The sequence below is a fragment of the Erpetoichthys calabaricus genome, chromosome 17 (genome assembly GCF_900747795.2).
Source record: "Erpetoichthys calabaricus chromosome 17, fErpCal1.3, whole genome shotgun sequence".
Classification (NCBI taxonomy): Eukaryota; Metazoa; Chordata; class Cladistia; order Polypteriformes; family Polypteridae; genus Erpetoichthys; species Erpetoichthys calabaricus.
In genome coordinates, this window is record NC_041410.2 from 31,553,466 (window position 1) to 31,625,554 (window position 72,089).

The following is a 72,089-nucleotide window of genomic DNA, read 5'->3' on the forward strand; positions in this document are numbered from 1 at the left end:
CACCTGCCCATCACTGTCATGGGACTGCCCTCAGCTATATAAAGGCTGGGATAACCCATGATCCCTTGCAGTTCATTCTTAATGCACTTGTGATGTGCTGAGTTTCTGTAGTGTTTATCTGTGATTGTGCTTTTTGTGAATTTCTGGATTTTTCTTTTTTACCTTTGTGCTCTATATTTTGACTACTCTTCGGATTTTGAGTTTGACTTTGTTCTCTTTTTCAGTCCCATCTGTTTCCTTTTCTGCTCAACTGCAAGGTCATCATATCTCAGGTTTTTTTCTACCTTTACAGAGTGACACTATCTGCTATCAATCTTCAAACACAAGGGAAAATTTTACTTGCTAGGGTGAACTTAAGGAAGATTCTAATAAAACATTAGAAGGAGTTTAATCATTGTGTGCAGGACTGGATGACCATAAAGAAGAATCATAGAACCACAACAAAAGTACTTACAGTCCAGCATAAGGAAGTGTGGTTAGTCAACTGAGGTCACTACTATCTTGGAAATGCCAAAGGGCTATAAAAAAGAAACTCTGGGAAGGATGATTCATAAGCAGAGGTCAACAAATTGGTATACAGATGTAACATACACTCCAGGTTTCGAAGGAATAAAAAAATGACTGCAGAAAATATATATTCCTAAATTATTTATTGTATATACCATAGGTTTATATTTAAGAGCAAAATTATGACAATGTGGTAAAAACAACTCGAACAAATAAAGATCCAATACATACAAATTTACAATATGAAAAGCTGAAATGATAGTGGAAATGGTTTGTACCAAAGTACAGGCTTCCCCCATTTTGTGAAGCTAATTCATTGCTGAAAATTTCCATAATGGAAACATTTTGTGTTGCCTGACTCGATACACTGCCATTCATTCTTGTTTAGATAACACCAAAATACAGAACAAGTGACAGAAGTAGCTTATTAAAAGCATAATCACGAAAACAAACCTTAATAAGATATTTTTCCTTCATTAAAAATTGTATAATAAGGCTATTTACCTGTATCACTTCACATTTAAAGAAATGGATTCTTGACCTTTAAGGCGCTTTTCAACAATTTCACAATCTTTTCAGAAGCCATAATACTGAGGAGAATGCAACACGTGACAAGTTGACTGAACCACAGGACGTGAATGCAGCTTCAACTGTGAGAATGACTTGGACGGTAATTGCACGTCACCAACATCCTACCCAGTCTCAAATATCTGCCACACTCTAAACATCCGGTCTGTTCCACAGCCCAGTGAAGTGTTTTGAAATTACTGTAAAGATGATTATTAGGGGTCACAACCTGGCTTATAAATGTAATTTCTTGCAACTTTTAATTGGCATCTTAAAATGATCTAAATATGTTTTTCAGAGTTTCTGAGGTCAAGGAATCTAGTGGTTGTATTCATCTGAGTCATGTTTCTTATGAACACAACAACATTGCAGACTGGTTACTGGGACCCAAAGGTTGTGCTTCCTGACATCATTAACATGACATTTTAAAAAGTTGGCACCATGTATACCTAATCATCCAAGATTTGCACTCAGAAAAGAAAAACTTTTGCCATATTTCATATTGTTAGCTCGGTTACAGGATTTTTTTGCCCTCTGATTACGATTTGCATCTCGTTTCTTCGCTCTGGTTCCATTTACCATTTTCACTTTACAGCCTACTGCTCTGTTCTCTGACCATGATTCTGGTTACATGTCCTGGACTTTATTATTTAATTACTGTCTTCCTGATTACAACCCCAGTGTGAATTCTGCATTATCCATGCCATCTCCTGGTTTAATTTTCTATAAAAACTGCTATAACTTTCCCTAGACTTCGTTTTATAACCATGAAAATTCAACTTCATTGCTGTTCATAAATTGAAAAAAGTAACTAATGACTTTGTACACCAGAATTTTAGTAAAACTGTTGTGTATAACATGGGGGAAGCTTGTACTGTAGCAGGTCCAGTAGGGATCGAAAAGTAAGCAAATACAGCATATCCTTAATTTCAACTTTACGTGGTAAAGTCATCTAGCAAATCATTTATTATGATTTTCACCAGCTGTCTCCCCTTTCATTGACCCTTTTAGACAAAAAAGAGATCTACCTTGAATATGTGTCTGCACGCTAAGGTCATGCCCTTGTGGATGGCATTAACACTTTGACAATTATTATGCTTATTTTGGTCAAAGGACCCCATTTCCACTCACCACCATAATTATTATTTTACATCAGAAACATATTTATAGTACAATACTTTGCAGTGACCTGACCTTATGCTCTGTGATGCCAGAATGCAGTTTAGTCTAACTCTTCAAAGCCCTGAAGAAATAGATGGATGGAACACATGGAATAAATCTTCAGATACAAGTAAGACACCCTATCACAATTTTTTTGACAAATTAAATTAATACAAGGGCACTTAAGAGGCTCACAATTCAGATGAATTTCCATCATTCGATCACCACTCGGAAAACTATGCTGTGGAAGAGTCTGCTGCCTGTCTGGTCATTTGAAAGCAGCTGCTGTGGATAAATGTATTGGCCATGCTGGACTGGACTCCTTTTCCAAGATTATTTTTGTGTGTTTCTGTTTTACAATGTCATTCTGCCACCATTATTCTTGGAGGGACTGACAGAAAGGTGTCTATCCGCGTTGAGGTCATTGGGTGCATGAGAAGACCATGACATTAATGAAGAGTTGATTTAGGATGGATAAATGTGGAACTTCTTCAGAGAGCTAAATAGAGGAGGTACTGGACATTTGAGAATCATGAATAGACTCATTGTTCCTGAAGTTAGTATGCCAACTCAGCTTTGTTTAGACTAATAAGATGTTCTTCTACAATAAGCACTTTTCCTTTTTTCACTTTACTGTTTTTGGATGACTGCATCACAACTAGCCAAAAATGCTGCTGATGACTGTAGTTGAGCTTATATGTGCTGAATGGATTCTTTTTTAGTTCTGCTTTCAATAAAGTTTGTTAAGACTTCTTCAGTTGCACCAATAAATTTCACCCAGTACATCATTTCTAAGTCTCATATTGAGCTTTTCATCAACTTCACCTAATAAAAAGAGATATATAAAGCAATTTAGAAAAAGGACTTCTCTTCAGATGATATGCAGTTTCCTCCCATTAAAGAACAACTGACTGATCTTTGAATAGTTTACGGCCTTGGAATCCTATGTCTTCAAAACTTTTCCTCACAATATGAGGCAGGCAACATTAATTATATGTACACTCTTAAAGATTTGAGATTACAGACAGAATCATTGCTAAATATTAAAGCCATCTCAATCAAGCAAAGTGGTGTTTCTCAGTCTCTCTTTTCAAGGCCTTTAATCCTAGTTCACAGGCACCTCCCCACTCTTAATAGAATTCATGGGTTTTGTGTTAATTTCAGATTTCATTTTAATAAAATGAATGCGAGACATATGGCAGAGTTTTCATGTGTCATTGTGGTAATGGCTGTCAGCTCAGAGGCCAGAAAAAGACGTGTCTCCAGACTCGGACCAGGCAGAACTTCTCCGACCAGATGGTGTGGCGTACTTCTTGATGTTGCAGCCCAGTGCATTCATAGCAGTCAGCAAGTTTTTTCGAAACTTCACTCCGACAAAGGCATAAAGAATGGGGTTCAGGCAGCAGTGCATGTAGCCCAGACTGGATGTGATGGTCGTGGCAATATCCAAGGAGTCACGACGTGTACAGGAGTCTTGGACAACACCATGGGTGACAAGTGTTTCCACAAATACGGTGATGTTGTATGGGGTCCAGCAAATAAAAAATGTCAGCACTAGGGCTAGTATGACTTTCATAGCCTTCTGCTTCTGTTGTCCAAATGATCTCCCTAGGGTGTGCATGATCATGGAATAGCAGAACAACATAACAGTGGAGGGAATAAAAAAGCCCAGAATGTGGTAAAGCAACTTGGTGGACAGGCGCCAAGATTTGGCATCCGTGGAGTTATAAAAGTGGATACAGAACATCCTGTCATCCTGCCTGCTTTCTTTGACTGACTCCATGAAGATTAAGTCAGGGATACTCATAAGAATGCAAAAGGCCCACACGCAAAAACAGCTTGCCTGAACTGCAAAAGGCTTCCTGCGACTGTACATCTGCACAGCGTGGACAATAGAGAGGTAACGGTCCAGACTGATACAGCAGAGGAGGAAGATGCCACAGTAAAAATTCACCTGAAACACAAAAGAGAACAGGAATGATATCATTACAACTTTTTTTATCATGAGAAGCTACTGCTGAAAACCAAAACACAGGATGTTGCAGTTATGATTTTAACTTGGCAGTTTGCGGTTTTGTCTTTATTTACTTATTTATTCATGTTTTAATGTCAACATTTCAGAGGTGGTTGCTTTGACCACATGAACCACTGAAAACATGGACTGCATATGTGTGTAAAGTCTTATATATTGGGACCACACACTGTTCTCCATTAGCCAGGAGGTGCTTTGTTGTCTACCTTCAGAAAGTCAGGTAATCATGGGATTTCATACTATTTAGAATCCTGGAGGAATATTAATGGAGAACATGGTCACTTGGTTTTGACAACTATGTTGTTTAACTGTGAGCCATGTATTCAGCTTTTGTCTCCCATGTTTCGTCTCTTCCCATTTACCCATTTGATCTGGAAGCAATACAAAATACCAGACAATGGCTTGTACTTTTCTCTGTCTCTTTTTCTCTCTCGCAGTCTGTCTATTTCATTTGAAAGAAATATCTGCCTCATTCCTAATAAATAAAACTTATTATCTTCTTTATGGAAAGAAATTATTTATGGAAATCCTTTACAACACAACGTTTATTGTCACAGTTTTAATTGATTCCTCATCTGTTTCACACAAGTATCCTATGGACAGGACATCCAATTTATTGCTACTCCTTTACAGGTAAGGTCATGTGAAAAAGAAAATACACATTGTGTTTACGTGCACCTTACAAACCTGGTTATTCACAGAAATCTGGTTTCTAAAATGTCATGTAAACCCTTAGTCTGGTTAGAGAAACCAGGATATTGGTCTCTGAGAAGTCAGGTTAACAGAAGAAGATTTCTCTGTGAATAGCTCAGTTACTTGGGCTTGTAAACCCTTAATCAGGTTACAGTTAAGGATTTTGTAGACTGCGCATGTCCAATGCACACTATCAGCCTGCACATGTATTTGCTTCACACACACACACTTCCAGAAGTGAGAGGTAGAAGACGGTAGAAGCGTTCTCAAAATACATTTCCAGAGGCAAATCCTTGGGCAATCGCATTATTCCTTCTCCTGGCAGAAGCAGTCTGTCTCAATATTTTAGGAATCGCTACATTTATTTTGACGCTAAACTCAGCGTTATTATTATTGCAGCATATGCAAGATACTGGTATGATGGTCCTTGAGAAACCTCAATCACACAGCCAATGAGAAAAAAGTGTGCTGTGTGCTGTCCGGTAACAGAGACATATTAACAAAGTGACAGTTTGAGTAACCATATTTATAAAGTACAAGAAATTTTTCACAGGCATCATGCTTGTTTTCAGATTCACAATGGTTAATGATGGTGTTTAACTCCTTTTTTCACAGTTTAATGACGTCACAGCTTTTTAACAAAGGAGAACTCTAAGAGATTACTTTATTGGGTTATTTACCTTATCCTGACTGGTCACTTCTTGCCTGCCTAGAAACTCTTTACAATACACGGTATATACAGAAAGTCTAAGCCATATATTTAGTATATATACCACATATATTTATATACTTATATATATATACTAGCAAAATACCCGCGCTTCGCAGTGGAGAAGTAGTGTGTTAAAGAGGTTATGTAAACATATATATACATATACATATATACATATATATACATATCTACATATACACATATCTACATATCTACATGCGACTCTTCAATTCCACCAGAGGGGGTAAACGTTGAACATTATTCAAGTTATTGTCTGTTTTTTTTTTTTTACCTGCATTTTTTATTACTCTTTAATTTAATATTTTTGCTGCTGGAATATGTGAATTTCCCCCTGGGATTAATAAAGTATCTATCTATCTATCTATCTATCTATCTATCTATCTATCTATCTATCTATCTATCTATCTATCTATCTATCTATCTATCTATCTATCTATCTATCTATCTATCATATACATATATATATTCATATATACATATACACATCTACATATATATACATATATATATACACATATCAACATATATATACACATACATATACACACATACATACACACACACATATACATGTACACATACATACATAGTGCGTTGTAACACGGGCTGTGATTGTTACATGCGAGGGAGATGACAAATCACAGCTTCCCGCTTTCTAATCGGGCCTGTGATTGGTGCTTTGATGGATGCCCAGATCCCACAGTATCTCCCCTTAGGAGAGGCGTTAGGCAAATGTAATTGAATAGCGGTGCTGCAAGTTTAGCTTTACACCTGTTGTTAAGACTTATTGACTGAAAGGGGCTTTCATGAAAAAAGTTAGGGCTTTGCTACAGCATACACCCTCAACAAGTTAAGGAAGTAAAAATAAAGGTATATATTTCTGTTTTATTTAAACCTTTTAAGTTTGTATGCGGGCGGTATGGTGGCACAGTGAAAGGTGCCAGTTAGGAGACCCGGGTTCGCTTCCCTGCGTGGAGTTTGAATGTTCTCCCCGTGTCTGTCTGGGTTTCCTCCGGGTACTCCGGTTTCCTCCCACAGTCCAAAGACATGCAGGTTAGGTGCATTTGTGATTCTAAATTGTCCCTGGTGTGTGGATGTGTGTGGGTGTGTGCGCCCTGCGGTGGGCTGGCACCTTGCCCGGGGTTTGTTTCCTGTCTTGTGCCCTGTGTTGGCAGGGATTGGCTCCTGTATTTAGGATATAGTGGGTTGGATAATGGATGGATGGACATTTGTATGCATAGTCCCATTTGCCCGTTTTCGTTTTTTTTCTTTCTTCAGTAATATTTCAGCAAACCCGGAGCTTGTCAGTTCAAATCCTGGTACTGACACCACTGTGTGGCCCTGAGGAAGTCACTTCACCTGCCTGTGCTGCAAAAAACAAAAGTAATGTAACAAATTGTACCTCAGATGTTACAAGTTGCTGGAATAAAGGCATAAGTCAAATAGATAAATATGTATTATACACATAGGAACTATTAATTTATTTTCAGTTAAGTCATCTGCAGAAAACCTTTATAAATGAGGGTTTCTCCTTTTTAGATAGTGCAAACTGTTTCTTCTTCATTGAGGTTTTCTCTTGGAGAGCTTTTTTCATTTCATTGAAAATTAAAGCAGCAGCTGCCAAAATATGTAGCTTTCTTATTAATTTTTCAACATTGTGTAAAATAACTTTATAAAGTAACATAAAATGTTTAAATACTGGTTATCCTTTTACACTAAAATATTACTAAAGAGATACAAAAAAAGTAAAATGCATATGTTGTTTTTCTTTAAGGAGATTAAATATTACTGAAGAAAGAAAAAACAAAAACAAAAACAGCCAAATGGGGCTATGCATACGAACTTAAAAGGTTTAAATAAAACAGAAATATATACCTTTATTTTTACTTCCTTAACTTGTGGAGAGTGTATCCTGTAGCAAAGCCCTAACTTTTTTCGTGAAAGCCCGTTTCAGTCAATAAGTCTTAAAAACAGGTGTAAAGATATTGACAATAAGCTACGCAAACCCACCAAGACATGGAATCGTTTAAATCAAGGCGTGAGTCGAAAAACACCATCCCATACTATTAGTTAACGATTAACACATTTCTATATGTATTGTAAGCATACAATACAACTGATAATATGTTGCGCTTATTTATCTGGTGTACCGACATTTTTGCGTATTTAATGACTGAAATCCAACGTGGTTTGTGCCCTTCAGAATGAAAACAGTTTGCATTTACCTTTTTAACCCCTTAACCGCCCTCTGCCGGATATATCCGGCATCGTAGTGTTATTGCTGACGCCTTACTGCCGGAATTATCCGGCACATTTGCCTATGGTTATGTGAATGCCTGACGCGTAGTATAACTGACAGTTTGGCGTGGGTATTATTACTACATTGTATTTCGACAACTCTGTGGTTGTATTGGCCGCTCACGTGATGTGATTCGAAAGTGAAAGCTGTGAATATGGCGAAACGTAAACTGACTTCAAGTGAGGTTTTGCAGGCAATTTTGGACAATAATTCTGATCATGATTGTAGCAGTTCTGAAGAAGATTTTAGCGACAATGATGATCAGCAACGTGCGCTGCATGATACTGTGAATGACGACGCATCGGATGATGGCGATGAGTGTGTGTATCCCCAGCATCTCAACTGGACTGCTGCCCGTTATCTGAGCCAGATAAGAAAGATCCAAACCGTGACAGATGTTCAAGATACGTCCTTTGATTGACCATTTATTTGAAACATTTCAGCAGGTATTTCAGCAGGTAAATACTGCTTGAATAAATGTAAAGTAAAAAAACGAAAATTGTTCAGATTTCTCCTGGCATGGGGAATATTTAGGGAGTTGGAGGTTAAAGGGTTAATAAAAGGCGAGCTTTTAAGCCTAAGAAATCACCCCGTAAATACACACGTTTAATTGCACATGTGTTAATATGTATGCTTATACACTGTTTCTTCATCATTGAAGTTTTCTCTAGCATGTACATCGGGGTAATTACATTAACGTCATTCGTAGTCTGAATCACAATCTGATTGTATGGGTGATTACCTACCAGGTAACGCTTATGGTTGGCCAGCAAGTCAGCTAACATCAGCCACGGTGCCTTCAGTTGTGAGAAGCAGATCATAGAATAGTTGAAAATAGTTTACTGTCAAATAATGCAAAGAGTACGCGACACGTGTTTCGCCGTAATTCTTGGCTCATCAGGCGTACACACTCACTGCACTCCCTTACGGGAATCGAACCTCGGACGTCGGCGCTAGAAGGGCTTCGCAGCGTTGAAGTATTGCTTTTAAATTTTAATTAAGAAGAAAAGAAAACCTTTTTAAATTGAGGGAAAATATACCAATAACAATTTGTTAAGGATCTGTTTTTTTATGAAGCTGCCTTTACACAGCCTGTCCGCTGTTTTATAAACGAACGCCATATAAGGCCCTCCTTTCTCCTTCACAGTCAGTTCACGTGATTACGTGTGAGGCGTGATGACGCGATACGCAACCCCGCCTCCCACAGCCAGTGAGCTGCAGACCATTACTGTATATGGACAAAAAGAGTTTCCAGTTATGACCGTTACGCTTTGAATTTCGAAATGAAACCTGCCTAACTTTTGTAAGTAAGCTGTAAGGAATGAACCTGCCAAATTTCAGACTTCCACCTACACGGGAAGTTGGAGAATTAGTGATGAGTGAGTGAGTGAGTGAGTGAGGGCTTTGCCTTTTATTAGTATACTAGCAAAATACCCGCGCTTTGCAGCGGAGAAGTAGTGTGTTAAAGAGGTTATGAAAAAGTAAAGGAAACATTTTAAAAATAACGTAACATGATTGTCAATGTAATTGTGTTGTCATTGTTATGAGTGTTGCTGTCATATATATATATATATACATATACATATACATATACAAATATTTTATATATATACATACATATACACATATATTATATATATATATATATATATATATATATATATATACACACACACACATTTACGCATATTATATATATATATACATATACACATATATTATATATATATATATATATATATATATATATATATATATATATATATATACACATACACATATTATAGATATATATATATATATATATATACACATATACACATATTATATATATTTTATATATATATATATATATATATATACACATATACAGATATATTATATATATATTATATATACATATATATATATATATATATACATATATATATATATATATATACAGTAATCCCTCGCTATATCGCGCTTCGCCTTTCGTGGCTTCACTCCATCGCGGATTTTATATGTAAGCATATTTAAATATATATCGTGGATTTTTCGCTGCTTCGCGGGTTTCTGAGGACAATGGCTCTTTTAATTTCTGGTACATGCTTCCTCAGTTGGTTTGCCCAGTTGATTTCATACAAGGGACGCTATTGGCAGATGGCTGAGAAGCTACCCATCTTACTTTTCTCTGTCTCTTGCGCTGACTTTCTCTGATCCTGACGTAGGGGGATTGAGCAGGGGGGCTGTTCGCACACCTAGACGATACGGACGCTCGTCTAAAAATGCTGAAAGATTATCTTCTCGTTGCTATCTTTTGTGCAGCTGCTTCCTGAAACGACATGCTGCACGGTGCTTCGCATACTTAAAAGCACGAAGGGCACGTATTGATTTTTTTATCTGTCTCTCTCTCTGCTCCTGACGGAGGGGGTGTGAGCTGCTGCCTTCAATAGCTTTGTGCCGCGGTGCTTCGCATACTTAAAAGCCAAACAGACCTATTGATTTGTTTGCTCCTTTGAAAAGGAAGATATGTTTGCATTCTTTTAATTGTGAGACTGAACTGTCATCTCTGTCTTGTCATGGAGCACAGTTTAAACTTTTGAAAAAGAGACAAATGTTTGTTTGCAGTGTTTGAATAACGTTCCTGTCTCTCTACAACCTCCTGTGTTTCTGCGCAAATCTGTGACCCAAGCATGACAATATAAAAATAACCATATAAACATATGGTTTCTACTTCGCAGATTTTCTTATTTCGCGGGTGGCTCTGGAACGCAACCCCCGCGATGGAGGAGGGATTACTGTATACATACAGTATATTATATATACATATACACATATATTTTATATAAATATATATATATATATATATATATATATATATATATATACATACATACATATACACACATACATGCACTTACAATAACATAGAAATCAATATAAACAACATTAACATCATTATCATATGAGAATATGAAGTAATATATAAGAAGCACATTTCATATAAATATAAATTATTAAACAGTAAAATCTTCTTCTATAATTTGCTACCGTGGCTATTCGTTTGTCTGTCCAGGATTTTAAATCACCTGTAGCTCGCAAACCGTTTCACCTATTGACTTGAAATCTGGTACACATATAATACGTCACGTCTGCTATCCGCTTTATGGGTGATGATTGTATTACTCGTTTTATCTTTATTTTATTTTATTGTAGAATCAACCCCTATCTGCGCACACCAGGGCGGCCGTGGGTAGATGCGTATGGTGTATTCACTCCATGTTATCGTGCATTGCGCTGTCACTGGTATTTTGATAAAAGAATTTGAACAACATATAAGAAGCGTATAAATTATTAAACAGTAAAACATTAACATTTAAGAAGTAAAGTTACATTGAGTACTACTGCAGTGCCTTTGGTTATACCTCATTTTTTGTTTGCCCATTACATGCTTAAATGTATACATTTTTTGGTGTACCTACCCGAGAACATGCGACATATAACCGACCGTGGGAGAAGCATGGATTTTAAACACGCATTGAGTTCATCTGCTGGTCTCCCTTGTGGAATAACTGGTAATGTTTGACTAAAATCTACAGCGAGTAAAATGACATTACCTCCTTTTTTTTTTTTTTTTTACGATCTCTGAGATCTTGCTTTTTTCGGTTCAAGGCTTCATAAGCTCTTTTATGTTCCATGGTGTACTTATCCCAAACCATCATCTTTGAATGTTGCAAGACTTTCGTCTTGTATTTTGATCGGGGTAATTACATTCATTGCATTCCTAGTCTGAATCACAATCTGATTGTATGGGTGGTTACCTGGCAGGTAACGCTTATGCTTGGTCATCAAGTCGTCTAACATCCGCTACGTGCCCTCTTTTAATTGCGAGAAGCAGATATATATAGCCAAATTCTCGCGCTTCGTTGCGGCGAAGTACTGCTTTTAATTTTTTATTAAGAAGAAAAGAAAACCTTTTTAAACGGATCGAAAATATACCAATAATAATTTGTTAAAGATCTGTTTTTTTGTGAACCTCCCTTTTCACAGCTGTCGCGCTACGGCGTGTGTTTCGTTTATTTGACAGTATGTAGATCGTGGTAATTACATTCATGGCATTCGTTTTCTGAATCACAATCTGATTGTATGGGTGGTTACCTGCCAGGTCACGCTTGTGGTTTGTCAGCAAGTCGCCTTACATCCGCCACGTGCCCTCTTTCTGTTCCCAGAAGCAGATCATAGAATGGTTTTAATAGTTTACTTTCAAATAATGCAAAGAGTATGCGACACGTGTTTCTCCCTAATTCTGGGCTCATCAGGCGTACACACTCACTGCATCCCCTCTCGGGAATCGAATCTCTATCGTCAGCGCCAGAGTTGAAGCCCCTAACGTTGCGGTCAGCAAGTCGGCTAACATCTGCCATGTGCCGTCTTTCAGTTGCGAGAAGCAGATCATAGAATGGTTGAAATTGTTTACTTTCAAATTATGCAAAGAGTACGCGTCACATGTTTCACCCTAATTCTGTACTCTTCATGCGTACACACTCATTGCACTCCCTCTCGGGAATCGAATCTCGAACGGCAGCGCCAGAGGTGAAGCCCCTAACGTTGCGCTACGGCGTGTGGTTCGTTTATACCTCGTGTCTTCTCATTAAACTTTTATCTCACGAATATGTTATTGCAATCCGCAGCGGGAGCATTTCTATAAACTTAATTTAAACTTACGTTTTACACCGTGCTTTTTTCCCTTATGAAGATGCTTGTATGCTTCACTCGCTCGCTTCTTATTGTTTCGCTCCCTTCTCAATTGTTTAATGAATTTTTTGTTCTTCGCTGTTTGCGGCTCTTCCTTCATTTCTCCCTACTGTGTTCTTTTATCTCGCGAATATGTTATTGCAATCCGCAGCGGGAGCGTTTCTATAAACTTAATTTAAACTTACGTTTTACACCGTGCTTTGTTTCCCTTATGAAGATGCTTGTATGCTTCACTCGCTCGCTTCTTATTGTTTCGCTCCCTTCTCAATTCTTTAATGAATTTTTTGTTCTTCGCTGTTTGCGGCTCCACCTTCACTTCTCCCTACTGCGTTCACAGTCTTTTCACGTGATTACGTGGGAGGCGTGATGACGTGACACTCAACTCCTCCTCCCACAGCCATCAAGCTGCCGTCCATTACAGTATATTGTGAAAAAAGAGGTTCCAGTTATGACCATTACGCGTTGAATTTCGAAATGAAACCTGCCTAACTTTTGTAAGTAAGCTGTAAGGAATCAGCCTGCCAAATTTCAGCCTTCCACCTACACGGGAAGTTGCAGAATTAGTGATGAGTGAGTCAGTCAGTCAGTCAGTCAGTCAGTGAGGGCTTTGCCTTTTATTAATTAGTATATATATACAGTATACTAGACAGATATATGGTATGTAAGCAATACTATTTACGAGTACTGGAAATGTGAAGTCCACAAGCAAATCAGACATAAAATGAAAATTTGAATATGAGGCCTTTTAATTCTGGCTATTTCTGCATTGATTTGTCATAAAATTTTAGAATAACTCAATTTGTAATTTCACTGTCCCAGTATGTATGGGGGTCACTTGATAAATCTTGGCCCATTTACTTTGTGTGGTATGCAGCTGCCACACTATTCCAGTGGTCATTTAATACTTTCTCCAGGTACTTTAGGTTTTCCACTATTATAAAGATATGCATGTCTAGTCAACTGGTGACTTCCAATTGACTGTGCATATGTGAGTGTAATTGTACCTTATAATAAATCGATTCCCATTCATGAATGAGTTCTGCCCTCGTCCCAGGCTTCATCTGTCTTGTGTGCCCATAATTAAAAACTAAAAATGCTCGTTTGTGGAGTAAATTTATTAATTATATATAATATGCACCTACCTTGTGTGACACCCCATGTAGTGGGAATTGGGGTCACCAGCCTACACTCTAGGTGTCTAGTATGTGGGACCGAGCGTGACCAGGATGATGTTGTAAGACAAGGAGACAGACACAAAAAGGACTGGGTTTTTTGAAAAATAAACTGAGGTTTTATTTACAGGTTCACTTAAAGTAAAACAAAAATAATGTCCTGCGGAATTAATATATCAATACACAGTCCAATACTGCAAAGGACACACAAAAACAGTAATTAAATGGAGCCCAAAAATAGTGTCTATAGTGTAGTATTTATAGTGCTGACTGAAAGTCCCAAATGAAAAAGAATAATGCACACAAACTAATGAAACCCTTATATACACAAAACCAATACAGTGGAACCTCGGGTCACGAACATCTCTGAACACGTACAAATCAGGTTACGACGAAAAAGTTTGCCAAACTTTTGCATCAGTTCACGACAACACACTCGGGTGACAAACAAGCCAGTTTCCCTTCCGGTTCGTACACGCCGATGATTTCCGCACGTGTTCAGTCTCTCCTTGTGCATTCGCTGTGAACTCTTTGTGCTCTATTTCATTTCCCTTCTGGTTCATACGTGCCAGTGATTTACGCACGTGTTCAGTCTCTCCCTGTACAGTACATTGTTCTCGGTTAGACGTGCATCGCACAGAGGGACTTTGTGGAATAGCGGGTCCACAGCTCATGTAAAGAGGCCAGTTTTAAATAAATAATCGCCGTGCTTGCAGCTTAGCGAGGGGGCGTGGTGGTTGAGTGGCTGAAGCAGTTCCAGGGGAATTTGTGGTTGTGTGCATTTCTAACCTAAGTGTACAGGTGGGAAACCGTCCACATCCATAATTGGTCTCGGGACTGCTGGTTGCTACAGCTGTCACATCCTCTTCATAAATAGAAGCATGAGGTGGCTAAAGGGAGGAAAAAGAAAAGAAAGACGGAGGTTGCGGAGTGAGGAAAGTAAGCAGGAAGCAGTGTGGAAAAAAACGGTGTGAGCGAACAAGTGAGCGAGCGCTCGCAGGCAGGCAGCTGGACAGTGAGCCCAAGCAGGGGTGTTTGGCTGACACTCGGTTGGGCAGAAGGAAGCGGTCGCGATCAAGGAGCTGGAGTGACCAGAAGAAGGACGGCTGGCCGCGTAAGGCCGAGAAGGCAGCGGGAGTCGTGAGGCTTGGGCAGTGAATTCCCTGAAGTGGGCGTCCTGGTCACCAGGGAAGCCAAGTCTTGGTCTGGAGAGTGCGCGACTGAAGCCAGGGATCGGGAGGCCTCCAGACCAGAAGGTAGAAGGAAGGACAGCTGCAGGGGGAGTCACCAGTTAAAGAATGCACCAGGCTTGTTTTTAAAGAGACTGCTTCAAGCATTGTTTTAACCTCGTTGTATTTAATGAAGACTTTTTTCTATTGGATTTTAACCTCCACTTCACTTCTGTTTTTATGAGATTATTTATTGAAGGATTCTGAAAGCACTGCACTTTATTTAATTTGGACTTTGTTTTTGATTGTTGTTTTGTTGATTTTCATAAAAACACTAGGCACTTTTTGCACCATCCCCTTGCTCCATTGTAGTGCCTCACTGTCGTGCTCATCGGTAACATTACCGACGGTGACAGATTTAAGGGCTCCCGGAAGTGAGATGGGAGCATGCAGCGAACCCGCATCATCACAGACTTTACCTCAAAACTATAATCTCCTCTCCACCCAGTTCCTCCTCACTTCCTTCATGCCAGAACTCGACTCATGCAAGGTTAGTTTTCTTGGTTGTTTATGGTAAGTTTTTGTATAAATTAAGGATTTTTCAAATGTTCATTTTTTTTCCCAGTGCTTAAAACTCATTAAAAAAAGTGTTAACAGCGAGTGGTTCGTAAGGCTATAGCGTGAACTCTTGCAATGTTAGTACACACCAACCTGTAAATGCTTTCTTTTTTTGCACAATATCCATTACTGGTTTACTTTTTGCACTAACTTCTTTACTTCCTAATTTTTTTTGCTGCTAAACTAAGGAATGTTTACTGTTTCTCCACTACCTCAACTCATCACTACAACACCATATTATTATGTTACGTTTGTGTTTTTTGTCGCACTGTCACTTGTTGCTTTTGTTTGCACATTGCACGTGCACTTTGTTGTCTGCTGTCTGGTTAAAAAAGTCTTCCTTAGATAGTTAGTTAGTTTTTGTTGATTTATGCTGTAATTCATGTTAGGTAATTCATGTTAGGTCAATCTGTCTTGTCTCTGCTAGCCAGCTAACTAGGCCTCTTAGTTAGCTAGTTTAGTTTTTCTGTTAATTTATGTTGTAAATTTATGTTGCATGTAGCACCTTGGTCCTGGGGGAACGTTGTTTCGTTTCACTGTGTACTAACTGTATATGGTTGAAGTGACAATAAAGCCTACTTGAACTTGAACTTCTCTGCTCAAGGTTTTCTCAGTGTTACTCAATGTTTTTACATTTAGTTTACTATTACACTGTGCATTCTATGGTATAATTAACTATTTTTGTGCTTAAAAATCTTAAAAAAATATATATTTACATGCAGTTCGTACAGTCCGGAATGGATTAATTGTATTTACATGCAATCCTATGGGGGAATTTACTTCGGGTCACGACCAAATCGGGTTGCGACCAGAGTTTTGGAACGAATTAGTTAATTAACGAATTATGATCGTGACCCAAGGTTCCACTGTATGAATCTGTCTCCCTCCACAGTGCTCCAAGTCAGGAAGCTGCTCCTTCAAACAGTGTATAGTACAGGATTCACCAAAAACAAAAATATTCAAAATACAGAAAAAGAGAAAAGTGTATATACAAAAATAAACAGTGCACCAATAACCACAACCCAATAAATACCTCCACCAAAGTTAATTCCAAGATATTTAACAAAATATATACAAAAAAAAATATTTACAATAATCACGGCACAAGCAGTAGTGCTTGGTAAATTCAAGATGATGTTCTACCATGTACCTTTCTCTTAGCAAGATCTAGTCAGAAGACCCCCTCTAGAGGCCGTAATTCCCTTTTGTATTCAGCGCCGTCGCGCCGACCAATTAAAGTGTTCTACGTCATCCCTTCGTGGGCACGCAATGATGAGAACGCATCTACAAAAAGTGGTGTCTCCTGACCCTCGCAATTAGTATAAAAGTTCAAGCAGCTGGTGCGCACATGAGTGCATAGCTGTGCCAGCTTTTGAGACGCGAACTGCGCTTCTCCCAAAAGTGAAAGTAAGCATTTTTTTTTCCTTTTCTTCCCCGAGCTACTTCCCAGACAACTGCCCATATGGGATCCCTTTTCTAAACCGCGGCAAACAAATTCTAAGGCTCTTCGCACTTTCTCACTCTTCTGGTGTTACAAGGTCGCGGGAGACACGTGCACGAGTGGAAGACAGACAATGCCATCCCGGCCGGTCAATGGCAAGGCCGCCTTTCCACTCTACAGGAGACCCGCCGCGACGCTCCCCAAAATGCACACATAACGTCATCAAAGACATCTCTCTGCATTATCTAAAAGAAAAGAAAAATGCAAGGTTCCTTTCTTTATACTTTTTTGTCCTTTTTTCCCAAACAAATGACTCTCTCTTAACACTGCAGAGGACACTAAACTAATTTTATTTAATTGCTGGTAATGCCAGTGAGACACATTACCACACCTTGCTTTGGAAGTTTCCACATTCTATTGTTATACAACATTGAATCAAAGTGGATTTAATTTGTTTTTTTGACACTGCACAACAACAGAAAAAGACTTTCACATCAAAGTAAAAATAGATCTCTGCAACATAAATTCAATTAATTATAAAAAAAATCACAGAATAATTGATTTACCCCTCCATGTCTGTGCTTAATACAGTAGATGCACCTTTGGCAGCCATGGCAGCCTTCAGTCTGTGTCCACAGCTTTACTCTGTCAGGTTGCTTGGGAATTGTGAATGAATAGCCACAAATTCTCAATTGGATTGCGATCTGAACTCCAACTCTGCCACTCCATGACATTAACATTGTTATTTTGAAGCCATTCCTGTGTAGCTTTGGCTTTATGTTTGAGGTCTTTGTCTTGGTGAAATATAAACCTTTCACAAGATAAAGATTTCTTGCAGACTGCATCAGTTTTTATTCTAGGATTACACTGTATTTTGCTGCATTTATTTTTCCCTCTACCCTCATAATCTTTCCAGGGCCTGCAGCAGAGATGCATCCCCACAACTTCAGGTACCATCACCATGCCTCACGGTGGCATGGTGTGTTTTGATAATGTGTAGTGCTTGGATTACACCAACTATTGCAGGTAGTCTTATGGCCAAAAAACTCAATGTTAGCCTCATCAAACCACAGAACCTTCTTTCAGCTAAATTCAGATTGTCCCATGTGCTTTCCAACAAACTTTAGCAGAGATATCATGCACATTTTTTTTAACAGTAGCTTTCTCTTGGTCATTCTCCTATAAAGATATAACAGTTGTTGTCTGCACAGTCTTTCCAGTTTCATCCAGTGTAGCTTGTAACTCCTTCAGAGCTATCAGAGGTCTCTTGGTGATCTCCCTCACTAGTCTTTTCCTTGCGTGATCACTCAGTGTTTGTGGACAGCCTGCTCTTGGCAGATTTACAGCTGTGCCGTACACTTTCCTTTTCTTAATGATTGGTTTCACTGGATTCCAAGGGATATTCAGTGACTTGGATATTTTCTTGTTTCCATATCCAAACTTTTGCTTTTTAATCTCCTGTTTATAGAGATGCTTGGAGTGTTCTTTTGTGTTAATTAGGCCACCATACTGACTCTCCACAAGTTGGCTGACTCACCCAAGAGAGGGTGCATTTATACTACAGTCAATTGAAAGCCCAGACAGGTGATCTCCATTAAATTAATGATGTGGCTTCTAAAACCAATGAGCTGTACCAGTGATGATTTAGGCCTGTCATAGTAAAGGGGATGAATGGGTGTGTGACCAGTTATTTTCATGTTTAATGTTCGTAGTTAATTTGGATCACTGTTCAGAGATCTGGTTTCACTTTGACAATAAATTAAAGCGGATATTTCTGTTGATCAGTGTCAAAAAAGCCAAATTAAATCCATTGTAATTCAATATTAAATGACAATAAAATATGAAACTTCCAAGTGGGTGAAAACATTTTTATAGGCACTGCATGTTCTACTAGTCTGTGGTTGAAGTGTGCTCTTTTACACAGTTTTATGTTGGGGTAATAGCATAAGAATAGGAGACGGCAATATACATAATATAATGCACATATCTGAAGGATTCCCAGCTCCACGCATACCTCTCTAATTTACATTTCTTCCAATGCCTTCATGGATTATTTTCTAACACATCTGAAAGGCATAGATGCTATGTTAATTGCTGTTTCAATCTATTAATGGCACATTACATTCTTTCTTAACATCTGTTGAAGTCCTTTATAATGATTTTATAATGCACTATTTTGGGATGAGTGGATGAATTGTAATGATGTATTTTTGTACAGCAGGAGCCTGATTCCATTCTCCTTTCTAAGTTACAGTTTTATTCAAGAGTATTTCTATACAGCAAATTTTGTTTAGAACTTAAATGTGGAATATTTACCTGAAATGTTGCACCAACAATTTTGCAGAATGGTGTTCCAAATACCCAGCCTTGTACAGCTTCTACTGCCCAGAAGGGAAGGGTCACCACAAGTAAGGTGTCAGCCACTGCAAGGTGTAGAATGAACGTGTCTGTGACATTCCAGGAGCGCTTGAAATGGAGAAGAACAGCAATCACCAAGCCATTTCCCAGAATGCCCAAAATGAAGATCATGGTGTAAAAGGTAGGCAAGAAGAATGTGGTGAACTTCATAATGTCTTGTGGGCTGCACACTTGTCCTACACAACACGTATCGCTGTCATTGTCACTGTAGTTGTAGCTGTAGTTTCCATCTGACAGAGACCACACGTCACTTTCTAAGATGTCAAAGGTAATCTTATCAGTGCTCTAAACAAAGACAAAGAAGTAATTATGTCATTAAAAAGGTTTTTACATAGAGATGAAAAATGTACTTTGTTTGTGTCACTGTTTCACTCAATAAATTAGACAATCTTATAATCATAAAATCTAGAAGACTGTTTTGCCACTGACAAGTTAATATGTAACATGATGGCTCAATCTACTTCTCCTACATCTATTTGAAGAGCAAAAAAAAGACCTGAAAATAATGATAAAGTATCCTAATCCTGTAAGTCACTTTAAATAAAAGTGTCTGCCAAATATTAGATTAATGTTTCATGTTAGTTAAGAAGTCACTTCACCCAAAAAGCAAAGAAGAGTTTCACAGAAGGGGAGATTCTTAAGAGGAAACTGAGACCCACTCTGGCTGAGATCGTACAGTGACCAGTTTGGGGCAGTAGTCTATGTGATGTGTTCACTCTGAAACTGGAATCTCAAGGGCATCACATAAAAAGAGAGTGACGCCCTCAGAGGAACCAGTGGAGATTCATTGAGAGAGGAAGACCCCATTGGGTCGGAAAAAGCTCACAAAGCTTTTGGGACTTTAAGCACCAGCATTGGGGAAGAGCAAATGTACTTCCTTGATGAATGAAGGAATGTCATAAAACTTAAAGGCCACAAATTGGTACTACATGATCTTAGAGTGAAGAGGAAAAATGGTGTCCCTTTAAAAAGAGAGACAGCAGGACAGTTGCTTGAGTAACAAAATACATCTACAGCCACTGAGGGGTCAAAGATATTTCCCTAGAGTATTTGTGTTTTCTTTTTTGTGATACCACCCTGTGTATATTTTCTTTGGAAACAAAACCCAGTTGTGATATTTTGAACTCTTTCTCGTAGAAGAAGCATGCAAAATACCCAGTGGTAATTTCTGTATCCTATTAGCACTCAAGTGTTGGATAAACATTGAAATCTTACTCTCATGCAATAAATTACTCTCATGCAATCTGCAAACAAAAGCCAGACTTCCTTCTGCTTCAGAACAGCATAACATGGAAAAGGTACATTTTATTAGACATTTAAACTTAGCTGCTGTGTTTGTAGCACTAAAAAGGATAACTAATCAGGCACTTGCATGAAGCAAATTGCCAATTTGGCACAGACCAGAACTGCTGCTCTAGTTACAATAGTTATTAGCACTGCATTCAGAAGCACATCACTTCAAGTAGAAAGAAGTGCTCCCTTGCAATGTGAATACTGTCGGTATCACAATATCAGCAATCTCTGTCATTTTGTGATATCTGTCATCACACTCTTCAATATCAATTGAAGAACAAGGTTGATGGAATTCACTGTTTACCAAAGGGAACATACTAGGGGGCTTCGCTTCGCTCGCCCTCCCCCAAGCCAGCAGCTTCTGCTGCCGTGCTGTGTGATCTGCAGGTCGCACTGCGCATCGATCATTTAAAAGCCTGTACAGCAGCTGTCCTTTTGTCTCACTTCCTTGTCTCATGGGACATTAAAGTATCTACAAGAAATTGTTTGTAAGTAGGGCATGATGTGCAAGTAGTCTCGCGGGACTTCAGAGTGTCTCTCTGAGATGATCACATCTCGATCCAAGATTTTTTTATATTATATATATATATATATTGTGGCGGATGGCCGGGGCTGGGATGCCCCTTCGATACTTGGTCACCATAGACTACACACTACTTCCATTCGGAACGCTTGGTGGCAGCCCCCCTGGGTTGCATCAGGGCCACAGGCATGGGACTTCAGAGCTCATCCTTGTTGGGCTCCGTGGCCACCACTCCGAGAGCCAGAGTCGGGAGGAGGAGGACAACGCTGCCGGGAGGAGTGGTGGTGAAGACCAGTGTGCTTTTTGTTTGCTTTTGTGTTTACTTTGTGCTTGTGGGACTGTGCTGTGGTTTGGGGAAACGGGGAAGACGTGCCTCCCCAGCTGAAGAAAAATAAATTCCTTTTATTTTTACGCATGCCTCCAGGTCTCTGTGTGCCGGGTCGGGTGCCCATATATATTACCTTTTTGCCACATTATATATTTTTGTTTTGATGTCATCAGAGCACCATTTTTCGTGCATGCTTGTCTCCATTTTCATTGTTGTTTGCAACAAAACTCATAGCTTGGCATATGTCTGACCACAATCCTGCATGTGATGTTGTTATTGCAGACATTATTTAAGGTGATGTTGCAGTAATGCAAATGTCAAGTGTTTTGATCAATAAAAATGAAATACTTTCCAAAACTGTAAGATAATGGACGCTGAAAATCTTTTGGTTTTTATCATGTGTATAAGGCTTTGTCGATCACACTACTGAAATTTTGGTTTTGACCTTGGCCCATTTTGCTCCTCACTGCTTTATTTACTGGTTCATTCAATTGTCTGCTAGTTCTGCTATTCAAATTTCCAATTGTATTCACAGCCATACTGTCAGTGTTGACAAACTGTGATCTCAGTGATTTCAATTGTTACATGATTACTGGTACCTGATGGGCTGGTTTGATTATTTCTGTAACTGCTGCTCTCTTGGGATTTTCAGGTGCAACAGTCTCTACAGTTTACTCAGAACGGTGCGAGGCACCAAAATCAACCAGTGAGAGGCAGCTCTGTGGACAGAAACACCTAGTTGATGAGAGACATCAGAAGAAAATAGTCAGACTGGTTTGAGCTGACAAAAAGGAAACAGAAGCTCAAATAACCACTCTGAACAACTGTGGTGAGCAGAAAAGCATCTCAGAATGTGCAACACGTTGAACCTTGGGGCAGGTGGGCTACAACAACAGAAGACCATGTCAGGTTTCATGCCTGTTATCTAAGAACAGAAAGTAGAGGCTGCAGTGGGTACAGGCTCACCAAAACAGGACAGCTGAAAACTGAAAAAACGTAGTCTTGTCTGATAAATCTCGATTTCTGCTGAGGCACACAATTGCAGAGGCAGAATTTCGCGTCAACAGCAATAAGCTATGCACCCAACATGCCTTGTGTCAACAGTCCAGGCTGTGGGTGGTGTAATAGTGTGGGAAAAGCTTTCTTGGCACACTTTGGGCCCATTAATACCAATCAATCATTTCCTGAATGCCATGGCCTATTTAAATATTTTTGCTGATCATGTTCATCCCTTCATGGCTACAATTTACCCATCTCCTAATGGCTACTTACAGCATGATAATGCACCATGTCATTAAGTAAAAGTCATCTCAAACTGATTTCCTGAACATGACAATAAGGTCAGTGTTCTTCAGTGGCCTTCCTAGTCAATGGATCTGAATCCAATAGAAGACATTTGGAATATGAAAGTTTGGTGGATTTGCAGCATGAGTGTGTAAAATCTTGTGCAATCCATGCCACAAAGAACGGAGGCCATTTTGAGAGCAAAGTATTAGAATACTGTTTCTAATAATTTGTAAAGCGTGTGTAGATGGATTATTAGATGAATCATAAGTCAAAATGCCAAAGCAAAATTGCTAACTGCAAATTCAAAATAAACTGTTGACAAAAATAGAACAAGCCAAAATCAAAAATATATCGCTAATCTTTTGAAGCCAGAAATACTCTTAATAACAGACAATGCTGTTCTGAATATTCATACTCTCTAATGAAGATAGACATGCAGTGACATTTTAGAAATCATACTGATGACGTCGCATGGTGTGACTTCCTGGACTTCACCCCCCCCCAGCAAACTGTGTCAGGGAACATCAAAATGGCGACACCCATAAATAAATTAAAAATGGTATTATTATAATAAAAGTGTACATAAATCCAGAGCCTTAATAAGATCAAAATAATCATACAGAATTCCTTTTTGATATTAACAAAAATGCCAAAGGCAATCCGAGAAAAACAATATTAAATACACAATAAATGCTTAACAATGTCATAACCTTAACAACAAAGGCAGTCTGTAAGGGCTCCTATTTATACCTTTTCTCTAAAAGCCTCTGCCCCATTTCTCGTGCTTCTCAAGGCTTGTCAAAGCACACACTTCCCTTTCCTGCCAGACAGACAGCTGCCACTTAGGCATTTACCTCAAGCTGTCTGCTAGTTGCCATAATGCTTTTTTGCAACCCACATAATGGACACAGAATGATTTGGAACACCACAACATGTTTTAAAAATTGAATTTTGGGGACCACCACAGTTTTGATCTCAGGCATTCGTGGGAGCTCCAAAGAATTAATCGAGGAGTCGCACACTCCTCACAACATCTCTATATTTAGTCCTTGTTTAGAAAGAAAGACACAAAGGTGGAGCTGCTCTCCATCTACCCTATTTAAACACATGAAACAGAATGGAGCAGTCTTTCAGTACTCTTCCACGGTTTCAGCAATTTTTTTGGGAAAACCACTGAGCAGCAGGAGGGTTTATATGCTACATCTAGGCAAGGAACCCAGGGAAAGAGTTTTGAGAGCCACGGTGTAGTGTGTTTAGCTCATCTTCAGTAGAACAAGCAGGTCAGACAACTGAGTAAAAGATCAATTAAAAACCAAAACACCCAAATGGTACTATTTTGCAGGAATTCACAACTGAACATCCTTTTAAAATAATTCAGCATTTCACCTGATCACCTCATCCACAACATATTTTTCATTGTTCTTGTTAATAGTGTGAGGTGAGAACAACAGTCACTACTATCATTACATCAACAAGTCAATTAGTTTATACACTTTAACTTCAAAAGAAACAAATTCACACAGGATATGTTGACAAAGTTCTCTAACCTTTTAAACTATGACTATGGCTTTATCATGCTGTCTTTGTTAAAAATAATTCCTGCCGGGCAGTATATGTTTTATTTTTATGCAAGATAATCAGTTTTAGTTATTTACCTTTTGTTTTCTTCAGATTTCATTTTTGCTTTGTTTATCAGAATGCCTTTAAAGAGAAATATGATTTTTTTGGTCCTGGCTAACTAACCACTTGCTTATAATTATTTAGTCTAATTTCAAATAAAATACTTTTTCTTACAAGAAACATCTGCTATCTGTCGGAATAAGAAATGTATAAATGAAAGAATATTGTGTCTTTATTTAGGCACACTTCATTCTGCTTTACTTTCAAAGACATCTACAGTACAACGGAATCGAGTTTCTGGAAGACTTTCAACTACCACAACTCGTAATGGAAGAACTGTGATTTGTAAAATGGATGGCTATTTTTTATATCTATCATCTGATGTTACCTTTCATGTATGATGTATTAGTGGTCTGTTATTTGTATTGTGCTACCTCAATAGTTGGTCGGAGACATGCAAGCAAAAGTTTCAAAGTATTATCTACACATGACAATAAATTTGAAATTGAACTTTGAAGTTTAGGAGCAAAAATGTAGCCACATATATGGAACTTCATGTTTTGATATTTAATTTTGGGCCCTTTTTAAATAATAAAGTAATCTTTTAGATGGCATCACTCTGAATCAGGTATAATTACTTCAGTGGGGAAAAGTAAAGTGGTGGCTCTATGCCTAAAAGATCTGGACTGAGAACTTGAAGGTTGTCGGTTCAAATCCTGGCAGTGGCAGAAGAAATGCTACTCTGTTGGGCCCTTGAACAAGACCCTGCAATTACTCCAGGGGTGCTGTACAAATAGCTAACCCTACGCTCTGACCCTAAAACTCTTGAATACGATGGGGTATGTGAAAAATAAATTCTGTATACCAGAATTTGCAAATGGCAAATGAAGTAAATTCTGTTATTATAATAAAATTAATCTAATTAGGGCAGCACGGTGGCGCAGCTGTAGCACTGCTGCCGCACAGTAAGGAGACCCGGGTTCGCTTCCCAGGTACTCCCTGTGTGGAGTTTGCATGTTCTCCCCGTGTCTGTGTGTGTTTCCTCCGAGTGCTCTGGTTTCCTCCCACAGTCCAAAGACATGCAGGTTAGGTGCATTGGCGATCCTAAATTGTCTCTAGTGTGTGCTTGGTGTGTGTGTGTGTGTGTGTGTCCAGCGGTGGGCTGGTACCCTGCCCAGGATTTGTTCCTGCCTTGCGCCCTGTGTTGGCTGGGATTGGCTCCAGCAGACCCCCGTGACCCTGTGCTAGGATTTAGCGGGTTGGACAATGACTGACTGACTGAATCAAATTAAATTTAATCCAGCCATACACTTTCAGAACCAGTCTCTGGGCTTAGGAGGCTGAAGCCTACCCCTATAACATTGTGCAGAAGGAAGAAAACAACCCTGTCACCCACCCAACCATCCTTCCTTATTAAACATCTGCTTATTTCAGTATATGTTTGTTAAAAGTCTAAATAACAGTGCATACAAGCTATTCTGGAGGCACATTACATTGATGATGTTCTCTTTTAGGCCATCTTTAACTTTATAATAACTATGACCAAATTCCAAGTACCCATTACATGTTTTTTTCTATTATATGGTTATAGAGTGGCACACACCTGCGGCCTCGCTTTCATGACTAGAATCCAGTCTGGATGGTCTTTCGGCTCATCATAAATTACACTTGTGCGCACCAACTCTCGTTCATATGTGCAAGTTTAGAATTGTCCATTTATCTAGCCTGATGATCTGAGAGGTGAAAAGAGAACTGAAGTACCCATGCAGATGGCAGGAGAAAATAAAACATTCGGACAGAGTCTTGCAATCCGTGCGCCACCACGCCATTGTTGTGTCAGTCAATTTTTGTTGTGTGTTACGTCTTTTAGAATCTGTGCTGTTATTTTTAAAGCTGTTAGCCAAGAAGGAAGATTAAAATTAACATATTAAAATTTGCAGAAGCTCTTTTTGAAGAGTGGTTGCTGCCTTGCACCCATTGCTGCCAGGATAGGCTGTGTTCCACTGTAAGAGAATGTTATATAATATGGCCCCTATTGAAATCCTAATTCTCGTCAAGGGAAACAAATACCTTGAAATATAAAGATTTAAGGAGTCATCAATATCTGAAAATGAATGTTAAGTCTATAATTTACCTAAATGTGACGTTCACAATGAAATAGTCATGGGTACAAGAGTAACCTTAATGAATCAGAGAATGCAGGAGTAGAAACATGTAAATAAAGATGGACGTAACTATGAAGACATTGCTCTGGTAAAAAAGAGAACCGAGAAGCTGTGGCCTACCCATCTGTACCCAGCTGACGTCTTGGGGCTAAGAAGTAATTCAAGTTGTTCTGCATCAGGAGCAGTGACTCAAAATGTTCTTCCAATTACATCAGTGGATGACTTTAATGTTTTGTACATGTGTGAAATGAGTGAACTTATCATGTAGCAGAGCTGCATGTTATCCGTCATATATTGTAGGATTGGTTCAATTTGCATTTTGAGACTAATAGTAAATAAATATGTTTATTTCATGTTGACATTGTCATTTAAATGTATACTTGGGTATCACTAGACAATTTCTTTAGATGTTGTTGGTATACAACCTCTATAAAAAGAATTTATGTCTGATTGTGAAGTGAAGTTGTTTAGCTGATTTCTCTATGTTGCACCATGAACCCCATGAACTGTACAAATGTTAATGGCCCTAATGATCCCAGATAATAATACAAAATCCAGTGTGGCTTCTTTTAGTGGACATTCTACACTAACATATTGTGCTGACTCATCAAAACTCTCAAAAAATCAGAGGCACTCAATGAGCATAAACATCTACATTGCTATTGAATCCTGAATTTCTTATCATTTTTGGGACAAAATTCTCTTTTTCTGAATAGCAAAACTTTAACCGGTTAAATCAGTGGTTTTGAAGTTCAGTTGAGGGGGATCCCCATAGCGGTACGTTTTTATTCCAACCAATTTCACATTCAATGCATCATTCTTACTTTTGTATATGATCTCATTGTTTGGCTACCTGGCAATAGAAATATTTCTTAGGAAATAATTGAATGTTTTCTATTCTTTAACACAGTTTGAAGGCTTTCCTTGTTTTTTTTTTCATTAGATTTCCCTTTTCTTTAGAGTTTACTCCATTAATTGAATTTGAATGCTTGTGATTAGCAATGAGCAGTGCAGATACGGGTACAAACAACATGCAATGCTAAGGAGGAGCAGTTACTTTGCTGCCATTTTTACTTGTCTGCTTATTAAGAAATGTACTTTTTACAAAAGAGCAAATACGTGAAGTTGACACTGAAGTCACTGGTCCCCTTTAGCATTCAGTGCGGCAACATTTGTATATGATTAAGGAAGCAAACTCGGCAGAAAAGTGTGAATTAACAAAACGGCAAAAGAAATGTAAGCCATTACAGTTAGGGGAAATATACAAATACAACTGAATTTCTTCAAATTAAAGGATGAAAAAGGACAGGTCATTAAACAAAGAAAATTAAAAGTAAGGATAATGCACTAATGGTGAAATTGCTAGAAATAAAAACCCGCAGCCTCCACCAGGGCTATGAGATTTTTTTTTACTTTATGTACAAAAAAGATCTAAATTCAATATACTTCGATGATCAAGAGAGAGAGAGAAGTTAGGATCACACACTGATACAGCACATTGTCGCACCCACCACACGACAAACCAACTCAGGATCCAGATTAGGACCTGAGTGCAGCCATGCAATGGGTGACAACTCAGCACCACACCAGTTCAGATGGAGTGGAACCAGTGTGAGGTTTCTTATGGTGGCCAGAGTGCCAATTCTGCCACCAACCCCTAGGTTTTTCCCTACAGGTTGGAAGGTCTACCTGCAGGGCTGGATGCAGATTAACGTCATACCCAGGACGGAGCAATTGCAGGTTTAGGACCTTGCTCAAGGGCCCAACAGAGCAGAGTTCCTTTTGGCATTTACGGGATTCGAACCAGCAACCTTCCAATTGCCAGTGCAGATCCCCAGCCTCAGAGCCACTACTCCACTAAAAAATCAGCTAAAAAATGTAAAAAATAAATAAAAAATTAGAAAAGGGTGTACTTTCAGTGTTATAAGAATAGCCATAAATAATATGCATTCTTTTTTTTTTGTTTTTCTAAATACAGTTTAACACAATACATTGGTCCCATTCCAACTGGCTAAGTCCACTCAAACAGTACAGACAGGACCGGCTCAAGAGCACACTGCGCACCCCCAGGCAGTGTTGGTTGCAAGCACCCAAAAAGAAACATCCAAAAGAGTGTCTGTATTTACATCAGTGTGGTTGGATCCATAAATGAAATCAATGAAAGAGGAGGGTTCTATTCAATAAGGGCGCGCACAAAAAGGCGACCTTCAAAAGGGCGACCTCAATTGGCCGCGGAGAATAAAAGCGCACATAAATAAAAGCGATCTTCAAAAGGGCGACCTCAATTGAGCGCCGAATAAAGGCGCGCGTAAATAAAGGCGAGCTTCAAAAGAACGACCTCAATTGAGCGCCGAATAAATGCGCGCGCAAATAAAGGAGCGCTTCAAAAGGATGACCTTCGGAGCGAATTAAATTAATTGTCCTTGATTATGCTAATAGACCACATCTCGAATATATATACATGGCATTGCACATAATCTACAGCTTCAAGTGTAACTTGCTTTCACCTTTTTATACATTCAGTCATTACCTTAATCTAATTTTCTGTAATTTTGAAAACAACGAAATATAGAGAGCTTTAGAAATAGTTCGTTAGAAGTAGTTCGTTAGAAGTTCATGCATTAATTAATTGGATGTTTTAATATTCTTGCTTTCACCTTTTTATACGTTCAATCATTGCCTTTATCTAATAAATTTTCTGTAATAATTTTGTTGCGTCTGCCTTTATTCTCTGCACCCAATTGACGTCACCCTTTTGAAGCACTCCTTTATTTATGCGCGCAGTTATTCGGCGCTCAATTGAGGTCATCCTTTTGAAGCGCTCCTTTATTTGCGCGCGCCTTTATTTGGCGCTCAATTGAGGTCGCCCTTTTGAAGATCACTTTTATTTATGTGCACTTTTATTCGCCGCGCCCAATTGAGGTCGCCCTTTTGAAGGTCGCCTTTATGTGCGCGCCCTTATTGACGGATACCAAAGAGGAGAGATGGTTCACCTTGGAGATGGGCACCCTCACGATCACATATGAAACTGATAAATGTGCATGGCAGGTGCACATCTCTGGAAAGTGGCAGGTAATCTCAAAGAGGGGTTTTAGTGTCCCCCTTAGAGCCAGCCTTGAATACAGAATCAAATAAGTTATAAAAATGTGGTAAAACTGGGAAAGTCACAGGTCAATAAGTCAGTCAGAGAGTTTAATACCATTGACTGTGATCAGAACTTAGTTGAAAGTCATCTAGCTGAGAAGAAGGTGCTAGGATGGTGCCAAACAATGAAAAATCTGGCTCCGTAGCCCCATCAAGTGAATTTAATTTTTGTAATTGTTCTCAGTATTGCACATCTTGTTCCTGTTGTTAAATAAATGGATTGGGGTTCTAGTAAAGTAACAAATGTTATAATAATTTGTTTATAACCTAATTGCTTTCCATCTGGAATTACACCAAAAAGGGACTATTAGAGGGTGAAGATCAATGGTGACTCCTAGTGTTTTCTATAGTTGGCTTAAGATATTTGGTCAGTAGTGTATAAGACAAGAATACCCCAAAACATGTGGCTAAGGCAAGCAGACTCTGCTAGACATTTCTCACACATAATGCTTTATTCTAGTTTAATTCTAATTCTAAGTTGAACGAGAAATGCTCAAAGTATATTTGTGTATTAATATCCAATGTCTAGGGTCGAGTGAAGACATAAATAATCACTCATCTTCAGATCCTGATCCACCAATATTGGTCCAATGCATTTAGATGTGCATTGTTATGTAAGCATTGTTAAAGTGTTGACATATTTGTATTTCTGTGGTACTGTTTTGCAGTAAAGTATCTGTGACAGGTAAAGGAGGAGGGGTAGGAAGTTGCTTTTAGTAATGTCTATGTATACAATGGAGGAAATGTCATTCTATGAGATAATCTTTAAAAGAGAGGTGTGGACCAGATGCTTTATTAATATACGAGTCTCAAATCTATTATTATATGCATCCATCTTATATTGAACACTCAGTATTTTCGTAAGAGTGGAAACCGAATGTAACATTATATTGTGGAATCTGCAGAACAGTTGATATTTTAACGAGGGAGAAAACAACATAATACTCTCTAACCTGCAGTATACTGGAAACAGAGAGAGAAAACATTGGTTTGTAATACTGAGATTAACACGTCTCATTTAACACTTTGTCTATCACATTGTCATTGTATGTTGAACCGTATTTTTGCAGAATGTGTGATAATTTATGAAGATGGGCGTGTAGATTAAAACCTGTAAAGATGCTATATCTCTTTTGCATGGTAAGCCATGTTGGTATCATTTCAAAGCTGTCTGATCCATTCTAGTGTCCCAGGTGCCTGAGCATTCATTCATCCATTTTCTGAATCTATTCAGAACCAAGGACCTGGCATCAGCTAACAGAGCTGTTTGGGATCAAGGTGCCCACCAACAACTGTGTGCTGATTTTCCTTTTTTCACTCCATTGGTCTGGAGCCTCTAATTCGGTTGGTGATATGCTGCTTCCTTGTGCCTTCATCAGATGTTGATTTAAAGAATTTTTCTCTATAGTATTAGTTTGGACTTAGGTGGAAGAATTTAACTTTTAGCTGTGAATACAAATAAAAGATTTATAACTAAAGGAGGGTATATCTACCCTTCATGTAATGTCCGTCCATTTCATGTCATGCTCTCTTTGACATATGTATGACAATTTAGAGTTTCCAGCTAAACATGAATGTTTTTTTGAAATCTTTTACAAATGGAACATCATTAAAATCTACACGAACACAGAGGGATTGTAAACTGACTAGGATTTAAACTCAGGCAATTGGAGGTGAGGCAGAAGCATACCACCTGAGTTACGGTGGTACCCAGGACTGGTTAAATTATACTCTTATGTTCATATATTCAGTAGAAAAAAAAAGATTATTAATTTGTTTTTTTTTTCTTTACAATGGAAGTATGGATCATATACCCTCATGAAAAATGTGCAGCAATAATAAACTATGAACAAAACTCCTTTCTACTTCACCCAATTACCATTCTTCCATGCAGTCCATTTTTGTCCTTACCATCTTAATCTTATTTTGTTAGGTTCTTAACATGTGCGTATTTGCTGGAAAAATAGATTTTACAGCACAGCTTCATATCTGAATGTTGATGCCATGAATGTGACACTGCATCACGCCAATGCATTGGCGAATTAAAAAATGTCAGCCATATTCTCAGCAGGCAAAGCCTAGGCAAAGACAACTTTGATAACCCACATCGACCCAAAGGAAAAACCAGGATCCAAGGGTATACCTAAATATACTAAAGAAAGTAATTACATGGTTAGACAATGATGTCTCTACCAGAACTACAAGCAAAAACCTCACAACCTTTACCCATTGTACAGTCACTGATGCAGAAGCCCCATGGTTCTGTGATGATAATAATAATAATAATTCTTTGCATTTATATAGCACTTTTCTCACTACTCAAATGAGATGTATGAGCAACAAAAATGACCAAGAAGCCAGAAAGTAAGAACTGTCACGAAGAACGCATGAAAGGGAAATAAGGCTATTAGTATGCTGAGAAGATATAGAGATGTGCACACAGTTCACAAAGTGAGTTTTATTCAGCATACTGATTCTGGTAAAAATATATTTGGCAATACACTTTCACTATACTTTTTTCATTTTCATTTTTGACAGCTTCTTTTTAGCTGCTTACGTTTTGACCATTGTATCCTTAATGCAGGCTCAAATATAAAATAATAACAATAATAATCTTCATTTCATTCTCCACTCACTTGCCCCTTTATATATATTTAATTATACAGCCATGCCTGCCTTTACTCTGCCTCTGTCAGAAGGTCTGATCAGAAGACTGCCACAGTGCAGGGTCTAACAAAGCAAGTAACAGAGATAACCACACAGCCACAAATAAGAGATGAAAAATGTTTCTAAATCAAGAAAATCTTTTAAAAATACTCTAGCTTTAGTCTTACCTCAAAGTCCATTATGGCTGAGCTACTATTCATGTGTAATAAATTCCAAAAAATATACTTGCAGTACAGGCAATAAAGAGTTTTCTCTCTTGTATCTCATGCAGACTGGAGGTTAAGAGTTTCCTTTCTATTCATAAAGGAACTCATTTTTGAAATAAGAGGTGGAGAGCTAGAAATCAGTCTCCTTCCTACATGTTAATATTGTGGGTTTGAAGAGCAGCCCATACAGTAAAGCCTACTAAACACACTGGGCTCAGCTGGTTCTGACCATGAGACCTGATTGATTAATAGAAGGTCATGTCTGCCTGTTATATTTTAACATTGGTCATTCTGATGTCTTATTCAAAACCAAGTGATGATCAGAAGTCTCATTCAGTAATTTGTATAGAGCTGCGGTGTAAATCTATAGTCCTGAATGAATGTTCCATTTGGTTATTTGAACCACTGAATTTCCTCTCTTGTAATTCATATTATTGACTCATTTTAATTCTTCCTAATGAAATTTCTAGCCTGAAAAGCATTATGAACAATACATAATTGTGCTAAGAGCTTCAGAGCAGTACAGTACTGTAGATATACTGCACAGCCAAACCTCTGCAGGACTACTAAAACGGCTTCAGAGATCTTTAGATGAGAAAGGTTGAGTATATTAAATATTAATAATAATAATCAAAATAATAAATATACTTAGTGAACCATTTTAAGGAATATGTTGAACCTAAGCCTTTCCCTGTTATATTAACCATCCATCCATTATACAACCCGCTATATCCTAACTACAGGGTCATGGGGGTCTGCTGGAGCCAATCCCAGGCAGGGCACCAGCCCACCACAGGGCACACACACACCAAGCACTAGGGACAATTTAGGATCACCAATCCACCTAACCTGCCTGTCTTTGGACTGTGTGAGGAAACCGGAGCACCCGGAGAAAACCCACGCAGACACGGGGAGAACATGTAAACTCCACGCAGGGAGGACCCGGGAAGCGAACCCAGGTCTCCTAACTGTGAGGTAGCAGCGCTACCACTGTGCCACCGTGCTGCTCCCTGTTATATTATTCAACCACAATTAATCTGCCCTGAAATAACAAAAAGAAAAACAAGAAGGAGGAAAATAATCAACTATATAGATAGATAGATAGATAGATAGATAGATAGATAGATAGATAGATAGATAGATAGATAGATAGATAGATAGATAGATAGATAGATAGATAGATAGATAGATAGATAGATAGATACTTTATTAATCCCAATGTACTGAACAGGTTAGGTCCCAGTAAAGAGATGTCTTTGACACACACTTATTACAAGGACCACAATGTATGACTAATACCTCTGATAAATCTCTTCTAAGAATATTATCAGTTCTGGTGATTCAGCATTGAAGGTAACAGGGTTTCAGTGGTTTCTCATTTTTACACAGGCTGTTGATAGTTTTTATATTAGGAGACACTTAGCGAAGAGAGCAAACTACTGTCAGTAGCAGGCGGATAAATGCAGTTCTTATATTTACCATAAAGAAAATTCGTGGCAATAAATAATTTTAAATTGGAGTGAATGACTAGGCTAAGATATTTGAGCAATCGGTCAAACAATCAATCTGGATAAGTGTACGTTTTCAATAGAATGGAGAAGTGGCAAGCCTTCAATTTGAATAGGTTGTTGAACTGGTGAACTGCATGGAGCCTCAGACTTAAAATATTATTGGAAAATAGGTCAACAGAGTTGGATCACAAAGATTAATTAAGGTTTCAGAACAAGCTACATGTGTGCCTTTTAAGGCTCTTGACTGACATGCATTTATACAGGCCAAGCATGCTGTTGAGCATTTAATGATTTTCATTTTCAGGTCTTGACAGAAACTCAGTGTCATTGGGATGAGAGTATTGAACAATAGTCAAGGCAAAAAGGCAAGGCGACAAATTCAATGGAACCTTGGTAAAAAAGAAGTCTGCGATTACATATGGATTTTGTCAACACTGTTTGTGATGGACTGACACCCTGTCCAGGATTGTTTCCTGCCACGCACCCAACATGAATAGGAGATTCTGTGGCCCTGTCTAACATTTCATTGGATTAAGTAGTTCAACAAAGAATTTCAGAGCTGATAATTCCACAACAAGAACCCAACCCTCAACAAAACACCAATCCATTGCAGAGTCCTCACACACTCTGTGCCAATTTAGAATCAATCATTTACATGCATGTCTTTAGCACAGGGAAAGATGCAGAGAGAGTAATCAGAGAAAAACTGATGCAGACAGAATGTGCAAAGTCCACATGCAGTGCGGTTACCTGCACAAACATAACCGGAACAAAATGAGTAACCTTATTTCTTAAAAACTTGCATCTACACGCATTAGTCCACATACAGAGTTCTCCTTTGCTCAAATTCTCCAACATCATTAAACTGCTCAAGAAAGAGTTTAACATCATTGGCCACTGTAAATCCAAAAGAAAGAATGGAGTCTTGGTCTCCAGAGATTGTGTTGCTGAGCTTAGCACTTTTTAGTTCAACTCATCAACATAATTGTGGCGATTTCTGAAACATTGAGACAGAGTATTTCAAAAAAGAGTAGGAAAAAATGAGATAGCTCGCGTACTATGTATGAGTACAATGGACATGTGCAGACTCCAAAAACCTCACATGCTCGCATAACTGTCAGTCAGTCAGTCATTTTCCAACCCGCTATATCCTAACACAGGGTCACGGGGGTCTGCTGGAGCCAATCCCAGCCAACACAGGGCACAAGGCAGATAAATAACCACCTTTCTAATGCTATGTGAGAGTTACTTAGACCAAGGAGGCCTTTGTTAAGGCCTTGTTACATAACAATGTGTGACTAACTGAGCTATTTTTGCCACACCTAAACTAAAGTGTTACCCAGTATATTTTATTTTTATTTGTTTATTTCATCAAAGAGACAGATGTCATATATTGTTTATTAGTTGTTTTTGTCACAATGATTCATATTGAAAAATAACAGTGATAAAATAATGCTATTTTAAATATTAGAAGAGTGCATAAAATACATTTTTAATACAATAACATGTTATTGAAAGCTGAGCCTAATAGGCTTGGGGTGGCTGAAGTAGCTTTTAAAGACACCAAATGACCTTAAATGATGCAAAAAATGCATTTTGATGTTATTAGTTGCTGCCTGTAGTTGGGATATAGCGGGTTGAATAATGGATGGTTGTGGAAGGTTTATGGCTGATTGTACTTCTTTATTTTTTTAAAGATGATTAAATTTATATTGAAGCCTCAAGCTAAAATTGTTGGTAGACCATGAAGGATAGCAGATCATTGTGGCTCTTTGTTCATAACTTATAGTATTAGTAAAATTTTTAATTATTGTAATTTGTTATTTTTAGTGTAACATAAATTCTAAGTACATATATAATGGCTTACTGCTCCTTTCCTCTTCAACTCATTTCCAGATACTATACGTTAAGTGACTTTTTTGCTTTCCTTACGTGCATGTTTTGTTTTGATGGATACAAAGATCATTTAAACTTACACGAAACAACTTGAAAGTAATAGGAGTACTGAGATGGTGTGGCAAAAATTCACACAAACGGGTAACTTGAATGTGTTTTCCTTGTGGTACGTGCAACTCTATTTGAGTTTCAATAATGTTTTTTTTTTGTTTTGCTGTTAAATGAGTAAAAGAGGAAATATACCACATATACAAGATGAAATCTCTGCTAAAGTAAATTTGAAATGGTAAATTAACCAATAACTGAGTAGTTTCCTTATATTGAAATTGATGATTTCCATAAATTGTCCAACGTTTTTCATTTTTTGAGATGTTTTATCTGTATTTAAAATATCTCGATAGAAAATAAAATTTCACAGACAAGACTAATTATACCAGGTTCCAACAAAGTCAGCTCCCGGATTGTTTCATGCAGACAGACAGACAAAATGATGACAGCACGTGTTGTTTGCATTTTATCAAAAACACGTAAGCAAGAAGCTTGGCATTGCAGTTAGCCCTAAACCAGTAATAAAATGGAAAATACAGTAGAGAACTGCTATCTGATAGAGAGAGGCTGCAGATACTGTAGGTAAAAAGCTTAGAGATTTACTGGTTATTGTCTGAAAAACTGGGTCTTCAATAGTTATAGGGAGAAGATAGGATGGAAATGGAGAGCTCCTGCCAAACATTGTGATCAAGAACTGAGAATGAGCAGAGGAATGTATAAATGAATGAATGAATGGTGACTTTTAAGAATACTTTTTTCTTAATACAATCTGAGGCCAGTGTAATTTTTTCCTTGGATGGCTATCTTCTCTTGCTGCATACAGAATCTTCATCAACATGCCTGCTCTTGATAACAGAGTGTTATAAATCCTACCGACAGACTACAGCACCATTTAGTGACTGAATGGCCTCCCTCTGGACTAAATGAGGCAGAGTATGATGCGGCTTGGAACTCAAAGGTCAGTCAGTTTTAAACAGCTTTGCAAAGCACGTCAATTGTTGCAGTAAAGTCTTGCCCTATAGCTTCTTCTTTCTATACACACACCGACTTTTCTTCTGAACTTCATTCTTTAAGTAAATCCTGACCACACTTTAACGTAACAGTGAACAAGTGTGGCAACATGTAAAGACCAGAGATAGAGTTCCATGAAGGTCTGTGCGGGTGATTCTTTCTCATAAAAACTTGTGTCAGCTATTTCACAGAATACTAAATCAAATATATTACAGTGTCTGTGGTGAGCCTGAAAACATCCCCACAGTGCATACATTTTGGTTTCTGTGGCCTCAGGTCTGCTGTGCTCTCCATCAGTTCAGCACAATATTTAATTGTGTACTAGAAAGTTCTCAGATTGCTTCTTTTTCATCAGATTCATTATTACATAACGCCGCTGTTTGTCAATGCCATCCTAGTGCAGATATTCTACACTGACCAGAGCATGGCTGGTAATGAGTAGTGTGCTCTACTTGAGTCCATCTTGCCACTTTGTCTCTAAACTTGGGTTTTAACTTTATTTGTTAACAAATCAATGGCATGTTGCTTATTTTTGCAGTAAAATGTCACGCCACATGATTTTTTTTGCTTTTGAATGTAGAGGCAAATGATGAGGCAGGGCAAAAGCCACTTCAGGTGCCAACAGGGCAAAACCCCATTTAATTCAAGGAAAAAATAAAGAAAAAGCAACAAAAGGGATGCACTTGTGTGCGCTCTGTGTGAGGGACAATTCACTTCAGCTATCCCTTGACAGCACACTCTGGTCTCGGTCTGCACATTTGGTCACCTCCAAAATGTGATGCCACCTTATGGAAGTATCCCAGGCAGACCAGAAGAGGCGGGGCTTGCTTTATTGCCCTTAAGGGGTGGTTTCTTGAGGCTGTGAGGGAAAAAGGAGACAAAACCATTAGCAACAGTGCCCCCTCTCATCCAGGGGTGGTATTACTTACTTTAGCTGACCCTGGAAATTGACCCTCTGGCGCACATGCATGACAATTGTTTACACTATTATTTTTCATCAGCCCATTCAGTGGGTTTGGGTTGGTCTTATTATATCAAGGCTATAATGAAATTTTGTCCAACTTACTTTTAATTAAGTAATAAAATCAAATTATTTTTCTGCCTCAGCATTCTTAGTTGAATAAGGGTGCTAATCAGGCTCTTGAAATTAACAACTAAACAACTTACTCTCTACCTGATTTTCATAATCACCATTTTTTAATTATGAATTACTAGCCGTCCCCCATGGCCCAACCCACATAGAAGTGAAACAAGCCAAGCTACTCCTGATGTCACGCTTCCTCCTCCCCTCGGCCCGCTGCGTGTCTTTCGGAATTTTGCAAATAAATCATTACTACAAGCAAACTACGATACTTAGCACGATGAGAGAAGTCACAAAATCAACTGGCACGCTCAAGCACATTATAGAAAAAAAAATCGACATCCATAAAGTTATTCTCTCGTGAAAAGTGGACAGACAGACACACATTGGATTTTATATATAGAGAGATTTTCTAAATAAATACTTAACCTTAATCAGTATTACAGTTAAATATACTATCCGTATTTCTTTTTGTTAAGAAAATCCTTCAATCAGCAGATTCTTCAAAATTAATGGGTCACTAATTTTACAACCTATATGTTCATCAATTTTTTTACAGAATATTTTAGGGTCAACACTGATTATTATTTGTATTTTAAAAGATAAATATATATAATACAATATGTTTAAAAAGGGAGAGAAACACTCTAATGATTGAGAGATATCAATCCATTCTGATTTATAAAACATTTTGTTGACTTTCTTAGTAAAATATACTTATTCATCAATCTGCTTAATTCAGTTTAGGATCATAGGAGTCTGAATCTATGTCAAGTAGAACAAACCTTAGATAGAGCAAGTAAAATATGTAAAGGAAGAAGTTTATAATGTGCATGAGTCAGAGCAAATGCAAACTACTTAATCAATTAATAGATTCCATTTACTAGAACAGAACAATTGGTTTCTAGTTAAGAACATAATTTCATTAAAAACCTGCAGATAGTGGAACCAGTTTGAGAAGCTCAGCCTATTGTATGCATTGCTTCATGGAACTAGGAGTTCTTGAAATGTAAAAGATTCACAGCCTTCAGTCTAACTGGCAACAGCAGCCTCCTCACTTTGAGAACCTACCAATATCCTATAGATATGGAGCAATGATCATTTCGGATAACAGTTTCAAGCTTGTGTTGAAACCAGATTTAAGTGAAATGGTCATTTAAGGATGTATAATTATGTCGAAACATCATGCATGATACTAATATCAAGTGGGCATTCTTGTAAAATGAAGCATGAAGCATTATTGGCGTATTTAAATTATGGAATTATAATCAAAGTGATGATGTTTTTTGTGAGATTTCTTTTTAGTCTTGTTTTAACCACTTTCAAGACTTCATTTTTTACTTATTATTTGTAATAATTTTTTTTTTTTTAATTTTAATCATTCCATACAAATAGATCAGTTTTTACAAAAAATAGGATTGAAAACAGATCGACCCTCACCCCTGAGAAAGAGAGCATGGCCAATGGGGTAAACCTTAAAGCTTGTAAACATACCTAAATTGATTAGTGTAATATGGCAATTGAGATGAATGGAGAAGAGAAAAAAAATGCGGAGAGAATTGCTTCCTCGGTGCTTTAAGAGCTTATTCTAAAATATTATTGATTAGATCCTGCCAGGTTTTGAAAACTGAGAATTAGGTTTTTTCCAGTTTCAAATAATATAAAACATCGGTCCAAAATGATGTTAATTTGGTGCAGGCCCAAAACATGTGACCCAGTGAGGCTGGGACTTGATTGCAGCGTTCGCAGGTTGGATTTTGCCCTGGAAACATTTTGGACAGTTTTAAGCTCGATATATAATTTCAAATTTAATAATTGTATGCTTTGCGCATATGGAGGTTGAGTGAATTCTCTGTATTGCTATTTTCCACTCCTTTTCTGATATATTGATTAAGAGATCTTTTTCCCATTGTCCTCTAGGATCTTTGAAAGGGAGGGACTTTAAAATAATTTTATATGTTGCAGAGATGGTGTTTAAGTCCTTGAAATTGAGCAATATTTTTTTCCGGATATTCATCTTAACAACGTTAATTCTTCCAGCTAATGTGAGATGAAGGGTTGACCAGCTATGCAAGTCTTGCCTAATTTTTTCCATACAGATGGCAAAATTTTGTTGATAAAGAGCTTTGTGTTTACTTGTGATATTTACCCCTAGGTATTTAAACTGATCTGCAATAATAAAAGTAAAGGTGTCCAATCTGATATTTTATGCTTGAGAATAAATTTTGTATTGAAGTCCTAAACAAATAGTAAGGCAGCAAAAAGTAAATGACATTTTCATATATAGATTTTCAAGAAAGAAAAGCACTCCAACCGGCGCCCATCCAAAACCCAGCTAGCCCCAGTGCAGATATATTATGTTTAACACACCCAGCTGCAAATGGAACCAGTTCAGATGTTCTGTTAGTTACCAGGTTATTTGTAGTTTTGCTTATTATGTTTTGCTTCTTTCAAAATTAAAACCAACAATATCAGTGATATTTTGAGATGCAGACGAACAGATAAAGTAAACCATCTAATTAAAAGAAACGGTCTTTTATCAAAAAAAGTTAACTTCTGGTAAATCCATTTGTTGAAACAAAAACCCACAGATTTTCAGGGTCACGCCTCAAATGAAACTGAATTTGACACTTGGGTGAAGCAAAGCGTCCTTACATGCTTTCAGTTTTGGAACCTGCTTAAGCTATTGAGCTTTGGGTTAATCAGACCCTAACGTGGCAGTTTCAGGAGCAATGTGAGAACCATCTGGTTGTGATGCTAGTGTACGGCAGGGTAAATTCATACACAAACTCACAAATTTACAATGAATTTCTGCACAGACCATCTTATGCCCCTGACAAGCCCGGGGCCTGGGACAAGTGTTCCCATTTCTATCCTGTCAGCATCCCTGGCTATGACTCTAACATCAGTGACCTCCCTACATATAATTTCCTGCTAATTCGGGTTGTGCACATCTCAGGAAGAACTTACCATTTAAAAAATATAATATAACATAGAATAAAATGAATGTAATCAATCTTTCTCCTTACTGGATGTTTAAGTTACATTCTGGCCATTCACTCTTTCATAATGACAGATGTTAGCAGACTTCATCGAGTGCCCTGTTAGATGGCATGGTGCTTGTGTTATGGGGCCACACTCAGCTATTTATGAGATCTTCTTCATCTCTCTATCTAGTACATTCCATACCATTAGATTTTACAATCTTTATGGATTACAGTGGGTTGGAGAAAAAAATTAGGACAAATCCTGTGTGGTTTATTAAAAAATAAAACATTTTTAAATGTCTGAATAGTATGTATAAAATAAGAATCAATTTCCTTATATAAAAAGCATAGTATCTCTTGTAGGCTTGAAAAGGGAAATCCAAGAACAGAGAAACTAGGAAATATAAGACAAAACATCTCGTGCCTCAAACCAAATTTGACTATAAGTTATTGCCTCTTTGGCTTTACAAACATCTTGTCTAGAACAGATCCCCATATAATCACTGTTAGTGGCAATGCCAAGATGTGCATTTAAAGACAAAAATAAATCAGTCAGCACACAACAGACCAGCAAAACAAGAAGTAGGCTTTTCATTTTTTTTCATTTTTCCGAAGAGTTTGTCAAAAACATAACTACTGACAAAAAACAAAAATGTTGCTGTGGCTTTCAGTTTCCTCTGTTTCAGTATTACCAAATAAAATGTAAGGGGTGGCTAGTTGCTTGGGGCTTTGTGGACACAACAGTGTAGGGCACTCATCTGTAAACTCTCACTAAAGGAGAGATCTCTGATCCAACAAGAGCACCACAATAAAATCCATGCATGTCAAATTAACCACAGTCAGCAACAATACACTTTAGAGGGGTGTCCTCATAAAATATAAACTTCACATAAATACCGGGCAGAAAATCCTAAAAGAATAATAGTCCAGGAGATGTTATGTGGCTGCGGTGGGTTGGCACCCTGCCCAGGATTGGTTCCCTGCCTTGTGCCCTGTGTTGGCTGGGATTGGCTCCAGCAGACCCCCGTGACCCTGTGTTCAGATTCAGCGGGTTGGATAATGGATGGATGGATGGATGTTATGTGGGGATGGCATTCCATTATATAATAATGGAATAAGCGGGTTCAAAAAATAGATAGCAGTACTAAAAGTTGTATTGTGACTTGTAGAAAGTGCAGCGAAAGTCTTACTTGCCCTACCCATGAAACATGCAACATGGTACCTTTCATTGTTGCCAAGATAGATAGATAGATAGATAGATAGATAGATAGATAGATAGATAGATAGATAGATAGATAGATAGATAGATAGATAGATAGATCCCTGGTGGTTCAGTGATGTTCATGTTGTAGAGGACACTCAGGAACCTGGTAATAATGTCTGTGCCTTTACTTACAGATAAGGGATGTGTCCCTTGAAGTGATTCTTTTGTCCTGTGCAAATGAACATTATTGCTGCTTATCAGTTTCATATTGCATATTGAGCTTTATAATATTATTATTATTCTTCATACATTTTATTTGTATATCAACTTTTTAGGTAGATTGCCTAGTGGGGGCTGGGTGGTCTCATGGCCTGGAACACCTGTAGATTTTGCTTGTTTTTTTTTCTGTTGTTTTTGATTTTTCTGTCCTCCCTGGCCATAGGACCTTACTTTATTCTTTGTTAATTAGTATTGTCAAATTTTCATATTTTTGTCTTATTTTCTTTCTTCATCTTGTAAAGCACGACATCATTTGTACGAAAATGTGCTATATAAATGTATATATATGTTTCCTGCGCTTAAAGCACTTAGAGGACAGAAGATTTAACAATTTGTAAAAGTGAGCATTCATTGCTTATTAAAACATGTTAAGAAATTGAGGAGTCAAATCACTGTAAGAGTGAGCTATGTAAATGAGGAATAATAAAAAATATAGAACTACTGCATCTAAAATTATAATTTTTACATCGCCATCCAACCTCCATTATTTGTAGTTATGGCTAAGAGAAATTTTTAAGCTGAATATTTTCATGTCGAGTGGAGATCACAATATTCCTGATACAATGGACTTCAGTGGTGATCCAACTTGAGCAAGAGCCTGCAATATCAATACGCATATAACAAAATGTGAAATTCCTCATGTTGCATGGTCCAGATGTCTAGATACCTAGACATATTCTCACAAACACCTAATGTACACATGTATTTTGGCTAAAATATTGTTAAAATTAAATGATTCCCGATGATGCTCTAGATCAAGAGTTCCCAAAGTGGTCGATATTGACCCCTGGGGTCGATTTGAACTTTCTAGGGGTCGATAGTTTCAATGAAAAAATTTGGGGGTCAACGACAGCAAAAATAGACCCCCTTACTACTGCTATTTGTTTGTTACTTCAAAATATCTATGATTCCAATAGGTACCTAATTAAGAAGTAAAATCATTTAAAAAAAACACATTACATACCAAATATGCGAACGAAAACGTAAAATGTGTCATTAAAAGAGTCACACGTAAGAATGCATGAAAATACATGTAGCACAAACATGTCTGTTCATTGTCTTATCGAACATATCAAAGCAAGTGCGGATATGAAAAACCATTGCATGTAATTAGGGGGTCGACGGTTTTAAAAGTTTTTGATAAAGGGGTCTGAGGCTGAAAAAAGTTTGGGAACTCTTGCTCTAGATACACTAGAGGTCAGTGGGCTCAAATGGCATTTAGTTGTTGAATTGAAAGCCTGCAATTCCTTTTATTCATTGGCCAGGAGTCCTGCCAGAAATAGCTAATTTATTAGTTAACATAACACTTCATGTGATATCAGTGTCATACAGCGTGATCTGAGAGAGTTATAAAAGAGCTGGTGAAAACATTACCAGGTGGAAATTATACTTTATATTTACACATATCTGAGGGACTGCAGGAGTTCAGTTCAAAGGCTTGGTCCTGTCTGAATGTGCCCCTCTTCACAAGAACATTTTCTGTAACTAGACTGGTCCTAGTGTGTTTTTGTGTGCATTCACCCTGTGACACCCTGTCCTGGGACTGTTCCTGCCGTGTACCCTGTGGTTGTTTAAAGTGTGCCGCTGTGATGTCTGCCTGTATAGAGACTGTTCTCACTGCATCTGTGTCAGTTTATCTGGGAACTCCATTTTTCCTGTCAAATACCAAGAACCTACATGTTAAGTCAACTTCTGATTTTAAATTGATCTGGCATATGTAAGTATGTGTATGGATGTGTGTGTAGTCTCTGATCGACTGGTGGTTCACTCAATGCTGGATCCTACCTTACTCCGAACAGTGCCAGGAATGGCTGTGCCCCTCAGTCCTAAACTGAACTAAGTAGGTTTGCTAGTGGATGGATGGGTTGTGACGATGCAGGTTCGACTCTATGCTCCCATCTGCTGTTCGGGAGCCCTTGAACCCATCACCGTCGGTAATGCTACCGATGAGCTAAGCAGTGAGGCAACAACATAGCAAGGGGATGGTGAAAAAGTGTCAAGTGCTTTTATTAAACAGAACAAAAACAAGTGTTCAAATTAAATCAAGTGCAGTGTCTTAAAAACAGTCTTCAATAAATAAATAATCCATTAAAAGCGAGTGAAAACACGTGGAGGTTAGAAAAAACAATAGAAAAACAATCCTTAAAAACAAGGTTAAAACAACGCTGGAAACAGTTCTTTTAAAATACAATTCAGAGCCTGGTACTTCTTTTACCCTGGCGTCTCTCCTGCTTCTCCCATTTGGGCCCTACAGCAGCTGACCTTCATTCCTCTCGATCAGTCTGGAGGCCTCCCGATCCTGGCTTCGGTTGCGCACTCATCCCAGGCCCAACACTTGGTATCCTTGACGACCAGGACGCTCATGTCAAGGACTTCACCCACCAAGCCTCCCGACTCCCGCTGCCTTCACGGCCTTACGCGGCCAGTCGTCCTACTTCACTGGTCACTCCTGCTACATGATCACTCAGCGGGAGCGACCACAACTACTACTCCCGGGTGTTGGCTCAACACCCAGGCTTCACATACAGCTGCATGCGAGCCTGCACTCACTCGCTCGCTCTCCCGCACCACCGCTCTCTCTCTCGCCTGCTTTGTGCTTTCCAGCAACCTCCATCTTTCTTTCTCTCTTTCCTTTCTTTTTCTTTTTTTCCTTCCTAGCCGACTCGCGCTTCTATATATCAAGAGGGCATAGCAGCTGCTGCAAATTAGCAGCCCCAGGAACAATCACGGATGCGGGCAATCTCTCACCTGTGCACTTAGGTGAGAAACGCCCACACCGCAAATCGCCCTGAGAACTGCTTTAGCCACACACCCACCACGCCCCCTCACTAAGCTGCAAGCGCAGTGATTATTTATTTAAAACTGGCCTTTGCAGAGAGCTGTGGACCTGCTATTCCACAATGGGTGAGCTACGGTGGGCTGGCACCCTGCCCGGGGTTTGCTTCCTGCCTTGTGCCCTGTGTTGGCTGGGATTGGCTCCAGCAGACCCCCGTGACCCTGTACTTAGGATATAGCGGTTTGGATAATGGATGGATGGATGGATGGGTGAGTGATGGTGCTTTGTGAAGAACTGCCACTCCATTCAGAGATGCTTACTGTTTAGTATCCAATGCTGCCAGTACAGGCTCCATGATCCAAAAATTAGTCTAAGAAGGTAAAATACACATCAAGGTAGCCAGCGTCAAATTAATACTTAAAGCATACAGTATACTGTATGTGGAATCACACTTTCAATATATAATGTACACTAAAACTTAACACTTAACACTAAAAGAGTGCATTTAACACTGATAAATTTTGATGTATGGATGTACAGAGCTTAAAAGGAATTGCTCTGTGCCACCTTTGTTTAATGTTTACAAACCTTTTCCAGCATGACTGTCTTCATTACCACATTTAAAATCAGTGAAAGTAAACTTTCATTCTTATGAGACTGATAAAAGCTGATAGCATCTAGTCAGGGGAACAATGACAAACTGAACACATATCTTACACATTTCACTATCTTACATTTTTCACTTTCATATTTCTTCATATATGAAATAGCAAGTTCTGAAATGTGCATCCACAGATTAATCATTTATAAACTCTGACAAGCTGCAATCAGACTTAAAATACAACAATCTGGCTAAAAATTGTTTCTGCTGATGTTCAGTAAATTTGCAGATGCAGCCTAAATAAAGAAAACTGCAAACTGCCATTATTCACTCTGATGTTCTTATGACTATGGCATCAATGGCAAGTGTGTTTATCATGCAAATAAAAATGATTACTAATAAATATTCATAGAAATTGTTTTGAAGTGAACATTTCATTTTTGTTAAAGTTAAATAAAGCATCTGTAAGAGTAGACACAACAATGGAGAAGCAGAAAGAAAGAACCTATAGGTGCACTCTGTATATCAATATATGGGAAGTGCACTGCTAGGGGGCAGTATGCTGTATAAAAGTTCCTGGCATCTTGATGTTACTGTTTCTGATAGCACTAGAAAGAGCAAGAGGTGTACAGGTAGTAAGATGCCAATATTCTTCCAAGATGCTAAGAGATGAATAACCTAGTATATGTTAATGGTGCCTGACTGTGTATTTACATAAAAGATAACAGAAAGCTGGGAATCAGACAAAGTGCCTCCTAGCTTGTGAGAAGCAAAATATAGCCCTGGATGACTGTTTTAAAAGAGCGGAGAACTGAGTTGAAAATACTATCATTTTATTGCAACTGATGACTTTGGGGTGCAGAAACACCATGGGCCACTAGACGATACTTTAGCCTAGCATACCTAAAGCAAACATGATGATTCCACTGGGCCCTTTGTTCGCAAAAATGAAGTCCACCATTTTCAGGAACATCACAGACATTGTAGTCCATCTTGGAGACATAAAGTAAGTAGTACCACCTTGGGATGAGAACCTTGAGAAACCGCCCCTTAAGGTCACTGAAGCTAAGGAAGCCCCACCTCTTCTGGACCACCCAGTATAAAAGCAGAACTCTCCCAGAATGTGACATTTCATTTTGGTGCTGACCTTGCTACTCTGCAGTTTAAGACCAGAGCTTGCTGCCAAGTCATTATAAGAGAAGAGCCTTACCTCTCAAATGGCACACTAAGGTGAATATTTTCATTGATTTTCTTGATTTTTATTTTTCCAGTTAAACAGGGTTTGGCCCGGTTTGCACGTCAAGCATTTGGCTTTACCCTGCCTCGTCATTCATACTGCTACAATATCCACATTCACCTATCTATCTATCTATCTATCTATCTATCTATCTATCTATCTATCTATCTATCTATCTATCTATCTATCTATCTATCTATCTATCTATCTATCTATCTATCTATCTATCTATCTATCTATGAATGACCAGCCATCACCCACTGATTAAAGAAGGCAGAAATCTCTTCAGCCAGTCCTTGAATAACAGCATCAAAGCTCACATTATTGCCATTTTCTGGACTTTCTGATAATATCACTTGGTAGACTAGGACAACGCTGTATCACTAGAGGTATACAATGAATGCTAACTGAAAATTGGATGGACAGAGCTTGCAAAATTCAATCAGACAACTGGTGACAAACAATGACAAATTCCACACCTCCTAGTGAAATGCTCTGTACCTCTCTTGCAATCTTGAAGCCAAAAAATTTTTGGCAAGTTGTGGTACACGATAAACTCCTAAAGCATGTCGCATGAGCCCTTAGCCATTCTTCTCAAGTCCTTTTCGCAAACAATACTATGAGAATCATTGTATAGAGCTATCATCTTCTTCTTCTTCCTGTGTCCACACCAGGCTTCATGTTTTTGGTTTTGTCTAGATAATTTATTCACTGTTTTTTCATTGACTGAAGTGACAATTCACCCTTTAAAATAAGGTAACACTTTAGTTAAGGTCCTACCTATAATGCCTCTATAAGTCACATGCTGTTATATGACAAGACATTATTAAAGGCTTTTTTGGTCTTAATAAAATGTAAAAGGAAGCATCAGTAAAGTGGTTATTTATGTTGCTAAATACTAACTTAGCTTCACTTTGATGGCTTACGTAAGTGGGTAATAATATGGCTCTAAGTACTGCATACTTCAGTGTAGGGCTTGTGAATCCTAAATTTATACTTCATAAGACTAAACAAAGCTCTCATATTCACAAGTAATTTTACCAGCACATCAGAAACTCTTAATACGCCACAAAACACAACGATGAAAAACGCTTTACTGCTGTATTTTAAGTGTTATCAACAAAAGCCTTTATTAAAGGTATAATACCTAACATTATGTAACTAATCGACATATCATAGGTAGTGACTGATCTAATTAAAAGTAAATATTATGTTGGTGTTGGCGTTATGGCTGTAATGCACATAAAAATAAGTGAGGGGCTTCTGGGTTACTTATGGGCCATGTAATTGAGCTGCAGTACGATGTGACTAAAGTTAAATGTTAAAAAGTTAAAATGGCTGCGGTGGGTTGGCACCCTGCCCGGGATTGGTTCCTGCCTTGTGCCCTGTGTTGGCTGGGATTGGCTCCAGCAGACCCCTGTGACCCTGTGTTCGGATTCAGTGAGTTGGAAAATGGATGGATGGATGAAGTTAAAATGGTGGACATTACACATATACAGCAATACAAAGGAAAAGGTTCTTTGTTGTTTCTCTGCATTCTTCAAAAATTAAACACAATAGCGCCTTGGCAGTCTAAACCTTAGCATCAAACTATAAACTAAGTCATGAAGTTGTCATGCTCACAACAAAATGAATATGTTGTAACATTTCATAACAAAAAAAATGAGGCTTCAAAAGACATAATGAAAGTAATAAACACCTACATATCAATGAATATGAAAGTATTTGAACACTTAACTTCCAGACGTTGTGACACCTACTTAATATCAAGACACTCTACGTAAAACCCCTGAATTGTAATTCCAGAAGCACAAGTGAAACTGCCTCTTGCATAACAGTGAGGGGATTTTAGATAAATACAGTAAATGAATGTCATGAAAGATGACTATGCAGCCAGTGTACTGTATACTTGCTAGCCATAGGTTCATTTTTGTTTTATTTAATTTACTTCTTGAACTGGTTTTAAAGTATAGTATAGTTGTATAGTTGAAGGGTTAGGATTCCTTCAATTGAGCAGAATGAGTAGCACTGTGTAGCACTGTGAATGAATAGCACTGCTATTCAGACAGATCATTCACTTTGTAATAAACTCCATCAATGCTTTTGTTGCTCAAAAAGTGTTAAGCAGAAGGCATAAACAGTGATTGTTCAAGTTCATGTTTATTTTTATAAGTGCAAAGTACATTGAAATTCTTACCTGAATGTCTTATAGAAAAGTCATAATAATATAATAACAACAAAGACCAAGCCTACAACGGGATCCAGAGCTTGCACCATATATGAAGTGTTATGAAAAAGTATCTGTTCCCACTTCCTGATTTCCTCTGTTTTTTTGCTTATTCATAACACTTAATTGTTTATTTAGTTTCCTCTCTCGGTCAGGTTAGGGTGATAGTCAAATCAGGGTGAATATGAATGAATTTTGCCTTCAATGAACTGATACTGTATCACATCCAGGACTGGCTCCTTCCCTGACCAGATTTCACCAAGAATGAACCCACCTCGCCCACCACCCTGAGTAAAAGGAAGCACCTTGAGAAAACAAATGATTACTACAGCACACTGAAGGCACCCTTTCCAACTTCCAGTTGTCACATTTTGATCAGAAATGATAAATTCTTATTTTCAAACTGAATAGATTAATTCAAAAGTGAAAGTTCAGTCTTCATTCAGTTGTGTGTGAAATTAGTCAGAGGTCAACTGCCAAAGCTGCAGAAACATTCACCTTGTAAATTTGTAAAAGAAGGAATATCAGGTGGACAAAATCACATAATTAAGTCGTACAGGAAAGTTACCGTCACACAAAGGGTCATGGGACTCTGAAACACCCTGCCAAAGCACAAAACTGAAGTGGAGACCCTAACTTCCTAAATATGTCTGGAAGAGACATTAGGACAACATATGTATATATGGAAACAAGCTTAATAACCTTAATATTCTTCTTTGTGTAGAGTCAGTATAGACATATTGTAATTGCAGGTACAGTATACCCAAACACAGTATTCGAATAAAATGCACTAGAACAGTATGCCAGGTATCATGTGGATGTGTGTAGGAATGAACATGGTCCATTAGTAAGTCCTGCTGCTTCTTATTCTTATTTATTATTCTGCCATCAAATAATCAAGGTGATCATTGTCTGTAAAGAGTCTGCATGTTCTTCCTATACCCAGGTTGACTTTATTTGTGTACTCCAGTCTACTCTGAACTTCATAAGATGTGTATGTTTAACTGACTGAAGACTAATGAGGCTTGTTGTGAAAGAATGAATAAGTCTGGAGTGGTGGAAAAGTGGTGCAGTGCATACAGTGGCGTAGGAAGGCGGGTGCGGTGGGTGCGGCCCGCACCGGGTACCAGCTCTGAGGGAGTGACATAAAATTGGCGGTTTTGTATTAATGTGCCTTTTTGTTACATAAAATAACATGTCAAATAATTTACATGGGCTTTAACAATCCCTAATTGCAGCAAATTGCGGGTGAATGATGTGAAGCTGTAATGATTTAGTATTATTGTGCGGTGCGTGGGGGGAGGGGGTGTTCTGTCTCGTTTCTTTTGAACTGTGCTGGTGCTCAAGTAAACAAACAACCGGTCCTGTGACTCATTGTATCATCCCTGCCACAAATATATCATTGCCCCAAGTCGTTCTGTGCAACAAGATGATATTTTTAACCCGAACATCATAATAATATAGTCGGCGCGAAACATTTTAGACAGTGGGGTGGGTAGGTATTGTCCGCTCTAGAACCGACCATAAAGTAAACAAGTTTACTTTAGGATCGTTCTACGAGCGAACAGACAATATCTCCCTCCCTATCCCACTCTCTTAAGGCCCCTATATATACGAGCCGGGACACGACAAAATCATGTGTCACAATTCTGGTTAATTGGCGATTTGGCATAATTTTTGGTGACAAATCAGAGGCCAAGAAGGGGCAGTATTGGGAAATTATCATTGGCGTTCTCTTGATTTGGCTCATTATTGCCTTTATTTTACGTAGCCAAGACGGTATTTTTAAACATATTTTTTTCAAATTTTTCGATGCTTCTTCGGTTATTACTTGAAATTCTTATTGGAGATCTATGGTAACTTAAACATGTGCATAATTTATTGTTCAAATTTCAATGTATTTTTCGAGATATGCTGTTCATAAGACTTCAATAGTGATACCATTTTTGGCGATTTATTCCTTATTAATAAAAAGGCATTTTACTTTTTTTTTATTCATAAAAAATTGTTTACAAAATAATTAACATTATGCCCTCTTTACTTAACCAATTGAATAAAAAAATTGCTTTCTCAATAAATTTCATTTTATATTTTGGTGTACATGGGGGTGACAAGTTTAAACTCCGCACCGGGTGCCACCAGCCCTTGCTACGCCACTGAGTGCATAGTGCTGCCGTCTAATGGATCCAGCATCATTTGATTTAAATATATTACTCATAAATTATTTCTGTAGAGTTTAGATATTTTCTCTGTGTCTGTGGGGTCACATCCCCAAAGAGATGCAGGTTATGTGATCTGGTGATTGTAAATTGGCCCAGTGTAAGTGTGGCTCCTGCTTTGCATTCTTTCTTGTTTATGGTGGATTCTATATTTTTAGTTTTGAGCAAACCCATTTACGATATATACTTCATCTCCATAAACTCTAACAAAACTGAATATACTTATCGATAAATACAAGTTACAAGTATTGACAACTAAATTGTCATCATTTTCCAAAATACAGTAATGGCACTCATTTTGCTTTGTTCGTGCTCACTCAGACCTCATTTACTGCATGTGAATCACTCAATAGTTATGGTTTTGTGGTCACAGAGGAACAGTCGCTTTAGTGACAAAATTTTCCTCTGAGTTGCACGTACCTTGGTAGAACATGTATGAGTGCATGCCAGTGGGGCAGTGAGTGCCAGGATAGCTACCTTTTATTCATTCAAGTGTGCCTGATCTGTCATTTGTTTCTTTGTTTCAGCAATAAAGAAGGAATGGTCAGGAAAACAAATGTATTGGTTCACAGAGAAGCACTAAATTCGATAATTACTTGTCCGTATTTGACACATTAAATTAGATGTTACTGTATATAACATGGAGCGGCACGATGGCGCAGTGGTAGCGCTGCTGCCTCGCAGTTAGGAGACCCAGGTTCGCTTCCCAGGTCCTCCCTGCGTGGAGTTTGCATGTTCTCCCCGTGTCTGCGTGGGTTTCCTCCGGGCTCTCCGGTTTCCTCCCACAGTCCAAAGACATGCAGGTTAGGTGGATTGGCGATTCTAAATTGGCCCTAGTGCGTGCTTGGTGTGTGGGTGTGTTTGTGTGTGTCCTGCAATGGGTTGGCACCCTGCCCGGGATTGGTTCCTGCCTTGTGCCCTGTGTTGGCTGGGATTGGCTCCCTGTGTTCGTATTCAGCGGGTTGAAAAATGGATGGATGGATGGATGTATATAACATAATATTTAAGAAGGGAGAAAAAGTTCTTTGAAAGTGACCGGTCTTCCTGTTTGGATTCATTTATATTGTCTCTTGATTCACTTACTATAAATGTAAATAACCGATAGTGAAGAGCTTTGTGTTTCTTTTTTCTTGCATATGTTTCAGTGATCTCACTGGAAAGACTGGAACTTATATCTGCACACTAGGATGTATAATAGCCTTGCCATCATCACATAGACCTGCACTTATCATGTAGACTGCAGTTTTAACAAGAGCTTAAAATGTATCTAAGACCAGTGATTCTGCAAAGAAAACTCATTTCTGCTGCTTGTATTCACAATCTTACAATCGCATTCTTTCAGTCATTACCCACAGTTCATGACCATAGGTGAAGACAGAGATATAGATCAGACTGTATACAGAGAGCTTTTTCTTTAGACTTAGCTCCCACTTTACCATCATGGACCGGAACTGCTGCACTCCAATCAAGTCACAGTCAGGTGAGGCAAAGACGACAACATTCTTTGCCTAAAGAAACAATACTATCCCAAGCCTCTCCAAGTGGACACTCTTACATCCTTGTCTGCACCTTGATATTCTGTCAAACAGGAAGAGGTGATGAAGCATTGATGAAGTCTAACACCCACAGTGAACAAATTTGACTTAACACGAAGAATTCAGTCAAAGCTGTGACTGAAGGAACAAATTTACAAATAACCAGCGGCAAAAATGACATTTCTTCACAAGGCTACTGGGATGAAAATCCTTCATAGTGTAAGAAACTCATTAATTCTGGAGAGCCTCAAAGTACAGGTGCTGCTTCTCTGGGTCGAAAGAAGCCAGTTGAGGTTGTAAGGGCATGTCGCAACAACACCACCTGGAGCTGCTTCTGGGCATGTCCACCAGGCAGAGGCATTGAGGCACACCTATGACACACTGGAGGGATTATATCTCTCAGCTATCTTGGGAACGACTAGGAATTGCCCAAAAACAGCTAGAATGCAGCTGCGGACAACGAAGTCTAGGGGTGACCTATTTGGCCTGTTGCTGATGCTGCTACACTAAGCAGGAAAAGCATCCTCTTAATCTTAATCGTAGTTAATCATGTTAGTGTTGGCTTGTTAATTTGGTATTTTCATTTTCAAGACACAAATAGTTGGTCATAAAGATCATATAGGTTACATGAATGTTGGGCAGAGGTGGCTTTATTACGGCACAGGGGAGGTGATTTTTCTACATCTCCTGTTTCATTGTCATATGGAAAAAGTAGAAGGATGCTGGTCTTCCTACTCATGTCTGCTTTCTGTGCTAAAATATTAAATAAAAGAAAGGGTGGAGCAAAAGCAAAGGTGCCAGAAATTAACAACATAACAGTGGCTGAACTATAACAATATTTTTCACAAAAAGCTCACCATGCAATGATCAGAAAGCAAATGTCCTAATGACAGCTCTAATTTGAAAGTGCTCTCAGAACTGTAAATGACTCACCAACTCCACCACTGCCAACAGCATAACTCCGTAAGGTCCATGGCATTATTCTGACATTAGATGACATCTTTGTAAGGTGGGGTTCAGAGGATGTTGGTGGTAAAGTCTTTATTATTATTTGGATGTTTGCATGCATATGCAGATGTCCAAGTGTCTGTTTCAAGAAGACAGCCTATTTTAAGATACGTGATTAATTTTCTCCCTTTCTCCTTATATATATGCAAATCATATTACAGACCTTTGCTTATCTTATATATAAATGTCTACTTCTGGAAGTGTGTGTGTCTGTCTGTTCAGCCCAGAAGTGAGAGGCAGCCTGGAAGTGCGAGGCTACAGCATGAAGCTCAATGAGCTGGCAAGGTGGCCCCAAGTTAACGAGTTGGAAGAAGAAAGAAGTGCGAGGCTAAAGCATGAAGCTGGAAGAAACCGACTCCGTCGCCAAAGTAAAACTGCCGAAGAAAACTTGCTTAGCCGCTAATACACAAGCGAGGTGAGCACATTGGCAAAACGAACCCTCCGAGGAGACAGAAACTCGCTTAACCGCTGAATGACAAGGGGTGTGAGCACGTCTGCAAAATGAAACCATCGACTCTGCATTTCAATTTTTTTTTCTAACAACTTCAATAGTTTCTAGGAGCTTTTGACACAAAGCCGTGCTTTTGACAGCATGGGCTTACACAGCTAGTTTAAATATATATATATATATATATATACTGTATATATATATATATATATATATATATATATAGATATATATATAGTAGAAATAAAACACAAAACAGCATAAAGGTTTGGGGTTTTCCAGCCCCGTATACTGTACAGATTTTGAGCCCTGACTTGAATCCCATAGAAAATTTGTGGGTTGAACTGAAAATGTGTGTCCCAGCAACCTAACTGATTTACATCAGTTCTGTCATGAAGAATGGGTAAATATTCCTGCCATGTACTGTGACAAATTTGTGGACATTCACCCTAAGCATTTGATTCATATCAAGAAATTAAAAGTCAAGGCCACCAAATGCTAATGAGGTGTATGTAAACTTTTGACCCACTGATAATCTCACATAATAAATAAAGGCTGTTTTTTAGCTATTATTTTGACATTACCACTTATAAAAAATATTGATACCCTAATTGATTTAACACAGAGCATGTATGGTAACATGACATGTGTTGAGTTATGACACATTAAGTCTGAAGTTCTTTAGCCAAGGTGTGTGTAAACTTTTGGCCTCAACTATATAAACTGTACAGTATGTACATACATGTGTGCATATGTATCACATATGTATATATGTGTATATATATATAGAGTGTATATATATATACTGTATATATAAAGTCATAGGGCGGCACGGTGGCGCAGTGGGTAGTACTGCTGCCTCGCAGTTGGGACACCTGGGGACCTGGGTTCGATTCCCGGGTCCTCCCTGCGTGGAGTTTGCATGTTCTCCCCGTGTCTGCGTGGGTTTCCTCCGGGCGCTCCGGTTTCCTCCCACAGTCCAAAGACATGCAGGTTAGGTGGATTGGCGATTCTAAATTGGCCCTAGGGTGTGCTTGGTGTGTGGGTGTGTTTGTGTGTGTCCTGTGGTGGGTTGGCACCCTGCCCAGGATTGGTTCCCTGCCTTGTGCCCTGTGTTGGCTGGGATTGGCTCCAGCAGACCCCCGTGACCCTGTGTTCGGATTCAGCGGGTTGGAAAATGGATGGATGGATAAAGTCATATTTCCCTTTGTGAAATACTGTAAATAGCTTTGACACAGAAAAAAGGTTTGAGGCAGCCACCCATATACTTTTACAAAAGGCAAAATAGGTTGCACAGATGTGTACAGGATTGAATCCAACATAGAACTGAGGAAACATAAGAAGTCGTCTGGGTTTTAAGGCAGGGAAGCGGAGGTGAAGTCAGGGTGGCCGGAACCAGAAGTGATGTCTTCATAGCTGGACCCGGAAATGATGTCACAGAGGACGGAGCCGGATGTGACATCATCGTGCCTAGAACCAAAAGTGACATCATCATGGCCAGAATCAGGCAGAATTTCCCATGTTCAGTCTGCAGGGATAACAGAGAAATAGTTAGCACACCCTGCCTCCCCTTGGGCTGGCGTGGAAATACCTTCATTTGATCCTTTTAGCTGTCTCCCAAGCACATGTGAGTGACCAACTTATTTACTGAGAAGCGGACAACCTCTGAAAAACTGGCTCTCAGTAATGGATTAATCTGAGTGTATCGAAACCCAAAAATCTTACCTCACTGAAAAGTTAATAATTCAGTCATAAAAATATCAGAGGAAACCTTTATGATGTTTTGCATTTAATATTCAGAAAAGGCGATCTTAGTGTGAGCCCCTAGCCATTGCAAGTTATCACAGTTTGTAGCATTTTGGACTGCAAGTCAGCAGCATTTTGGTTTGAGTCCCATCTTTATCAATTTTTTTTTTTATCTTGATCTTATCTATATTTCTGTCACAAAAGTAGAAGAATAATTATTAAGATCACATGAGTGATATCTACAAGTCAAAAAGTGTTTATTACCTCAAAATAATGTGCTATCATAGAAAAAGTATTGTCAAACATTATGCTAAAAAAATAATGATATTCAAGCCATTCAGTCTTACTTCAATCTCTTTCTTATGCATTAAGAGATGCATTCATTTTCTATTATTTTATTATCTCAAAGCATAGTAACATTTTGAATTTTCCACCAAAGTCTTTTGTAGTCTGTAATTTAAACTGATTATATTGCCAATTCCCCTAAGTAATGAGAACCATCAGTTTCTTTCTACCCTGTATTATTCTTCATTAGTTCAAATAAAAATGTCTGTACCTTGTACACCTGACGTTACAATTAAACTCTTAGGAGCTCAGCATCATTCCACCATCTGCTGATATTTCAGGCTGAACTTTAACACCAGATCTGAGAGAGCCTTAATAATTTCACATAATAATGTTTCTCTCTTTCATCTTTCATCACATGTGTTGTAGGTTTCCATTCACATGCCGAATAGCGGTGACATGAATTATGGGATAGAATTGCAAGTTATTATTCTGGTCCTGGAGTTGACTGATGAGTAGGCATGTCTTTTAATGAAAAACATGAACACAAGGTGTGTTTGTTTCATCATTTTGAAATTTAAGGCAATGATGTACACTTATAGTCGTTACATTATTGGACATGCAGTTAATTTTTGAACAGCATGAAAGCAACAAGGAAATCTACGGTCTGGAAAGCAGAATGACCCAAATGGAGGATTCTAATTACTTAAAGTTATAGACAAATACATTGATGTTTTATGCTATTTTTTTTTTTTTTGCAGGTGGTATATGATGAAGCTGAGGGTGTATCTTCACACATTTTAGTTGTTAACCACTAAATCTCAGGGGAATTTGCTAGGGCTTCAAACATCTGTGATTATTCTTTTCCAATATGGACAAATAGTTGCCAGGTAAGAGTCCACGGCAATGAACAGTTTCTTTCTCTTTAGGTCTTTTTAGCAAGTAAAGCAAGTAAAATGATCTGTTTAAATAAACGTGAGAAAGTCTGTGTGGCATGAGTCTTTGGGATTACCTTACCTTATGTAATGAAAGCTCCAACAAGTAGCCAGGTAGAGTACTTTTCTATATTATACAAGAAACCCATAACTGGACACAGCCTGGAATAATCCACTACTAACCTGTTCATTTGCTTTTTCCAGATTTGGACACTATATATCACTCACCAAAGCCAAAGAGACATTCCCGTGTGACACTATGATTAGTGCTGCTGCCACGCACCTCCAGGAGACTGATTTGAAATCATACCTTTCAGTCACCATCTCTGTGCCATTTGCACATTGTCCCCGTGTTTGTGTTGTTTTTCCTCCGTCATTCCTTTTGTCCTCGTCATTTCCTTACATTGGATAATGTGGTACACAAAGTGAAATTAAGTGACTCACTCAGAGTCACACAGTTAGTGATGGGCTACTCAGTCTAAGCAGGTAAATACTGCTGGTTATTCTTATGGTGAAAATACATGTTTGTACCTTGTTCACGCTCTCCTCGCATACCATTGTATCACCTCCACAATCTGTTTGCCAGGGCTCTTCTGCTCCAATTATTTTAATTTTTGCTCCACACTCCTCAGACCAAAGCAATCAAACTCATGTCACAAATGCAGACCTACAGTACATGGCTGCATAACAGAACCCTGTAATTCAATTATTACATGGTGCACATATGTAACATCCACCACCCCCCCCCCCCAGGAAAGACATACAAGTATACATGTATAACAGAACAGCCAAACATGAAATGAAGTAACAAAGTACTGTAAGTGTCCAGGGCGAGAACCACACCCAAGTGGGTCATGGTAATGGCTCTTGGGGCTGAATGACAGGCTTGGCTTCATTTTGGACAGGGTCACCCAGCCATGTGCTCTGAATGGCCAAGGAATTTGCATTGCTTTTGTCAGCAGGGTATAATTCTACAGTAGATGATGGTGATAAAACCTTTTGAAGACATGTTGCAGGCCACCAAGAACCTTCAGCAAGACCACAAGTGGCTTGGCCAAGAAAGAGATCATTTTGTTATTGCAATGAGGCTTCTGAACTCTTACCCAAACTGCTATACTGACCTCCTCGACCCATTTTGATTCATCAAACCTTTGTTTCATTCTGTCTTGCTGTTTGGTGACAGAGTGCTTACCATGAGGTATTGAAGGCAGGGCACAGGGTATACTCTGACTAAAAAAGGGACAAAGTCTATCCAGAGGCATGGTAAGACCTAGCATTAGGAATGTAGGCGAGACTTCAGTTGTGGTATGCTGGGATGACCTGTAGTGCAAGAGGGTATTAAGTCGAGCCTGGTCAAAACAGTACTTTGCTATATTATACAAGAAACTCATTACTACACACACATAACTCCTGGTGTGCCCCAAGGCCATTTTTTAATATCTGGTTGAAACATCCACTCCTCCATTGGCCTTTGAAAGGTAATATACAGTGCAAATGTACTGAATTGGTTACTGGTGAACTGAGACTCATCATCTGCAGTAATGGTCTTAGGGAGCCCCCCGGCGAGAAAAGAGCAACTCAAGAATGTTAATGACAACACATTATATGACTGTGTCAATTGCAGAAACCTCTGGCCATTTCGAGTGTAAGTCAAACATAACAACCAAATACCACTGGTGGTGAGGGACACCATGGCTTTCTATAGAGATGTCTATCTGAATATGTTCCCAAGATTAGGTGGGCCAGGCAATGGGCTGCAAAGAGGGTAGGGGCATGGTTGCCTATCTTACCACTTACCACACAGGCCACACAATCATGAGTCTCAATATCCTTGTCTATGTCAGGCCACCACACCAAGTCATGACATCTCTGTTTTAGGTTCACTTTACCTAAGTGGCCCTCATGTGCCATTGACAACACGTATGCATGAAGCACATCTGGCACCACAGTACAAAACCCTCATACCACACAAGAACCATTCCAGCAGGAGAAGCCTGAACTCAGTGAGACAGAAGGTCTTGTCCATTATGGGAGGTGAACGTCTGAAGCCGAACTCCATTAACAGATGTGTTATTTTTTTTCCATTTTTTTTATCATTCCAAGTTATCCTGTATTTACTCAACCCGAGGAGGTTCAATTACAATATATGCAAGCATATTTAAACATGAGCGGCAGAAAAAGGGCTCAGAAAGATATGGAAAAGAGAGCTAAAGCTTCATCCAAGCCTATACAGGCATCAAGTCCAAGCTCAAGGTATGGCCTGCCAGAGACTGACATGGAACAGACAGGTGAAAGCACAGATTTCCTGGGACCTGAAGCAGCTGCATCATCTCCAGCCAAAAGCGAAAGTGGGAAGATTTGTTGTAACTGAAAATGGCCTTACCATCCACATTGTCAACTACTCCCCGCGAGCCAGTAACATCAACACCAACTGGGCCTGCCACTTCACCCACGGAGCACGTAGAAGACCAAAATGATCTGTCTGAACTGAAGGTACCGATCAACACAATGGTCACCGCTCAAGACATAAGGAGCTCAAGAATGATATAAAGAAAGAAATAAATGAAATAAGGAAAGAAATAACATACATAAGACAAATGAGAAGCTGCTTCAGGATATTAAAGACCAGAAAAAACTTTTAAGTATTCACTTTGAGGCAACCTTTAAGGGTATGCTAGAAAAAATCAAGGCAAAAATACAGGAAAATGTGTCTTAAGTTTGAGAATAAACTTAGAGCACTTGGCGCTCAGCTGGAAGACATTAAGCAAACATTCACTAACCATATTGAAATAGCTGATCAACTGGCATCTACCACTGATGGAAAAGCAATGGCTGCAAATTCCAAATGAAAAGTACTCTGATGCAGACTGGCTGCACTGGAAGATGGATGTAGAAGGAATAATATTAGAATCGAAGGTCTCCCTGAGAATTCTGAAAATCCAAACCCAGTGAAATTCATAGCTGAAAATTATCTAAAATAATGGGAGAGGACTTCAAATCAGACACTGAGATTGCAGCAGCTTACTGCGTATGTGGCTGGAATACCTCAAAACCTAGGACTCTCATAGTGCATTTAAAAAATTACAATTTAAATTAAATAAAATTTTACTTCTCAGATAGAAACAAGGGATTATATTTGAAAATAACCACATTTGTATTTTCGCTGATTTCTCACTCTCAACAGCTGCTAAACGTGCCGCATTTTACAACATTAAACAGCACTTATGGAAAGCCGAGATCAGATACAGCCTCTTGTATCCTGCCAAACTGAAAGTCAACATACAAGGCAAGCTCTCTGTTTTTACTTCTTCAGAGGAAGCAGAAAATGAGCTAAGAAAACTGATCCCGACACTTTTTTGAAATACAGTTGTGAATGTCATCCGGCTCTGGCATGACAAAGAACATCTTACCTGCTGTTTGGTCGGCTTGCAGTGACACTGGTACCGTAATTATACATCCTATTTCCTTCTCAGCCACTTCTTGTTTTAATTACAATTATATGCGTGTATGTATGTGTACATTGTATTTTTTTTTTTAGAGAACTGTTTAACATCATACCCTTGGTTTATTGTATTAGGGCATACTATGCTTATCCAGGGCAACTGTTTAACATAATTCCCTAGGTATACTCTCTCAAGACTGCTTAAGATTATATTTTATGCTTTTAGCATTTGGACTGTATTGTCAATAGATATCTCTATTTTAATCCTTATACGCCCTTGCTGGGGGGCTTGTATTGTTTTGGATGTGTTGTGTCTCTAGGTATGTCAGGGGACTGGGACTTTGTGAAGTGTGGTCCAGCCTCACGTGGGGAGACAAAATGGGTGGGTACGTGGGGAGACTGTGAGGGAGAGAAAGAAAGAAAGTTATTTCTAATCTATTCTTTTAATCCTTATAATTATAAGTGCCAACACAGCAATACGCTTCATGGCAATAACTCCTGGGAAAATTGGAAATCAAGGTCAAAGCTGTCTTATCTTAAATTATAAGTACAAAATGACAACAAAAGTTCAGAAGCAATGTCTCCATGACCAAACAGTTAACTTTATGAGCTGGAATGTTAAAGGTCTCAATCACGAATTAAAGAGAAAGAAAGTATTCTCTCACCTAACAGGTCTAAACACTAAAATAGTGTTTTTACAGGAGACCCACCTATTATGCAAGGATCAGTTTCGGCTGTACAGAGACTGGACTAGCCAAATATTCCATTCCAGCTTTACAAAGAAAACTAGAGGTGTGGGAATTCTTATACATAGAACAATCTCATTTGTAGTATCAGATGTAGTATCTGATCCTGAAGGGAGATATGTAATCATCATGTGCAATTTATTTAACCATAAAGTGATTTTGATAAATATCTACGTACCCAATGTGGATGATAGGGACTTCATCCAAAACATATTTGCATCAATTCCCAATGTAAACACTCATTAAATTACAATGGCTATGGACTTTAATTCTGTTTAAAATCCAAACCTAGAAAGGCCACAGGGGCGATGAAATCTAACACTGCAAAAACAATTACACAGTTTGTAACTGATCACAACTTATCAGACCCCTGGAGATTTCTAAATCCAAACTCAAGAGAATATTCCATCTACTCACCAGTGCATCACTGCTACTCAAGAACTGATCATTTCTTTATAGACAACAATTTTTTATTTTTTTACTTATTTATTAATTTTATTGTAATCATTCCATACAAATAGATCAATTTATACAAAAAAAAGAATTGAAGACAAATCAAACCCCACCCCTGAGAAGGAGAGCATGGCCAAAGGAGAATTGCTTAGGGCTTTTTAATAGGGGTAAAAAAAAAGAAAAAGAAAGAATATATATATATATATATATATATATATATATATATATATATATAAAAGAAATGTGGAAATAATTATTTCTTCTTGTTCTAAAATATTATTGATTAGATCCTGCCAAGTTTTGAAAAAATTCTGTACAGATCCTCTATCTGAGAATTTAATTTTTTCCAATTTCAAATAATATAAAACATCGGTTTCCCACTGACTTATCAGAGGAGAGTTAGGATTCTTCCAATTTAACAAAATAAGTCTGCGTGCCAAAAGTGTAGTGAATGCAATCACCGTTTGCTTGTCCTTCTCCACTTCAAGTCCATCTGGAAGAACACCGAACAGAGCTATTAATGAGTTAGGAGGGATTGTGATACCAAGGCTGTCTGAAAGGCACTTAAAAATTTTGGTCCAAAATGATGTTAGCTTGGTGCAGGCCCAAAACATGTGACCCAGTGAGACAGGAGCTTGGTTGCAGCGTTTGCAGGTTAGATCTTGCCCTGGAAACATTTTGGACAGTTTTAAGCGAGACAGATGAGCTCGATATATAATTTTTAGTTGAATAATTCTATGCTTTGAGCATATGGAGCTCGAGTGAATTCTCTGCAATGCTACCTTCCACTCCTTTTCTGATATATTAATTAAGAGATCTTTTTCCCATTGTCCTCTTGGATCTTTAAAAGGAACGGACTCTAATAATATTTTATATAATGCGGAAATGGTGTCTAATTCCTCAAAATTGAGCAGTATTTTTTCCAGCATGGTGGAGGGTACGAGATGAGGAAAATCGGTCAGGTTCTGTTTAACAAAGTTTCTAATTTGAAGATACTGAAAGAAATGTGTAGCTGGGAGGCTGAATTTGGAACATAATTGTTCAAAGGATGTAAAGATATTGTCTATGTAAAGATCTCTGAGCAATTTAATCCCAAGTCTTTTCCAGGTATTAAAAACTGGATATGTTTGAGAGGGTTGAAAGAGGTGGTTCTCCTGCAGGAGTGCCACAGGTAAAAGATTTTCCATTTTAAATAGCTTTCTAAATTGGTTCCATATTCTGAGTGAGTAAAGCACAATTGGGTTATTAGTATTGTAAGAGCCAATTTTAGAAAGTTAAAGTTTTGAGTTAAATTCATATTAATGTTTTCTTTATTTGAATAGAACATAATTTCTTCTATAGTCATAGACAATGGTATAGTCTTTTCCCCCCTATCAGTAGATAGAATCTCCTTGTTATAATTGAGAAACAGTGTGATATTAAGTTTAGTTGTGTTTAGAACAGGTCCCAGTAAAGAGGGATTTGATAAACCCATTTTAAGTTTAGAAATGGGATAAGCATACAGTTTTCTGACCGTTTTGAAATGGTTCAGAAATTATAAGTGACTAGTAACGATTTAAGATGTAACAAGATTAAGCTTAGAACTAAATTTTTTCTTATTATAATTTTTCTTTTTTTTGCTATTTTAATTTTTCTTCCTTTATTTTTGTGTGAACTGTTTTACTTTCAAAATTTAACTAAACTTTTGAAAACGAAGATATCTTGTCTGTGGAATCATTTCTGCGCGTCAGGCTTTTGTTGAATCCCATTTTTTTAAGTTGGAGCTGCTGAATTTTGGAAACTTTGGGAAAACGCAGCTACATTTTCGTCAGAAAACTTGCCATCTTAAGGCCTTGAAACTGGAATCTACCATCTGAGGACAGAGGACGCTTCTGCACCTGAACTTGTCAACGAAAGAAAAAGAACTGAGTCATCACGAGGTACAGTGCTCTTACCTTTTACCACTGCGTTATCGTAATGAAAGCAAGGTCGCCGCACCTGAACTTGAGAAGATTTTAAGAGACTGTGATATTATAAAGACTTTGTGGATGATCGCTTTTGCTTTTGCCTAAGTTTTTGAAGCCTCGCTATAAGGAAATATCTGCCTTGTTGGAACGTTCCTGTTGTGACGTTTGTTGCCGTCAAGAGAACCAGCTGTCAGTCTTTGAGCTGTTATCATGGCAATGTCTAAGCATAATTCCAGTGAAATTAGTAGTGAATTGAGTACAGACTCGAAGTCAGAAAATGTTATCGGAGATCTTAAAGGACACATTAGTCAGAGGAAAGATAAACTTTCTGTGCTTATAGCTGAAATAGAAAGTCTTAAAGATACTCCAGAAAATCATTTAGAAGTGGCTGAAAGACTTGAAAATTTTTGCGAAACGCACAGTGAGATAGAAGAGTTGAATCAAAGGCTAATATCAATGTTAAGTAAACAAGGCGCAATTAAGAAACAGAAAACGACATTTGCCGAAAGTTCTAAGAATTGGAACGAATTTGTTAATGTTACAAAGCTATGGCTGAAAGATGCAAATAGACTGTTAACACATAAATCCGATGATCAGCTAGTTAAGCAATTCGAAGAGATGTAATTGCAAGAACGGAATCGCTCAAAGTCAAAGACACGAAAAACTTCTCCACAGTTAAAGCGCGCTTTAGAAATTAAATGTGACTTTTTAGTCCAGAAAAGCGCTGCAGCGGCATCATCACCCTCATCGACAGTCACACTTGAACGCACAGAACTTGATAGTATTCTACAAATGTTTCAAGAACTTAAAGCTAAAGTAGAAAAGCAAGAACAACCCACAACTAGTGCACAAACCGACGCTCAAAGCTCCAGAAATGATATACTAGATGTATTAGTACGAAATCAAGCCGAATATCAGAAAAATCAAGTTGAGTGTCAGAAAGCAATTACTGAAATGGCTAAATCGTTAACCCAACAAAACAGAGCTACTACTCCACCTCCAGCACCTACACCAGTACCAGCGCCACGAGGTGAAGTACCACATAGACAGGTTCCTTTATTTTCAGGTGACCCACTTGAATATGCAGATTTCATCAGAGCCTTTAATCATGCTGTGGGTGATGTATTAGCAAACTCACAAGACAAATTAGATTACTTGATCCAGTACACCAGAGGTTCGCCTCAAGAAATGATTAAAGGCTGCGCACGAATGTCACCAGATGAAGGCTACTCAGAAGCTAAAAAATTGCTTGAAAGATATTATGGCAACGAGCTATTCGTAACAGACGCATACCTCAATAAAGCATTGAAATGGCCTCAAATAAAGCAAAACGATGGGGAAGCTCTAAGAGATTACGCTAACTTCCTCTCTAGCTGCATGAACACTATGAATGATTCAGGGAACGGTGGGGAATTTAATAACAGTAATAATGTGCGTGTTGTGTGTAAGAAATTTCCACCCTCACTGAATAACGAATGGATGAGGTATGCATATAAGCTTACAAGAGACAATAAAAAGAGACCTGGCATACCTGAACTAATTAATTTTTTGCGTGACGAAGCTGAAATGCTTCTAGACCCTTTGTTTTCACAAAGTGACACTTGTACAGAGAAAAAAGAAAAGTCTGAGAAAGCTAAGTATCCTCAGAAATACGGACAGAGATCGGGAAGTATTTTTTCCACAAGTATTTCCGATGTCGATGAAAAGGAGGCAAGAGAAACTTTGGTCGAAAAGACTGTTAATGATAACTGTGCATTTAAAAATCCTTGTGTATTCTGCAATGGTCAGCATATCTTTGCTGAATGTAGTAAAATCAAAGAATTGCCGCATAGAGAAAGAATTGACTTTTTAAAATCCAAAGGTTTTTGTTTTCGCTGTCTCAAACAGGGGCACCTTGGTAAGAATTGTAAAGAAAGAATGAAATGTCAGACATGTTCTTTTCAGCACCCAGACATCCTGCATATCAAAAAAGATTCCGGGGCAACATCTAAATCTACAGCTAGTGTTGCGACATCTACTGACAAGGAAACAGAGACTGGAACTTGTGCCTTCACTGGGGCCGGAGAAGAGTGTGCACTACAAGTAGTTCCTGTAAAGGTAAAATCTAAGAAAGGCGAAAGGTATGTAGAAACATATGCCTTTATAGACCAAGGCAGTACAGTAACAGTTTGCACTGAAAGGCTCCAGAAACAATTAAACCTTCAAGGGAGAAGAACACAAGTATTTCTCAAAACTATGAATAACTATGATGATGATTCAAAAGTGCTAACACAAAGTTCTGTCTTATCAGATTTACAAGTCTGTGGTCTCGATGATGATAAATACTTTGATTTGCCAAAGGTCTTTACACAGGTCTCCATTCCAGTGGACAGAGAAAATATTCCAATACAAGAAGATATTGAAAAGTGGGCATATCTTAAAGAGGTACGTCTAACTCGTATTGACTCTGAAGTTGATCTTTTAATAGGAATCAACTACCCAGAAATCCTCAAGGAGTCACGAACCATATATAGCCAAGATGGTGGACCCTATGCTATGAAGACTGCACTTGGATGGGTAGTTGGTGGACCATACAAAAAGATAGATGACCTCACAAAACAAAGTGGTAAGATACCCAAACATTCAATCAATCGTGTGTCAATAACAGAGATTGAGGATATGTTGCTGCAACAGTATAACACAGATTTTCCAGAACGCAGCTGTGAAGAAAAGGAGGAGATGTCACAGGAGGACATCAAGTTCATGCGCATAGCCTCAGAAACTGCGAGTCTGGTAGGTGGCCATTACTCTTTAAATTTGCCTTTGAAGGATGAAACACTGAAAATGCCAAACAATCGCTGTATTGCTGAACAGCGTGCTATTGGACTCAAAAGAAAACTGAACAAAAATTCAGGTTTCCTCGGAGACTATAAAGCCTTCATGAAAGACATAATAGACAAGGGTTACGCTGTTAAGGTACCCAAAGAAAACCTAAATAGTAACAAAGGCAGAGTGTGGTACATCCCACATCATGGTGTGTATCATCCAAAGAAAAATAAAATTCGAGTAGTCTTTGACTGCACTGCCACCTACCAGGGAATCTCACTTAATGAACAATTATTAAAAGGCCCCGACCTAACTAACACACTCATTGGCGTCCTTACAAGATTCAGAAAGGAGCCAGTAGCACTAATGGCAGACATTAAGTCAATGTTCTACCAAGTTAAAGTACCAGATAGAGACACTGATCTTTTACGTTTTTTATGGTGGCCTGAAGGTAATCTAAGTAAAGACTTTGAAGAATATAAAATGACAGTACATCTTTTTGGTGCTACTTCTTCACCCAGTTGTGCTTCTTATGCTTTGCGTAGAACAGCAGAAGATGCCAGAGATACATTTCCTGAGGAAACTGTTAACACCGTTCTCAATAACTTCTACGTGGATGACTGCTTAAGGTCAGTGACAACAGAGGAACAAGCAATAAAGCTGGCAAAGGACCTCCAAGCTCTATGCCTCAAAGGGGGTTTTCACTTGACTAAGTGGGTGAGTAACAACAGAGAAGTTTTATTGTCTATACCAGAAGAAGACAGAGCTCATGAACAAAAGGACTTAGACTTGAGCCACAGTCTCCTTCCCACAGAGCGTGCCCTGGGTGTCCAGTGGTGCACAGAAACGGATAGTTTCAAATTTCAGATTAAGTTACAAAACAAGCCCGCTACAAGGCGAGGTATTCTGTCTGTTGTTAGCTCAGTTTATGATCCACTTGGTTTTCTAGCACCCGCCCTACTGCCAGCAAAACTTATTCTAAGAGACTTATGTAAAGAGAAATTTGGGTGGGACGAAGAAGTAGAAGCCAAACACATTCAGAAATGGAAAAAATGGATGGATAATTTGCAGTTACTTACAGACTATAAAGTGAACAGATGCTTCAAACCTACTGGGTTTGGAACCATAAAGACAGCACAAATGCACCATTTTGCAGATGCTAGTGAAGATGGATATGGCACTGTCACTTACCTTGTCTTAACCAACGAAGAGGGCAAAAAGCATTGTTCATTCCTGATGGGCAAGTCAAGAGTTGCACCATTGAAACAGGTCACGATTCCAAGATTGGAGCTGACTGCAGCCGTTGTGGCAGTTAAAATGGACAAAATGCTTAAAGGTGAGCTACAAATGCCCTTAGAAGAATCTACATTTTGGACCGACAGCACCACGGTGCTAAAATACATTTCAAATGAAAGCACTCGGTTCAAGACCTTTGTTGCCAACAGAATCTCCGTGATCAGAGATCATTCACAGCCTTCACAATGGAAGTATGTCATATCTGCTCTTAACCCGGCTGATCAAGCATCTAGAGGGCTAAGCATAGAAAACTTTCTCAAAAGCACCACATGGTCACAAGGTCCAGGTTTCTTATTGAAGCCTGAAAAGGAGTGGCCAAAAAGACCAGATCAACTGAATGATCCACTCATTGAAGATGATCCAGAAGTTAAAACTTGTGCAGTTAACGTGACAAAAATAGAGGAAGCAACCGAGCCTATCAACAAACTAATCACTTATTTTTCAGATTGGCATTGTTTGAAGAAAGCAGTGGCTTGGTTCCTCAAGTTTAAAGACTTAATGCTGAACTTAAGAAATGAAAGAAAAACATTCCAACTAAAAGTCAGTCAGACTAAAAGTAATCCGGAAGAACAAAAATCACTCATTGCAAAGCACATGAAAAAGTATAAACTGACTCTAAAAACAAATCCAATTTCTCTAGACGATTTAGTTAAAGCCGAAACAGAGCTTATCCGCCTCAGTCAACAGCAAGAATTTCTAGAGGAATTACAGGCTTTAAAGAAAAAGACTTGTGTTAAAAAGAACAGTCAAATCTATAAACTTGACCCGATCATACAAGATGGAATACTGAGAGTTGGAGGAAGACTTTGCAAAGCTGCAATGCCCGAAGAAGCTAAACATCCTGCAATTCTACACAAGTATTCACATGTTGCTTCTCTCATATTGCAGCACATTCATAAACGAATTGGACATTGTGGGCGCAATTATGTGCTCGCACAGCTACGCCAGAAATACTGGATACCTCAAGCAAACTCAGCTATTAGAAAAATAATTTCAAAGTGCACAACGTGCAGAAGATACAATGCCAAAGTAGGTGAGCAAAAAATGGCAGATTTGCCAGAAGATCGCCTAGCACCAAACCAACCACCGTTTACAAATGTTGGAGTCGATTATTTTGGCCCCTTCCTAGTCAAAAGAGGAAGAAGCCTAGTTAAGAGGTACGGAGTAATCTTCACATGTTTAACAACCAGAGCTGCACACATAGAGATCGCACATAGCTTAGACACTGATTCTTGTATCCAAGCCATACTCCGATTTACTGATAGAAGAGGACAAGTTAAAATCATGCGCTCAGACAATGGAACAAATTTTGTAGGAGCAGAAAGAGAGCTACGAGAAGCTATTAAAAAGTTGGAACACAAAAAAATCAGTGATGCTATGATGCAAGAACAAATCAAATGGATTTTCAATCCACCATCAGCTTCTCATCAAGGTGGAGTGTGGGAAAGACAAATAAGGAGCATAAGAAAGATCTTAAATTCAACGCTAAACCAACAAACACTTGATGATGAAAACCTTCCTACAATGATGTGTAGAGTGGAATCAATACTCAATAATAGACCCCTTACAAAGACATCAGATGACCCAAATGATTTGGAACCACTCACACCCAATCACTTGTTGTTACTGAAGACAAAACCTAAATTACCACCTGAACTCGTTTCAGAAAATGAACCATACCCAAGAAGACGCTGGAAACAAATTCAATACATGGCTGATTTGTTTTGGAAAAGATGGACTAAAGAGTATTTACCAATACTTCAAGAACGTCAAAAATGGCTAGCACCAAGAAGAAATTTTGAACCAGGGGACGTTGATTTAATTGTAGATAAAGCTACACCTCGCAATTCCTGGGTAATGGGTCGAGTTATCAAGACAATGCCAGATGCCAAAGGTGCAGTCAGAAGAGTTTGTGTGCAGACCAAAACCAGCACACTGGACAGACCCGTGAACAAACTGTGCCTGCTTCAAGAAACAACCAATGTTTGAAATATGAAATTTTTTAAGTATTTGTTTGCAGTGTTATTGCTAGTGATTTGAAAACAATAGTGAATATAAAGTTAACTGGCTCATATTGAAGTAAAGAATAGTAATTGTCTCCGCTCCTGCATAGCCAATTAGGGGCCGGAAATGTAAGAGCCAATTTTAGAAAGTTAAAGTTTTGAGTTAAATTCATATTAATGTTTTCTTTATTTGAATAGAACATAATTTCTTCTATAGTCATAGACAATGGTATAGTCTTTTCCCCCCTATCAGAAGATAGAATCTCCTTGCTATAATTGAGAAACAGTGTGATATTAAGTTTAGTTGTGTTTAGAACAGGTCCCAGTAAAGAGGGATTTGATAAACCCATTTTAAGTTTAGAAATGGGATAAGCATACAGTTTTCTGACCGTTTTGAAATGGTTCAGAAATTATAAGTGACTAGTAACGATTTAAGATGTAACAAGATTAAGCTTAGAACTAAATTTTTTCTTATTATAATTTTTCTTTTTTTTTGCTATTTTAATTTTTCTTCCTTTATTTTTGTGTGAACTGTTTTACTTTCAAAATTTAACTAAACTTTTGAAAACGAAGATATCTTGTCTGTGGAATCATTTCTGCGCGTCAGGCTTTTGTTGAATCCCATTTTTTTAAGTTGGAGCTGCTGAATTTTGGAAACTTTGGGAAAACGCAGCTACAAGTATATTTGCGATAACTTGCATTTATTAGAGCACAGAGCAGGGAATATAAAGAAGTACTACAGGATTTTACTTCTATTGCGGACCAAGCCTGTGTATGTTCATTTATTTGTGTCCAGGTTTTTATGGCTTGTATGTTTGTTGCCCAGTAATAAAACTGAAAATTAGGTAGAGCCATGCCACCTTCTGCCTGAGGTCTTTGTAGGGTCGCTCTTCGGATATGTGATTGTTTTGAGTTCCAAATAAATGAGGTTATAGTTGAATCTAATTGCTTAAAAAATGATTTATTGATATATATTGGAATGTTTTGAAATAAAAAAAAGTTTAGGAAGGATATTCATCTTAACAATGTTAATTCTTCTGGCTAGAGTGAGATGAAGGGTTGACCATCTATGCAAGTCTTGCTTAATTTTTTCCATACAGACTATCAACAAAATTTTGCAAAGAGCTTTATGTTTACTTGTGATATTTACCCCTAGGTATTTAAACTAATCTGCTATGGTAAAAGGTAGGGTGTCCAATCTAATGTTATATGCTTGTGAATTCACTGGAAAGAGTATACTTTTATTCAGATTAATTTTGAGACCAGATATCTTTTGAAATTCTGTAAGTGCTGTTAAAACTGCTGGCACAGTGTTTTCTGGGTCTGATATATATAAAACCATATCATCTGCATATACAGAAATTTTCTGTTCCAGTCCTTCTCTGATAATCCCCTTTATCTGATAAGAATTTCGACAGTGGACCGCCAGTGGTTCAATGGCGATTGCAAACAGCAGTGGGACAAGGGGCATCCTTGTTTGGTGCCACGTTCTAGTTTAAAGTAGTCTGAACAAATGTTGTTAATACAAACTGAAGCTTCTGGATTGGTATATAGTAGATTTATGCACAAATATTCGGGCCAAAC

The 72,089-nt window shown here is 38.4% G+C and overlaps 1 protein-coding gene across 1 annotated transcript; it reads right to left on the reverse strand.

The window, feature by feature from the left end:
• Positions 1-635: 635 nt before the first annotated feature.
• cxcr3.1 (chemokine (C-X-C motif) receptor 3, tandem duplicate 1) lies at positions 636-32,859 on the reverse strand. The gene is made up of 3 exons (XM_028823172.2): positions 32,742-32,859; positions 19,446-19,832; positions 636-4,189 (listed from the first exon to the last, which is right to left on the reverse strand). The coding sequence occupies exons 1-3, from the start codon at positions 32,772-32,774 to the stop codon at positions 3,473-3,475; spliced, it is 1,137 nt and encodes a 378-aa protein (XP_028679005.2). The 5' UTR covers positions 32,775-32,859; the 3' UTR covers positions 636-3,472.
• Between the last annotated feature and the right edge of the window lie 39,230 nt (positions 32,860-72,089).

Bases quoted from the DNA above. Each gene is read 5' to 3' on its own strand.
- cxcr3.1 (XM_028823172.2), bottom strand. From the start codon at position 32,774: ATGAATAGTAGCTCAGCCATAATGGACTTTGAG. The intron at 19,833-32,741 runs GTAAGACTAAAG...GTCTTTGTTTAG, and splicing joins CAGCCATAATGGACTTTGAG to AGCACTGATAAGATTACCTT. The intron at 4,190-19,445 runs GTAAATATTCCA...TTTGTGTTTCAG, and splicing joins TTGTTGGTGCAACATTTCAG to GTGAATTTTTACTGTGGCAT.